Consider the following 54,184-nt stretch of genomic DNA (forward strand, 5'->3'; position numbering starts at 1 on the left):
GAGTGCAGAATTATTAGGCAAATGAGTATTTAGTCCACATCATCCTCTTCATGCATGTTGTCTTACTCCAAGCTGTATAGGCTCGAAAGCCTACTACCAATTAAGCATATTAGGTGATGTGCATCTCTGTAATGAGAAGGGGTGTGGTCTAATGACATCAACACCCTATATCAGGTGTGCATAATTATTAGGCAACGTCCTTTCCTTTGGCAAAATGGGTCAAAAGAAGGACTTGACAGGCTCAGAAAAGTCAAAAATAGTGAGATATCTTGCAGAGGGATGCAGCAGTCTCAAAATTGCAAAGCTTCTGAAGCGTGATCATCGAACAATCAAGCGTTTCATTCAAAATAGTCAACAGGGTCGCAAGAAGCGTGTGGAAAAACCAAGGTGCAAAATAACTGCCCATGAACTGCGAAAAGTCAAGCGTGCAGCTGCCAAGATGCCACTTGCCACCAGTTTGGCCATATTTCAGAGCTGCAACATCACTGGAGTGCCCAAAAGCACAAGGTGTGCAATACTCAGAGACATGGCCAAGGTAAGAAAGGCTGAAAGACGACCACCACTGAACAAGACACACAAGCTGAAACGTCAAGACTGGGCCAAGAAATATCTCAAGACTGGTTTTTCTAAGGTTTTATGGACTGATGAAATGAGAGTGAGTCTTGATGGGCCAGATGGATGGGCCCGTGGCTGGATTGGTAAAGGGCAGAGAGCTCCAGTCCCACTCAGACGCCAGCAAGGTGGAGGTGGAGTACTGGTTTGGGCTGGTATCATCAAAGATGAGCTTGTGGGGCCTTTTCGGGTTGAGGATGGAGTCAAGCTCAACTCCCAGTCCTACTGCCAGTTTCTGGAAGACACCTTCTTCAAGCAGTGGTACAGGAAGAAGTCTGCATCCTTCAAGAAAAACATGATTTTCATGCAGGACAATGCTCCATCACACGCGTCCAAGTACTCCACAGCGTGGCTGGCAAGAAAGGGTATAAAAGAAGAAAAACTAATGACATGGCCACCTTGTTCACCTGATCTGAACCCCATTGAGAACCTGTGGTCCATCATCAAATGTGAGATTTACAAGGAGGGAAAACAGTACACCTCTCTGAACAGTGTCTGGGAGGCTGTGGTTGCTGCTGCACGCAATGTTGATGGTGAACAGATCAAAACACTGACAGAATCCATGGATGGCAGGCTTTTGAGTGTCCTTGCAAAGAAAGGCGGCTATATTGGTCGCTGATTTGTTGTTGTTTTGTTTTTGAATGTCAGAAATGTATATTTGTGAATGTGGAGATGTTATATTGGTTTCACTGGTAAAAATAAACAATTGAAATGGGTATATATTTGTTTTTTGTTAAGTTGCCTAATAATTCTGCACAGTAATAGTCACCTGCACACACAGATATCCCCCTAAAATAGCTCAAACTAAAAACAAACTAAAAACTACTTCCAAAAACATTCAGCTTTGATATTAATGAGTTTTTTGGGTTCATTGAGAACATGGTTGTTGTTCAATAATAAAATTATTCCTCAAAAATACTTGTCTAATAATTCTGCACTCCCTGTATGTCTGTCCTCTCAGTGAGTGAGTAGACAAGTGTGAGGAGGGCTGTGCATCGCAAAAACACATAAATATGCCCGAGACCCGTAAACGAAGCAGCATCTGGCTGCAGTTTAAATACTGCAGCCAGATGCTGCTTTGGGATGAACCGTCTCGGTCTTATCTTGACACCTTGTGGAGAAGTGAATATAGCACGTGAGCCTCAAAGGGACCGGTTTTTAAATCTGTCGTCACTTTTGTTGGGAACAAAGTCAGAATCGTGGGTGCACCATCTCAGCATTTTGTTTGGGTTACCTAGTTTACAAGTGTTAAATACAGTTTTCAGGGCATTACACTGACAATCCAGTACAGAGCTTTTCTGAAACCTTCAACTCATCCTGTAGTTTACCATCAGCCAGGAGGGCCATAACAGGAATACCTTCACAGATGCCCCCTCTATTTCTTTCCAGCCGGATGTGTAGGACGATGAACATATACACATTAATGGTCTCATCTGGGCAGCGCAGTAATCGTCCCATAGACATGGAAGGCCCATTCCCCCTTGTACTCACATAGCAGGCAGCTCTGGCCCGGATCTGGTGTCAAGCCGGCACTGCTGGCTGACTTCTGGCATGGTAAATGGTATGTCATCCAGATATGGGCCAGGCCTGGCGTAGATGGCACTGTTTATGTGATGGCATGCCACATCTGGCCTGATTGTGGTTTGGTGTATGTGGCCCAGGCTCACAGAAAACAGGTCGTCCCTGGATCCGGCATCAAGCTGGCACTTCTGACTGACCAGTGTCATGGCAGGGTGTATGTCAGCCAGATGTGTGCCAGGTCTGGCTGTCACGGTCTGTGAGGGCAGAGGGCAAGAGGGCAGGAGGCAAAACTGGTCAGCTCGAAGTAGAGCTGGGCGATATGAGATTTTTTCATATCACGATATGTTTTTTTCATTTCAGGCGATAACGATATCTATCACGATATAAGCCAAATAACTATATTTGTAAGATTTAAATGTGCCGTTGCTCACAAGTAAAATGTGAAATAATCAGCAGCTTGTTTTTATTTAAATATTTATTTCCCATAATAAGTTCAACAGGGTAGATGTACTTAAGGAACATGAGACTTTTTCAGATAAATAAAGGCAAATATTGCAAACTACACAAAAGGCAGCCGCTAAAGCGTTTAAGTTTCAAAATAGAACAAACGAAACAGACTAAATTGTCAATTCCACTTAGAAATAAAGTATTAATTCTAAAAATAAATCTTAGTTTGTTTTACAGAAGAACAGACAAAACTGACTAACTTTTGTCAATATCAAATAAACTGAGAACTAAAAGGAAATTCTCAATCTCTCCTTGTTGTATAGCTTAGCTTTTCAAACAGTTTTAACAGTTACTTTAGTCTGACAAAAGCCGAATGACGAATTAGCGCTTCCAGTCAGAGACTGAGGCTACGTCCACACGTACACGGGTATTTTTGAAAACGGAGATTTTCCGTTTTCGTTTTAAAAAATAATCCCGTCCACACATAAAGGCAGAAATGAAGGAAAACGCTGCTATGAACATGCCAAAGCAGCAGGTGGCGCTAGATTCCTAACCGTGGAGAAATGTTGGCCAATCAGAAGTCTAGAAGCCTCGGTGGGAAAAAGTAAACAAAGCTGGGGCATAGAAGCAGAACCGAGTCGTATGTGTGGAGGGACAGTAACTGTGTGTATATGTAAGCATTTAAACACTGCAGAGAGTAGAATTAACAGTATTGTAGAAATTCATTTCACCGAAACAATAACGTGGCGCACAGTGTGACGCATGCACCAGTTTATTGTATTTCCAGACTTGCTTTCGGCACATTTACAGTGCACGCTACTCTGTTTTTTGTCAGACTTGAAATAGCCGAAATACCTTCACACTACGGAGCTTCTATGGCTCTTCCGTTCGACAATCTCTCCGGCATTGGAACCATCATCTGTTTTCTCTTCGGTCACGCTCGGTTGATTTTTCTAGTCGGCACACTCATTTCCTCCATTACCCGCTGGCTGCTTCCCAAACAAACACACGTGCGGCTTGGCACTTGTGCTGTACGTAGCAAGTCACGCGACGTGACGCTGCGGCTGTGATTGGTTCGGCTCTGCGCTACTTAATTTGGATTGGCTGACCTTTTTTTTATTTTTTATTATTTTTTTAAGAGGACAAGAGCGGCGAGGTCTATCGCGATAGCTTAATTTCTCTATCGAGTAAAAGTTATATCGCGATACATATCGTTATCGTTCTATCGCCCAGCTCTAGCTCGAAGTGAGCCTTTAATCAGGGCTGATACAAAATAACAAACCATAAACTATGGGAATGACAAAACTAAGAACCTAACTGAGAGAAACTAAGGGCTATGAACGAAGACCATGAACGAAGACCAGGACTGAACTATGACGAAGTACTGTGGACAGACTATGAACACGACATGAAAAACTGAACAAGATCTTGGTGCTGGCACATGAAGGTGCAGGGAAACATGACTGGAGAAAGTGACTATGAACATGTCCGATACAGACTCTTGCAGGCTAGAATCATGACGTGCAGCTAGAGTAACAGGGTGCATGAACAGACGGCGCGACACAGACTGAACGAAACACAGAGACTAAATACCCACAAGGATGATTAGGGGAAGAGGCCACACATGGGAGCACAGCTGACACACATAAACCTAATGACAGGACAGGGGAAGTGAAACTAAATACAATAAACAAAGAACGCTGGACTCTTTCAAAATAAAACAGGAAACATGGAGATTAAACATGACATGAACTTAACATAACCACACAGACATGAAACATGACAGGTAGACACACGAACCAGGGAGACTGAGTACAGGGGGAGATGACAGAAAACAACTAAGTAATAAAGGAATAAACAGCAACCTAGAAATTAACTAGATCAAAAATGAATACAAAAATACATAAAACTCAAACACTGGGTCACACGACCCAGTACCGTGACACTGGCAATGATGGCACCGTTTGTGTTCCTATTTTCCTATTTTAGTTAGAAGACTGAAATGCCATGTTGCAATACGGTACTGCTACGGTAGCCAACGTTTCAAATGCAGGTTTGACAGGCTTGTGAGTGTACACTTTATCCAAAACCTAGTGAGGGTTTACTTATGCTTGCCAGTGGGTGGCTGTAGCTCAGGAGGTAGAGCAGGTCACCTACTGATTCAGACGGTTAGTGGTTCGATCCCTGGCTCCTCCAGGCCGCATGTCAGCAGTATGTCTGCTGCTGGCCTTGTGCTGGCCCATGTGTGGGCCACCTCTGGCAAACCAGATCTGGGCCACCAAAGGGCCATCATTCTTTGCCGTATGTGGGCCATGTGTAAGCACATTGTGTGGGCCAGATCCGGGCCATTACTATTTTGCTATGTGGGTAGTGTTTTGTTTTTGTTTTTTTTTTAAACTTTTATTTAACTTTTTTTCCCCAACAAATATAAGACTGGTTCACATCCAAAATAATAACACTACACAGCACTAGAATATTACAACATTATGTCCATAACTGTTGTCCTCTAGGATCCAGTTTATAGGTTACTCCCAGTGCTTCCAGTGGTCTCTTCCATTTGTAAACAAAAATTCGGGAGCTCCCATCAATATAATGTCCCAGCCTGATCAGAGTCATAACTTCAATGATGAGCGACTTCCATAGAGAAATGGAGGGAGGCTCAGCCCCCACCCATCTCAACATAATGCTTTTCCTGGCCAACATTAACAGTGACTGAATTACATACTCATGTTGTACCAGTGAGACAGGAATATATCCCAATATACACATTAATGGGTTTTCTGTCACCTGATGACCAATGGCTGTACTAATATTGGCGCAGACCTCTTTCCAAAATGACTGAATAATAGCACATTCCCACAAGCAGTGGAATCTAGTGCCCACTCTGACCTTACACTTGAGACAGTTTGGAGATATTCCCATATTATACTTACTATAAATATATGGAGAAATATACACATTGTGCAAAATTTTGTACTGCAGTTCTTTAAATCGGTTACAAACAGAGATTTTGGATGGAAGGAGCAGGATTTTGTCCCATGCCTGTATATCTATTTCACATTTAAGCAGCGTCCCCCAAGATTTTCTCAACCATGCCAGTTTATCCTCGATTAGGGCATAAATCTCGGAATAAAACTTTGATACAAAATGTTTATGCTCCCTATTATCCAAAAAAAATGTCTCCAACCGAAAAGAGGCAGTTGAGATTCGTAATGTTTTAGCATTTTTTAACACATAATTTCTCAGTTGCAAATACTTATAAAACTCAGTCTTTGACATAGAATACTGGGACTTCAAGGATTCAAATGATTTAAACTCACCATGTTTAAAGAGGTCATAAAACCTCTTTACACCTACTTTATGCCATCCCACAAAGCTTGACCCTATGTTTTGTGGCAGAAGGTCTGGATTATTTATAAACGTTGACAAGATATTAAACGGAAGACTACTGTTAAAAATTTTTCTCAGTTTTCCCCACGTCCACATAGCATTATATATCAGTGGGTTATGCTTTATTACGTGAGGTAAGTCATTTAGACGTTTCCCTAAGAAGTTAACAGGTGAGGATGGTTTACATAATACTTCCTCAATATTTAGCCATGGCAGATCAGAATGTTCATGTATCCAGGAAGAAAGAATCCTCGCTTGTATTGAGAGGACATAATTTTCTATGTTTGGCACTCCCCACCCACCCAGATCTTTCGGTAACTGTAGTGTCTCCAATTTAATTTTGGGTTTTCTTCCTGCCCAAATGAAATCCACCATAGCCTTGTTAATTACTTTAATATCTTCTGATTTCAAGATTGCAAACAACATGCCTGTGGGATATAATATTTTCGGTAGGATTACCATTTTAATGAGATTTATTCTTCCCAAAAATGATATCGGAAGTGATCTCCATCTTGTCAGCATCTCCCGAAGATCTTGAACCATTCCATTAATATTTTCTCTATATAAGTGTCCAACATTTGGTGTAACTTTAACTCCCAAATATACAAAACCTGATGGTGCCCAATGAAAGGGTTTAACATATAAAGGTTCATTATCCCCTCCACTACACAAAGTCATTATAACAGATTTATCAAAATTTACTTTGTATCCAGATATAAGACCAAAGTCCTTGATGCACCTAATAAGAACGGGTAAAGAGTTAACCGGGTCAGTCAGTGTCAGAAGAATATCGTCTGCATAAAGCAGAATTTTATGTTGTCTATCCCCAATTTTAACTCCAAGAACACTTGGATTTTGTCTAATGGCCATGGCCAAGGGCTCGATGGCCAAAGCAAATAATAGTGGTGACAATGGGCTACCTTGTGCTGTACCTCTGCTCAGTGAAAATGGGGAAGATAACAAGCCGTTAGTTAACACAGATGCTATTGGCGATTTGTATATAATTTTGATCCACCCCAGAAAGTTTTTTCCAAACCCAAATCTTCTCATTATTTCAAACATATATTCCCATTCAATTCTATCGAATGCCTTTTCGGCATCCATAGAAACAACAACCCCAGGGATCTGATGAAAATTTAAAAAATGAATAATATTAAATAGGCGTCGAGTATTATTATAAGAATTCCTCCCCTTAATAAAACCTGTCTGATCAGCATGCACGATAGAGCACATTACTTTTTCTAGCCTAAGAGCCAGTATCTTTGAAAGTATCTTATTATCAGCACCAAGAAGGCTAATAGGCCTGTAAGATGAGCATGACTCTGGATTTTTATCTTTTTTAGCTATCAATGTTATATTAGCCTGGTACATAGATTCTGGGAGTTTCGATTCTTCAAATGCTTTATTAAAAACCCTTAATAATAAACTATTTAACTTCATTTTCATTACCTTAAAAAATTCTACTGGGAAACCATCTGCCCCAGGACATTTCCCTGACTGGAGTGCAGATATAGCTTTATCCACCTCTATCATTGTTATGGGTGACTCCAGCAGGCTTACCTGATCTTCAGAAAGCTGAGGGAATACTAAGTCGTTTAGGAAGAAGCCTGAGTTAAGCCTTGTTATGTCCATCTCAGATCGATATAGGTTTGTATAGAATTCTCTGAAGCACTCATTAATCTGACGGTTTCCTACTTGTCTTTCACCATTCACATCCACAATAGCTGTGATAAAGGAACTTGATGGAGTATTCCTTGCAAGACGAGCCAGAAAGCGGTTAGGCTTACTAGCTGATTCAAAAAGCCGTTGTCTGGCAAGAAGGACATCTCTTTCAGCCTTTCGCATTATCAAATTACGCAAAGATGTCCTTGCAATATTAAGCTCACTTAATGTTTCAGCTGATTTTGTTACATAGTATTGTTTCTCCAGCTTTTTGATATTATTCTCGGTCTCTAACTGCCTTGTTAATCGTTGCTTCCTTTTATGACTTGTGTATGAAATAATCATCCCTCTCATGTAAGCCTTATAGCTATCCCATAAAGTTCTCGTGTCTATCTCCTCTTTGTCATTTATTTCTAGGAATACTGTTGTTTGCTCTGTTATGAAATGTATAAATTTCTCATCCAAAAGAGACAGTGTGCTCATCTTCCAAGACCTAGAGCGCTCAATATGTCTCATGGGTTGAATGGTTAAGACAACAGGAGCATGGTCAGAGAGACCTATATGACCAATATTTACCTGCTGAACTAACTGACTGATACACTTGGACATAAAAATATAATCTATACGAGATGCTGATAAGTGAGGGTTAGAATGGAAAGTGTACTCCTTAGATAGTGGATTATAGTGTCGCCAAACATCTATAAGGTCAAGCTCATTTATAATTTGCCAAAGGGCTTTGGAGTTTTTGGTCAAGATAGATTGTGGGGGAAATTTATCCATTTTAGGGCATAAAGCACAGTTAAAGTCACCCGCTAATATTATATTAGCACAGTCCATGTCCACTAATTGACTAAATAATACCGTATAAAATTCGCCATCCTGTGCATTCGGCGCATATATATTACCTAGGAGAACAGTTTCCCCATGCAACATCCCTTTAACCAATATATATCTTCCTTCATTGTCCTTGTGAGTGGCTATAACGTTGAAGGGAAGATTTTTGTGTATAAGGGTAATAACCCCCCTTTTATTTGTGGAGTAGGATGAGAAAAAAATTTGACCAACCCATTCTCTACAGTATTTTCTGTGTTCATCATCTGTCAAATGGGTTTCTTGCAAAAAAGCAATGTGAGTCAAATCTTTCTTCAGAGAATTTAAAATGGACTTTTTTTTCACCACATTGTTGGACCCTTTAACATTCCAAGTACTTATCTTAACTGACATATAGGAAAAGTAATGTATATATTGTGCTGTTTACATATTTAACCAAATCTACATTTGACCAGTCTGAGCCTATTAACCAAAATAATTGAGCATAAAACAAGAACACTGGTTCCCAGCAAAACCTGAACACAAAGCCTGGAAACCTCAACCCTCCCCAACACAAATAACACAAAATAACAAAAAATAAATTACACATCTAGATGTACCCTACTCTAAAGTACAGCTGTGGGGGGCCACAAACGCGTAACATCCCTGCACTGGAGTCTATGTCAAAAATCAAAGTCTCTATACCTTAGCTCATTATCAATACTTTAATGCTGTAAGCCTCGAGTTTGTAACTTACGTTACAATGACACTGTCGTGCACCAACAGTTTATTTAGGTCTTGGCAATTTGCTCACATAGTCCTTGACGTCCTGGGTGGTCGCGAGGGAGATGCTGGTGCCATCGGGGTTAAATATTTTAATGATGGCTGGATAAAGGAAGGAATATTTGATCCCCGCCTCTCGGAGAGCTTTACGCGCATTCGCCGACTCCTTTCTCTTTCGAGCCACCTCGGCGGAGAAATCCTGATAGAAGGATACTTTTCCTGCCTCTGTGTTTACGGTACCTTTAGCCCTGGCAGCCTGGAGAATCCTCTGTGTATCGGTGTAGTAATGAGGCCGGACCAGTACTGCACGCGGTCCCTCCGTGCCGGTAAGCCTCATAGGTGGTCCAGTGCGATGGGCTCTGTCGACTGTAATGGCACCCTGTTGAAGGCCCAGGACTTCTGGTATCCATTTTTTAAAAAAGTCCACTGGTGCTCTACCCTCCGCGCCTTCCTTTAACCCGACAATCCTCACGTTCTGCCGCCGGCTCTGATTCTCAAAGCTTTCCAGACGCTCCATGGCCTTCTTAAGCTGGGTCTCGAGAGCGGCAATACGTGGCTCATTTGTAGCCGTGACATCTTCCAAGTCCGAGACCCGCTGCTCCACTGTTTCCATTCTTTCTATCAGATTGTCGAATTTCTCAGTGAGCTCGTTTATTGGCTTTATGACTTCGGATATCTTGATATCCATATACTTAGATATGTTAGAAGTCACCTTGTCCACAATCACGTCATCCCGCAGTGTACTTAGTGCATCCTCAGCGTCGCACATGGTCTCCTTTTCGGGGCAATTGCTAGCTACCAGGTCACTGCTAGCTTTTGCTTTGACTCCACGTTTGCTCATTTCTCTCTTTTTGCTTGATCCAGGGTGTGCGAAAAACTCGTCTAGAGACATTATATAGATATTCGAGGCAACTTGTTGGCAAAAATGAGCTAAAATACCAATATTTTACAGCTGTCCAGTGCAGAGCTCATAAACTCACGTCTGCTCAGCTCGACGCATCAGTGTTTTATACCTGACCCTGGCTCTCTTCCCACAGATGTCTCTAAAGTAGTCTGTCCAATTCTAGAAATTGTTTGAGTGATCTTGGGAGGCACTGAAAATAATAAAGCATGTGTGGGAGAATGTTCATTCTGACAGACTCTATCCGAGAACTCAAAGTCAAAAAGGGGATGCCACCATTGAACATCTGACTTTATGTTGAACCGCAAACATTTTAGAACCCCGCAGGGTAACCCCCAAACATTTAATAGACTCATTATCCCACTTCCAATTATAGTTCATTCTTAGTTCTTTTGATGGGTTAAAGTAAACTTTAGTTTATGTAAAATATTAATTTTATACCGAGAATATTAGTCATATTCTTCTAACATGGTCATCAACTTTGGGAGTATTTGGGTAGGTTGTGCTAAAGCTAACAGAAGATCATCTGCAAATGAGGCCATTTTCTGCTCTCCTTTAGTAGATGTTACTCCTTTATATCCATTGGTGAGGAGTGGTGGAGCGCAGCATCCTTGTAGTGTTCCTCTGTGTAGGTAGAATGAGTCTGTCAGATCCACACTGATCTTGGTTTGTCATATAGTGCTGCCAGTGTGCTGATACTGGATGAGTTCATGCAGAAAAGACTTACAGAATCGAATGCTTTCGCTGCAGCTACACTTATTAGCAGAGTCATTTCACAATGTGTGGTGTTCTCCTAATACTATCCTGAGTTTGTTTGATAAAACCTGTGTAGTTGTTGTGTAATAGGTCGGTTCAATGGTAACTTTATTGTCCCCAATAAGAAACTGATTTGCAGTCTGTCCATACACACAAAAAACAAAAACAAACAAACAAAAAAGAAGCCCAGAAACAACAGCCCAAATTTTATCGTCAACAAAGTGCAATGGCAACAACACCATTATGTCTGGTAATACTGATTCCAATCTCAATTTGTAGCCAGTATTTAACATACTTGCAGGTCAGTAATTTCCACAGTCCAATTGATCTTTTCCCTCTTTGGGGATAGTAGAAGTGATCGCCTCTCTTTACCGAGTCTCTGTGGGCTCAAAACACGCTGCGCCAAAAATTGATCCAAGGAGCCCAAGGATCATGTCCCCCGACACAAACAGAGTAACAGTGTATGCTGTTAAGTGCAGGAGGATTGCCAGGATTTATACATCGGAGAAACCAAACAACCTCTGGCTACAACACAGAAGAGCCACCTCGTCAGGCCAGGACTCTGCAGTATATTCACACCTACAGGCCAGTGGACACTCTTTCAGTGATGAGGATGTAACATCCTGGACAGGGAGGAACGCTGGTTTGAGGGCGGAGTCAAGGAGGCCATTTACGTGAAAAGGGAAAGACCATCTCTGAATCCATTCCCCAACTCTCTATGAATGGTACTCATGGTTATTGATCAGTGGTTGTTGATCAATGCTCATAATAATTTGCATATTAACAGTGTTGGGGAGTAACGTAATACATGCACCAGCGTTACGTATTTAAAATACAAAATATGAGTAACTGTATTCCGTTACAGTTACCGTTTAAAAAGGTGATATTCAGAATACAGTTACTTTGCTGAAATTAAGGGATTACACAGCGTTATTTTCCTGTTTCATATGTTCGGCTATATGCTCTCTATTTTTGGTTTCCACGCCCCAAACAAAACACACATTAAGAGGCTCTAATGTCTGTGTCTCAATCTCGCGGCCCATGTCACCTCTACTTGCGGCCGCATAATGACGTGAAGAAATATTTAAAAAAATTATTTAATATGAAGGCAATAGGCAGAGAGAGGCATAGCCCTAAAGCATGGAGCCTGATGGGCAGTGTAGTTCGTGCTGCAGGGAGAATGGACTGTCATACCCGTGATGTGTCTGTGAGTGAGGGAGGGAGAAAAAGGAAAAGTATGAGCTGTCACGGGGCAGAAACGGGAGCTGGAAGCATGTAAATATAATAATAACCACTGCAGCCAAACAGAGAGCCTGACGAGCCCAGCTGTGAGTAAGCTATTAAGACTCGACTGTACGCTGTGTTCCTGTTTTCCTCTGAAACAATAAGTCCCGTTGCAGCAGCCTTTCAACACCTCTCTCTGTCTCTCGCTAGCAAAGTTGACCCAGACAACAAAGTAAAGCTAGTTTTCAGCTACGTACCCGACGTATCAGTCAGAGGTCCCTTTACTACAGTTCGGAGCCGCGGACCTGTTTTATATACGCGCCGAATAGTTTTCTATATGAGCTCGCTGCAAAAAGTGCAGCTTTACCTAATGTCCACCTACTGTTACTCATTTATATTAAGATTTAAACATCTGGTTGGTGTTGGTGTGGAGAGTAACCTTCAGTAATAGTAATAAATCACACAGCAATCGTTCATTCATGTAGTTGTAAAAAGCATGATAATATAATAGGTAATCCAAAGTATTCAGAATACATATGTAATTTGTAATCTGTAGTGGAATACATTTTAAAGGTAACCTTCCCAACACTGCATATTAATGATCATAAACTGACTCCCAGCCCATTGTTCCTTCAAGTGGGCTGGTTTCAGTCATTATGCAAATGTACTGTATATAAGGTTGGTTAAACCTGCAGTCAGCTGAGACTGAAGAAGTCATTTGGATGATTGACGCAGCGTTTCTCCCACTGAAAACGTCCAGATGAACAGAATCAACCTTTGGGATTTACTTAGCTGGATGACTTAGCACGCATCCTTGTGCTATGTTACGTCTGGTTCAGTTTGGGTAAGAAGGAAAAACAGCCAAGTCCGTGTAGGTGACAAACATAGTGATTTTATTGCACACTTCTAAGACAGAAGCATGGGAAGACAAGCGTACAGCCACAGATCTCCAAAGAGTGGACCGCTCCCCATCCTTATATAACCCATGATCCCATGATGACGTAACACAGTCAGACCTTACTGGAAATGATAACAGTTTTGGGCCTGTTCAGAGAGTTTACCTAATATGGACATCAACTGTTAGTTGTTAGAGAAAACAAGTGTGTATTACATTCGTGCCTTTTGTGAAAGTATATCTGTCCTCAGACGACCCTCCTATTCTTACTAAAGGCCTGTGTACGTGCAGAACTGAACATAGAACCAAGGCAGGGTCCAGCAGGCCCCACAGGCTTCTGAGTGATTACAGAACTGTGAAACAGCTTTAAGCAAATAACATGAATAGTACAGAACAACAATAGACTGATTAAAGTACTGATAATCTGTGTAGATTAATGTTAACATAGATATGGTTCAAAGATTATTCTGTCAACTGGTTCAACAATGGTAAATGATTAATGATTGATACTTCTGATTATAACTGTGATCATAAGAATACAAAATAAAATATCTCCTGGTCACATTCCTCCTCTTTGGGCTGGCTTGCCAGCCCAACTCACACCAGGATTTATTTCCAAACCAAACAAACACGTTATGACACTTATCAATCCCAACGCCTCCGTTGTTTTCCAATTTTCCCACAACCCAGCTGTTCTTTTAGCTTCGGACTCGAGTTTCAGCCTGACACGCTTCAGGCCCCTTTACCACCTCCTCTTGGAGTGAAGAAACGCCCTCAGATTCTTCTTTCTTTGACTTCCGGGGTTATACCACCCTTCAGTCGTTACACAGATCTCGTTGGTCTCTGGTGTTCCTAGTTTTCGCCAACCCCTTCCTGGTTATCGCTGTGGTTATGGGATCCATCTTCTCAAGGAGCCCCAAGGCCATGACACTTGACCCCAGTTGCTGTGAAGGATCCCCATATCTCCGTGTCCCCGTCTGGTGTCTGTTCCCTTCTCTGCAAGAGACAGAAAGCCAACACCTCTCCTGCGCTGGCTCTCCTAACCTAATGTTGTTGACTTTGTTTATTCCAATCCTATGCCATGCTTATGTGTGTAAGCGTGCATGCATTTAACCCTCTGCACGTGAAGTCAATAGCTCCAATATATCAATCCGATCCGTTGTCGGATGAAGCTTTTGACCTTCACAGACTAAGTGCCAGCTCCTTATAAGCACATTTGCAATGTGTGTATAAAAATGAACAACAGACCTCAAACAAATTGGGCATTCTTAATTCTAACTTGAGTGTAGTACTCAGTTTCTGATCATCTAATTATGCTTCTCACTCGTTCCCTAAATTGTCTAGAAACCTTTAATTTTGCCATACCTAAATTATTAAAACACAGACCAAATGATAGACCCCCTATATAGCTTTTACCTTTATGAGCACACTTCAATAATGAGCAACAACCTGCAATCTGTACCAAAAAATCTTCATGGTCCCACCTGCAATTAAAGATCAGATGCATTTTATACCTGTTTTAATTCCTCCTTATATAGAACCTCCTCAGTTTCAGGTTAGTTGCGATTAGTCTCAATTAATCGTTCTAGTTGTATTTTGCAATTCAGCTAAAAAGCAAACCTGTTAAAGTAAACAGCTTATTTACAACCACCTGCAAATCATAAGAGTAATAAAAGATTCAGCACAACAGACAAGTATCATGTTCAGGATTTCTCCAATCATTAAATCACTAATATTGCCACAATTTGCTTTATTCACCCTTTGGGCAATGTTATTCCAAGAGAGAGAGAGAGAGAGAGAGAGAGAGAGAGCCCCTAATGGCCAGTTAGTGGGCTCTAGGTTAAACTGTCCCCAAATTAGTTATTTGTTATTATTACTTGTTTTCATGTCACTTGTCTGTTTTCTACTGCACCCTTCTCACCAAAGCAAAGCAAACATTAGCAGCACATTGACCGTAGTCAGGCATCCACATCCCATAGGTGCTATAAAAACATTTCCTGTAAAAGAATCACAGTTTTCAAGACAGGGTGTGTCTCCCCCAACACTCTCACCAGAATACAGTGTAATAGCATCACCAACTCCTAACCCATAAACACCGTTTCTTCACACATCCGCCCAGAAATCCTGTAATAGAAAAACATTAAAAACTGTAACCCTGTAGGGAAGAAAATGTAAATGGTAACGCTGCGCAGTTACCTCTGTAAACAACACAAGACACAAAAATGGCATTTACAGGTTCACTCATCCTCGAATATTTTGTCATCCTTCTACTCCTGTAAAAAGAAACACACATAAATTCATCCACCCTTTTATCCTATCTAGGTGGAGGTGGTTAACCTTGAGTCATGGTCAAGTCTTGTCATCTTTTACCAGTCAGTCCGTTTGTTTTTATTTCCAGTCTTTCATCCATTCATTCATTTCTTTCTTTCTTTGCTGATAGTGAAACCTGTCGTCGCATTTAGTTTCCACACTCAGCAAAATGACGTCATCTCAAAAAGAAAACAAGAACTTGAGTTTGGATTACCTCGCTGAATCCTTTTTTAGACAGGGACTCTCGTTTCTAATTGTCCCCACAAGTGTTTCCTCCAGAACCCATTTCAATGCGGAGAAACTCACTTACAACAATTTTCTCGCCGACGTGTAATGCTTGTAATTTCCGATGTGCAGATCTGCTTAAAGAAAAGATTCAGAAACAAAAATCAGTGCACTGTTCAAAATATAAAACAAAATAAAATGAAAAATAACAAAAACAAAATGCAGACGCCCGGGTCTTAGGACTTGTCACTGAATATTCCTCCCATCAATAAAAATACCCACCTAAACCTACACAGAGTCAAATCAACACCACCTCAACCTTTTCATATTCCTAAACCTATATGTTTTGCGTTCGTGAAACAAAATTGAACCATTAAGTAATTTGAGCTCTTGAAATGTTTTAATTCTCTTAATTCTGCCAGTTTATTTCAACACTTATTCAATGACTTCTATTCAACTGCTACTTGGTCACTCGAATTTTACCTGTTCAAATTGCCTAGGGTTCAACAAAGTCTAGATCCCCGTTATCATGAAACTTGAACGGTGTACGATGATTTACTTACAGTAATTTAGAATCATCACTCAACCTAGCTCTACTACTGGCACTGCGTGACTTCTCTCACACTGGAAACCAGAATTTAGTACAGAACTTTAATACCTCAGGCAATCGTGCTCAAGGGCTGTCCCCCCTTCTCTTCTTCTTTGTCCGTGTGTTCCTCCTTTTATTAAATCTCCATCACAATGATGTGGCGCTCTGAAATAAAACTCACACTGTTAATTCCTCGTTTTCACTCTGCACCACTGCTCAGAGAGTTTTCTTTTCTTTTTAGTGTACAGTAAACAATTGAGTCGAGGCCTTAAGCCCCAGATATCTCGCACAGGCATCGTTTTCATAACCAAACCGCTCTGGATTCTGCTCCCCAGACCACACAAATGCCCTCTGGGCTTATTATTATAGCATATTCTATATTTGACTTTGTTGTGTGCAGCATTGAGCCTTTGTCAGTAAAGCATTCTTCATTGCAGCAGCTGGAGCATTGTGTGTCACTTCTTAGTAAATTAAATCAACATTTTGATTTTAGTGCATGGGTATGTATCAGTTTTCACTCCCTCAACGAGTGCATAAGTGTTCATGTGTGTGTTTCTCTTCATTCTAAGTCGGCGCATGCAGAAGTGTGTGTTCGCGTGTTGGTGTATGTTTGTGTTCATCACCTTCCTGTTCTGTAGTTTAGGTAAACCAGCGGCCTGAAGCATGGCCTAGGGTCCTCCCCTCCTCTTTGGGTCTGTTTTCATCCGTTGTTGCAGCTGCCTGCATCTTCTCCTTATAACTTGACCCTTATGCTTCTGTAGCTCTTTCAGGGTTTACTCCTGCTGTTGGAGCTTTGCGTCAAGTCTGACGACCTCCTGCTCCAGCAAGCTTCTGCCTGATTACAAGTCCTGTACGTGAAACTCCAAGTCTGACTGATGAGTTCAATTAGCAGCCAGCTCCTCCGGAGCCATGCTCAATTTCTGTTCTGATGCCTTGAGCTCTTACTGAGGGCAAACACCTCAGAGTCTTTTCCTTCCACGTCAGATTGGAGTCTGTTTATGTTGTCCTTACTCTGCTCCACGGCCTTCTGCAGCTCTTCCGTTCGGCTCTTCTCAGAGGTCAGCATTCTTTTGCTCACCCTCCCTTTTCCTCCGGGCTTAATGCGCGTCTCGTCACAGCTCTGTCAGCTGACGCAGCCTGGGAATTTCCCCCGTGTAGTGAAACGGGCTTTAGGTTTAGTGCTCTCCGTCTCTACTGCATGAGATCGCTTTTTTGCAGCGCTGTTGACATCCTCAAGTTGTTGTTGTGAGTCCAGCTGCTGTGGCCTTCAGGGGTCAAAGGGTCAAAGATGGTCGCGGAGAGGGCAACGATGGTAGAGGGGAGGGTAGGAGTCCAGGTCAGCTTCGGCTTTCAGAAAAAACAAAAACAAAACAAAACAGGCGAACAGGAAAATGATGTTGTGTTGGCTGTGCTGTCCAGAGAGGGGAGAAACAACGAGATCTCGTCTCCCCCCTTTTTTGTTTTTTTTTTTTCACCATATAATCAACTCATAACCCCTCAAGTTGACAGGACAACACAGGTACGTGTTAAAATTCATAAGATCCTGTTTAGAAACCTAAAAAAGAATTTTCTACCATTCAGTAGTCATTTGTCTTAAACAATCAACAAAAACATGTCCCAAGTCGACCCTTTTAACCACTAAATTTGTCGTGTCCTCACTTAATCATCAGACCAGTGTCTTTGTCTTTTGACGTTACGTTGTTGTCCTGCAACCCAAAGAGTTTATTTGTCAGTAATGTATAAACTATATCATTTAAAAACAGGTGTATGTTAAGTGTCGCTACTTTAACCTTGCATGTACGTGCACATGTATGTAAGCTGTTTCTTCATTGCATGTATGGGTGCGTCTGTATATGGGTTAATTTAACTTTTTCTCAAACGAGGCATTTCTCTAACACGCACATGTGTCTGTTCCTCACACTTCTCATACCTTCCTCTGGTTGTGTGTGGTTTTATTTGTTTCAGTGATTTACCAGGAACATCTCTTCCTTTTCCCCATGTCTTCCGCCAGAGGTTAACACTGGTGAGATTCAGGGACACAGCACCCAGAGCAGTTCAGCGAGAAAAACCTGCCTCAAACTACATTCTCTCATTTTTGTTTTTCCGGGAGGGGTGAGGACAACTCTGGTGTCCAGCCGTGAATTTTAGCCAAAGCTTGGCCTGTCTTCTGCTGCCGTACTCAGGTTTCCAGGTTAAGAAAAAACACCTGTATGAAGACACTAAACATACATTTAGTATTTGTATAAACATAACTGCCTAAATTATTGAACTCTTGAGGAGGGTGGATTTCAGAATCAGAATCAGAATCAGAATCTTTATAGTCATTGTCATGAGACCAACGAAATTATGAATGGTCCCCGATCATTGCATCATCCCTAGCAATATCAAATATAAAAAAAAACACTAAAATTCAATAAATAAAATAGATAGACTACTTAACATACTAAGTATTCCCACAGTCATGCTTCAGACCGTGCATAGATTAACACAAGAGTGGCATGGTGGACATTTTTGTAGTATTCAGATGTGTTATTGCAGTTGGATAACAGCTGTGTATGAGTCTATTAGTCCTTGCTCTGCTTGCCCTGTACCGTCTGCCTTAGGGCAACAGTTCGAACAGGGAGTGGCCAGGATGTGAGGTGTCTTCTATGATGTTTTGGGCCTTTTTAAAACAGTGGGCGTTGTTTGACTCTTTACTAACTTTAAACCCCACCATAACAATTTCTCACTCACAAACTTCTGTGCATCCATTTAAACATGCGAAGCCAGCACAAAATCACACACATACCCCTACAGTAAAGCTTTAACATAACCACACTGCAACTCCTCCCTTAAACGGGAGAAATCACCCTGAATCAACCAACTCTATATAAAACGTCAAACAAAGATAAACCACAAACATTTCTACACTTCGGTGTCTTCCACGCAGCACTAGGCAGAAAAACACCAATCACTCACAGTCTACAACAAAAGAAAAACCTGCTCTTTTCACAACTCTCACAGCTAAAGTCAAAACTCTTACCCAGAGCCTCTGAAATAATAAAAAATCACCAAATACTCGGTTACTCTTTTCACTCGCTCCTTCCCACTCCCTTCTTCCTCATACAGCATACACGCTCGCTCCCGCGGACCCGCTCGGCCCCGCGGGCTCACTTGGCCCCCACCTTTTTTCTCTCACAGAGACAGAGAGAGACCCTTTTCCTTTTTTTTTTTTTACTTCGGTCTATCTGCACAGAGTTTACCTCATCTCTTTCCTTCTATGGGCATGCACACTTCCTGTCTCACACACACACAGCCCCTCTCTCAGAGAGAGCAGAAAAGAGTTTTTCCTTTTTTCAACACTCAGGAGAAATTCAACAGACAGTTTATACCACTATTTTACACTTTATTTACACACACCGGTAATTTATGTTCTATTTACACAGAAGAGAAAGGCGTTTTCATTTTTTCACACTCTGAATCCACACAGAAAAAATTCAACAACACAAGACAGTTTATACAATTTACACTTTTAAATGCACAGACACACGGGTAATTTATATACAGTATACACGGGCCCGCATAGACGTCATATCCCAGAAGAGGTTACTCCTAACTTTTTTGACTAATTTAAAAGCACCTATAGCCCAGGCCTAGCCTTACTGGTCAATACACACCTCGGGAACGCCCTCCCGATAGCGCTCGAATTCCTAAGAAAACACCATATGCCAGAACAACTTTATCTCACTTCTCTATTTCTCTGCTGGTGTTGCTAAATTTTTGACTAATTTAAAAGCATCTTTCAGCCCAGAGCCCGGCTCTTGCTGATCAATTACCGTTTCAAGTACGCCGCCTTGAAAAACGGTCAAATTACTAAATTCTACTTACTTTTAAAACTACTTCCCCGCCAGGAAAACACGGAGCTCCACCAGCCACGTGACACATCACAGTTCACGCTTTTGGCTTTACTTAAAGCTCAGTGTGCCCAACGTTTAGATAGGATGCAGCCAGGTCTAACCTTCTTAATCAATCAATGCAGTAGAAGGCAATCACTCATAGATTACCTGGCCAATTAACCGGGAGTCCCAAGTCCCCAGCGGGAGGCCAAAACCGGGCTAGAACCTAACCACGCGTCCGGGGTCAGGGGTCAGCGCCACCTGCTGAACAAACTGCATTCTTAGAGAGCCTAGCTTCTCAGTCCTAAACGAATTTACTTGTTTAAAAGCCTCACGGTGAGCTCTCAGCCCCCCCGTTTAATTATCTGAAGCCCGAGACGGTCTCTGCTACCCAATTAAAACCAAATTAACCCTACACTACCGATTGACTGGCTGGCATTCCCAGTCAACCCACATTTAACCTCTTAAACCGTATCTATTTGTTTCCACACACCTTAAACCGTATTAACTTAAACACATAACTTCTTAACTCAAAATTTACCCCCAAAATGAACAACAATGAATTTAGTCAGACTACTATGCCCTATTTTAAAACTAATTAGTCAAGATCACTATGGACCAACGCCAGAAGCCCAGACTGCGTGAATATTATTTAATTAAATTTAGTTTTAACTTCCAATATAGCGCCTTTGGATAAAAATCAACAGGTGGCACTCACCTTTTCTTATGACGCCTGGCGTCACTCAGACAGGCTGCTGGCCTCCGCCCCTGTTTGTCACCCACACGATAGCTGCAAGCTCCCCTCCTCTCCAACCGGAGTTTCGGCACCAAGTTGTTACGTCTGGTTCAGTTTGGGTAAGAAGGAAAAACAGCCAAGTCCGTGTAGGTGACAAACATAGTGATTTTATTGCACACTTCTAAGACAGAAGCATGGGAAGACAAGCGTACAGCCACAGATCTCCAAAGAGTGGACCGCTCCCCATCCTTATATAACCCATGATCCCATGATGACGTAACACAGTCAGACCTTACTGGAAATGATAACAGTTTTGGGCCTGTTCAGAGAGTTTACCTAATATGGACATCAACTGTTAGTTGTTAGAGAAAACAAGTGTGTATTACATTCGTGCCTTTTGTGAAAGTATATCTGTCCTCAGACGACCCTCCTATTCTTACTAAAGGCCTGTGTACGTGCAGAACTGAACATAGAACCAAGGCAGGGTCCAGCAGGCCCCACAGGCTTCTGAGTGATTACAGAACTGTGAAACAGCTTTAAGCAAATAACATGAATAGTACAGAACAACAATAGACTGATTAAAGTACTGATAATCTGTGTAGATTAATGTTAACATAGATATGGTTCAAAGATTATTCTGTCAACTGGTTCAACAATGGTAAATGATTAATGATTGATACTTCTGATTATAACTGTGATCATAAGAATACAAAATAAAATATCTCCTGGTCACAGCTACCACTGTGTTGTCACAAGTGACAGATACTATGACATGAGCAGCTGATGTCACATGTTCACATGTTTACCGCTGAGTTTTTCACCAATGTATTGAGAGACATTTAGCAGAAATGTGACTACTTTGTAATGATGCAGAATAAAAACATGCTTACACTTTTTCAGACCAGGTTTCAGCCTTTGCGCTCCACTATGCTCCAGGCTGAAGGAAGAAATAAAGCCAGAATGAGCCTTCAGAAGCTTCCTCATTATCGAGGATCTTGTTGCGAGAGAGCATGTGAGTTCAACAGTAGAGTCCATACCTGAGACTGTCCAGTCTCCACTGTGGATCCTTTAGTCCAGCAGTCAGTAGCTTTACCCCTAGGTCTTCTGGATGGTTGTAGCTCAGGTCCAGCTCTCTCAAGCGTGAGGGGTTGGATTTCAGAGCTGAGGCCAAACAGATACAGCCTTCCTCTGAGATCTGACAGCCTGACAGCCTTGACACAACCGCAAATAAAGAATGACATATTATTGAAGTTATATATATTGCTCTTCTCGCAATCGTTCGTCTACTGCGCGTCGTAGCCGATTCAAAAGAACAAGGCAAAACACTTTCCCGGGTACCGACAGCAACGTGATACCCTGCCAGTTGTTACAGTCACCCAAATCACCTTTCTTTGAAAGTTTGATGATGACGCCTTTTGTCCAATCATCGGGTACATATGATGTTGACCAGCAGGCGTTTAGGAGTCTTGTAAGGGCGGCTTCCAACTGGGGTCCGCCATGCTTTGGATGAGTGACAGACCATAAAAATTATTTTCAAATTACTCTGTATGTGGTCTGACCAAAACAGAAATCAGTTTAATAATCATCAAACTTCCAAAGAAAGGTGATTTGGGTGACTGTAACAACTGGCAGGGCATCGCGTTGCTGTCGGTACCCGGGAAAGTGTTTTGCCTCGTTCTTTTGAATCAGCTACGATGCGCAGTAAACGAACGATTGCGAGAAGAGCAGGCTGGCTGTCGGAGTGGCTGATCATGCGTCGAGCAAATCTTCACCCTCCGCATGATCATTGAACAAACATTGGAATACCAAAGGAAGATTTCTATTAATTTCATTGACTTCGAGAAGGCTTTTGACAGCGTCCACCGGCCGACTCTATGGTAAATGGCCTGTATTTATATAGCGCTTTTCTAGTCCCTAAGGAAAAAGTGCTTTACACAACCAGTCATCCACCCATTCACACACACATTCACACACTGGTGATGGCAGCTACATTGTAGCCACAGCCACCCTGGGGCGCACTGACAGAGGCGAGGCTGCTGGACACTGGCGCCACCGGGCCCTCTGACCACCACCAGTAGGCAACGGGTGAAGTGTCTTGCCCAAGGACACAACAGCCGAGACTGTCCAAGCCAGGGCTCAAACCGGCAACCTTCCGATTACAAGGCGAACTCCCAACTCTTGATCCACGATCGCTATGGGCTATCCTACACCAGTATGGAGTCCCTCAGCAGTTTGTAGATGCCTTTCATTGTCTTTACTCCAACTCCCGTTGGTGCATCCGGATTTTAAACTATCATTCATACGCATTCATACTCCGATAGATGCATCTGAGAGCAAGTTGGGGTTAGTATCTTGCCCAAGGATACTTGGCATACAAACTAGGGGAGCCAGGGATCAAACCACCAACCTTCCAATGAGCAGCTGACCTGCTCTACCTCCTGAGCTACACCCACCCCCTGTCTTGTGTGCTCTTGTGTGCAGCAACATCTGCTTTCTGTGCGAGATGGTTATCACAATGGAGGGGGGCGGGAATGTTTGAATTTGGTACCTCCTTTTCCAACTGTCCACAATCACTCGCTGCCGCGGGCAGACTGAGAGCTGCTGCCTGGGCTACGCCAGACAGCAATAGAAGCAGCCTCAGCGCTGATCTCTCCATCCAAACAATGCAGAGAGTCAACTGCTTTTATCATACATTCGGTATATAATAGTTTGGACAGAAATCGTGATGTGAAGAAACAGTCTTTGCCGAAACAAAATTAAACTTCGACAGACGTTAAAACTTTACCTGAGAATTTTCAGTGCACAGCGTGGACTTTCCAATCCAGACGATAGCAGCATCACTCCTAAATCCTTCAGGTCATTGTTACTCAGGTCCAGCTCTGTCAGACTGGAGACCTGTGAGCTTAGTACCGAAGACAGAGCTTCACAGGTTCTTTCTGACAAATTGCAGCTGCTCAGCCTTGAAATGAGTTAACAAAACATTTGTAACATTTTGGGGTATAAAAAAAAGACCTCCAAAGAGGTTTTACTTTTTCAGATACAAGAATGGTTGATTGCAGGATCAAACAGTTTAATAACACCACTTTAAATTTCCATAGGAATTTTAGATTCCATTATCTAAAGTTAATAATCTGACCAAAATATTTAAAACTGTCTACAAACAAAGTTGCAAACCAGTAGTTAATTTTGCTTGTGGTTTAATGTGTTGATTTGTTTTCACAATTATCAAATCACTGGTTTTGTTTAGTTTAGTGTTTAGTGAACAATCATGGTGTTTTAAGACATTTTCTAATTCTTGTTATCTATGTACTTACAGAGCTGTTTTTGAGGCTTTGACCACTAGCAAAAGCCTCAGAAGAGCCTCCTCTGAAGCAGAGTACTTCTTCAGGTCAAAAACATGCAGATGTTCTTCTGATGACAGTAAGATGAAGACCAAAGCTGACCACTGAGCTGGAGAAAGTTCATATGTGGAGAGGCTTCCTGAACTTAAATACTGTTGGATCTCCTCTATTAAAGAACGATCATTTAGTTCATTCAGACAGTGGAGAAGATTAATGTTTCTCTCTGGAGACAGATTCTCACTGAGCTTCTCCTTGATGTATTGGATTGTTTTCTGGTTGGTTTTTGACCGACAGTCTGTTTTTTTCAGTAGGCTCTGTAGTTTATCCTGATTGGTCTGCAGTGAAAGACCCAAGAGGAAGCGAAGGAACAAGTCCAGGTGTCCGTTTGAACTCTGTAAGGCCCTGTCAATCGAAATTTTGTTGATCTTCTTTGAAGATATTTTACTGAAAAGCAGTCGAAGAATTTTCAGAGACAGTGGTGGTGAAAGCATCACATTTTTGTTGCTATTTATAAGCGACATCCTCACATAAAGAGCAGCCAGAAACTCCTGAACGCTCAGATGGACGAAGCTGAACATCTTGTCTTTCCCTTTCCTTCCTCGATCTTCTTTGAAGATCTCTGTGAACACTCCTGAGCACACCGAGGCTTCGCTGAAATCAATGCCACTCTCTCTCAGATCCTTCTCATAGAAGATCAGGTTGCCCTTTTCCAGCTGCTCAAAGGCCAGTTTTGCTAATGACTTAATGTATTGAATGCTCTTCTCTGGGCCATACTTTTCTTTTGTCCGATCAATCTGAAACATCAGGAACTCTGCGTACATCTCAGTCAGAGTCTTGGGCAGCTCTCCTCCCTCTCTGGTTTTCAACACATCTTCCAGAACTGTTGCAGTGATCCAGCAGAAGACTGGGATGTGGCACATGATGTGGAGGCTTCGTGATGTCACGATATGGGAGATGAGTTTGTCAGCCTCCTCCTTACCTTTGAATCTCTTCCTGAAGTACTCCTCTTTCTGTTGGTCGGTGAACCCCCTGACCTCTGTTGTACTGCTGATAAACTCTCGAGGGATCTGATTGGCCGCTGCAGGCCGTGTGGTTACCCAGATGCGAGCAGAGCGTAGCAGTTTCCCATTGATGAGTTTCCTCAGCAGGACATCTGTTTTAGCTGCCTTTGTTACATCGACAGAGCGAATGTCTTCAGAATGAAGGTCGAGATGAAGGCGGCTCTCATCCAGCCCATCAAACACAAACAGAAGTTTGAATTTACTCTTGTCATAGTTGGTGATTCCTGATGACTGAACATCTGTAAAGATGTAATTAAGAGCCTCCTGTGGGATGCCTACAGTTTCTGGGATGCATTCATGAATGAGCTCTGCCAAACTGAACTTTTCTCCCTTCAGAGGATTCAGCTGACGGAAGGTGAAGGGGAAAATCAGATGCACATCTTGATTGGATCTTTGTTCAGCCCAGTCCAAAACAAACTTGTGAACAAGGAAAGTTTTTCCAATTCCTGCGATTCCATTGGTCATCACTGTTTTGATGGGTCTGTAGTCTCCTGAAGGATGTTTGAACATGTCTGTGGGTCTAATAGGTTTCTCTGGCTCTGCTGGCTTCCATACTTTCTCAATCTGCCGGACCTCATGCTGTGTGTTGATATGTACATCATATCCAGCTGTGATGTACAGCTCTGTGTAGATATCAGTTAGATGCAATTTATCTTCTGTCCACCCTTCTTGTGCGCACATGAACTTGTCCTGGAAGTTTGATTGAAGCATCTGCTTGTAAAACATGATGGGGCGAGGCTCTGGTACTGGAACCACCACATCTGTATCAAACAAGTAACAAATTATAAACCTGTGTCTACAAATACCCATGTTAATGTTAGAAACACATGGATTTCAGGGTGAAATATTGTCTCAAGATAATGCTTCATGCATTTCTTCAGGAAACATTATAACTTTCATAATTGGAAGTTAATGTTTGACTGAAGACACTCACAGAAATACATTTATAACTGCCTTAGAAGCTCTACTTTAGCCATAATGACTCAATAAAAATAAATTCCACTCTGAATATATAGATAAAAAGTTATTCAAGCAGGTTCATGGTTTATTTTTAAAAGTGTGAGCAGGCTAGACAGTCCCCTAGTCTTCAGAACCAGCTTGAAAGGATGACTGCGAAAAGCTGCTGACAGTGTTGTGTCCCTGATAATGCATTGCGTCAAATGGAGACCAACGACCATTGATCAGTGGTTTTTGATCAGTGGTTGTTGATCAGTGGTTGTTGATAAATGGTCATGAGAATTTGCATAATCATGTTGAAGGAACTGACCTCACCGCCCATTGTTCCTTCAGTGGGCTGGTTTCCGTCATTATGCAAATGTGGTGTATATAAGAAACCTGCAGTCAGCTGAGACTGAAGAAGTCACTTGGATGAGTGACGAAACGTTTCTCCCACTGAAAACGCTACGTCCAGATTAACAGAATCCACCTTTGGAGATGTGGTTTTGGTGGTTTCATTGAGCAATAACCTTCAGCTTGTACTGGGGTGGTTTCTGAGTGTGAAACATCTCAAATGAGAATCCTCACCCTCAGGTCAGAGGCCATGGTTCTCAACCAGGAAGGTGGTATCTGTAAGGCCAGATATCACTGAGTGATCCGCCATGTGTTAGCATCTAGCACCATTGCTGTTATGTGCTGGATTGTCTCAGGGGCACCTTTACACAGCCTGCACCTGGGGTCTTGCCTGGTGTGATAGACCCCAGCCTCTATGGCTCTTGTGCTCAGAGCTTGTTCAGTCCAGCTTTGTCCAGCTGCTGGTAGGATTTCTGGATGTCAGCCACCTCTTTTATCTGCCGGTGGTACATACCATTCAGGGGCCTGTCCTTCCATGATGGTTCCTCCTCTTTTTTGGGTTTCTGCTGCCTGAGGTATTAACTGATCGCACGGTCGGTTGGGGCCATCTTCCTGATGTAATCATGGATGTTTGTTGTCTCATCCTGGACTGTGTTACTGACACTTACAAGTCCCCGGCCTCCTTCCTTCCACTTAGCGTACAGCCTCAGGGTGCTGGACTTGGGGTGAAACCCCCCATGCATGGTCCGGAGCTTCATCGTCTGTATGTAAGTGGCTTCTATCTCCTCCTGTGGTCAACTTTTTATCCCAGCAGGGGGGAGGGCGTAGGTGTTGATAGCCCGGATCTTGTTGTTACCGTTCAGCTGAGTCCTCAGGAGTTGCCTGACCCTCTGCAGGTACTTGGTGGTTGCAGCTTTCCGAGCAGCATACGCCACACCCATACGCCATGGAGTTCCTGTTGACAGCTATTAGGGTCATAGGCCTTCTTGTAACCAGTCCAGGCAGTGCTACTAGTAGCTGGTGTTTGGCACCTCTGGTATTCTTGCCAATCCCCTTCTGTGCCCCACTCATGTATTGAGTTATATGTCTGTTCACCTTAGCCGCTATGATGCCTGACAGGATCTTCCATGTGGTACTGACAGTGTTGGGGAGTAATGGAATACATGTACCGGCGTTACGTATTTAAAACACAAAATATAAGTAACTGTATTCTGTTACAGTTACCATTTAAAAAGGTGGTGTCACGGTAGCCGCTGACCGTGTGGAGAGTGTTTGGAGGACCGAGGTGCGGACACAGACACAGGAGGCAAAACTTTTGCTAAACTCAAAGTGAGCCTTTATTAGGGGCTGATACAGAAGGCAAAATAACAAACAATAAACTACGGCAATGACAAAACTAAGAACCTAAACTGGGAGAAACGAAAGGCTATGAACGAGGGCCATGAACGAAGACTAGGACTGAGGACTGAACTATAACGAAGTACTATGAACTGACTATGAACACAACATGAAAAACTATGAACAAGATCTCAGTGCTGGCACATGAAGGTGCAGGAAAACATGACTGGAGTAAGTGACTATGAACATGTCCGATACCGAATCTTGCAGGCTAGAATCATGACGTGCAGCTAGAATAACAGGGTGGGTGAATCAGACGGCACGACGACGAACACAGGAAGACTGAGGACTTAAATACACACATGAGGTGATCAGGGGAAGTGGAGACACATGAGGCCACAGCTGACTAGAATGAAACATGATGACAACACAGGGGAGAGTAAAACTAAATGCAATGAACAAAGAACACCAGACTCTTTCAAAATAAAACGGGAAACACGGAGACATAGATAAGACACAAACTTGACAAGAGCCACACAGAGATGACAGGTAGGCGCATGAACCAGTGAGACTGAGTACAGGGGGAGATGGCAAAAGAAATTTAAGAAACAAAGGACTAAACCGCAAGCTTCCTGTCTGACAGACACCAGGTGGTCAGACTGGGCAGCATCACCTCATCCCCCATCACACTGAACACTGGTGCTCCACAGGGGTGTGTACTGAGCCCTCTCCTGTACTCACTCTACACCTACGACTGCACGGCCACTAACAGCTCCAACATCATTGTGAAGTTTGCGGACGACACTACAGTGGCGGGTCTTATCACCAACGGTGATGAGACGGCTTACAGGGAGGAGGTCAGCGCCCTGACCCACTGGTGTCAAGACAACCATCTCACCCTCAACGTCGCAAAGACAAAGGAGTTGATAGTGGACTTCCGGAGGTGCAGAGAAGTACACACCCCCATCACCATCAACGGCGCTGCTGTGGAGAGAGTGAGCAGCTTCCGGTTCCTTGGAGTACATCTGGCTGAGGATCTTACGTGGTCAGTACACACAAACAAAACAGTGAAGAAGGCGCAGCAGCGCCTCTTCTTTCTCAGGAGACTGAAAAGATTCGGCATGAGCCCCCGCATCCTCAGGACCTTCTATCACTGTGCCATTGAGAGCATCCTCACTGGATGCATCACCACCTGGTATGGCAACAGCACCGCCTACAACTGCAAAGCTCTCCAGCGAGTAGTGCGGTGCTCTGAACGGATAATTGGAGGTGAGCTTCCCTCCCTCCAAGACATCTACAGGAAGCGGTGCCTGAGGAAAGCGGGGAGGATCATCAAGGACTCCAGTCACCCCAGCATAAACTGTTCAGACTGCTTCCATCAGGAAGGAGGTTCTGCAGCATCCGGTCCCGAACCAGCAGACTGAGAGACAGCTTCTTCCACCAGGCCATCAGACTGCTGAACACGTCATAGACACCTCAGCTTCACTACTGGAACTTCAACATTATGCACTCCACACTGTATATAAATGCCACTTGTTTTGCACATATTCAACTCTGTATATTTTATATATTTTATTATTATTATTATTATTATTTTTTTTTTTTTTTTTTTTTTTACTATTTAATTTGTAAAAATGTGTATACACACACACACACACACACACACACACACACACACGTAGGAAAATATTTAGTATACACATCCAGAAATGCATACGCTATTATATATTGTACATATATTTATTAGTTTCAGGTTGGCCATTCTTGTATTTTGCTCGTTTGTGTTGTTGTGTTTGCACATCTCTGTTGCTTGTGGGGCTCACACACAAGAATTTCACTCCTCCATACCCGCTTCACACCCTGGAGGACGGGGCTGTGGCCCCCCCACACTCCCTAGCAGATCATTACATGGAGAAACCTTTGGAATGCAAACATGCTGATCCACACAGGTATGCACACATGGGTATTCACAGACGCGGACTAAAGCTTTCTTGGCTGCTGCCTCAAAGCACACTGTGCGCTGTCTATCTTGCGTGCTGCACAATATCGTTTATTATTTAGTAAATATTGATATCTATGACTAGCTAGTTTATTGTGATGGTGCTTTGTTTTCTCTATTATTATGTTACTCTTTGTTGTTTGCTGTCTCCTCTGTTTGTTTTTTTTGCTTGTTTTTTTTTTTCTCCATACAGGTGACCCAGGAGTTCTTTTTTTTTTTCTCTCTCTTCCCCCCCCTTCTCACCGTCTCTTCTCCCCTTTGGTTTTCTTTCTTTCTCTCCCCCTCTTTCTCTCATTCATTCCCCCTGTCCTATTTATTAAAAAAAAAAAAAAAAAAAAAAAAAAATGACAAAGGATGAACTGAAGCTCTGCCATCACGTAATGTCGCATACTGCTGTTTCTGATGTCATTTAAAAAAAAAAAAAAAAAAAAAAAAAAAAAAGAATTTCACTCGCATGTGCTGTGCCAGTGTGCCTGCACATGTGATGTGACAATAAAAGTGATTTGATTTGATTTGATTTGATTTGATTTGACCTGGAAATTAACTAGATGAGCCAAACTGAAACCTCTGTCCAGTGAATACAAAATGATACATTAAAAACCCACAAACTGGGTCACACAACCCAGTAACGTGACAGGTGGTATTCAGAATACAGTTACTTTGTTGAAATAGAGGAATTACACGACGGTCATTTCCTGTTTCATATGTTCGGCTATGCCCTCTGTATTTCTGGTAATTCCACGCTGGTGGAAACCCACCCCAAAAAAAACGCATTAAGAGGCACTAATGCCGGGGTCTCAATCCCGCGGCCCTTGTCACCTCTACTTGCAGCCCGCATAATGACGTGAAGAAATATTTTCTAAAATTATTATTCAAAAAATTATAGTGTTACAGGCATCGCCCTAAAGGGGCTATATGCTCGGAATAGTTTTCTATACAAGATCACTGCAAAAAGTGCAGCCTTACCTAATGTCCACCTACTGTTACTCATTTATATTAAGATTCAAACATCTGGTTGGTGTTGGTGTGGAGAGTAACCTTCAGTAATAGTAATAAATCACAGCAATGGGACATTCATGTAGTTGTAGAAAGCATGATAATATATTAAGTAATCCAAAGTATTCAGAATACTCATTGAGTAACGTAACAAAATACGTTACAAAACGCTACATTTTGGGGCATGTAATCTGTAATCTGTAGTGGAATACATTTTAAAAGTAACCTTCCCAACACTGCTAAGAAGTATGTGGCAGGGAGGTGGTCTCTGGCCTGCTGCAGTGGATGGGTGGTGCAGTGAGCTCTCGGGCACATAGGGGACAGGTGTGTGTGCTGAGACTAATGACTCTCTCATTATATATATATATAGTGACGGCAGAGACTGATGGAAAAGTGTGTGCAGCGGAGGAAGCTGCGAGATATATATCTCATAATAATCTGACAATACTATAATATTGGCCATATTATATTTACATTACCACAGTGAGATGACTTTAGTCTCATGAACAACATGAGCTGATTGTTGTTTACTAGCTAATCTTAAATGACTGTTCAGCACAGAAATGAAGCCCAACAATCATGTTTTACAGTCCCGTGGTCTCAGCCTCAGATACTCAACTAATCAAAGTGATGTCATGATAAAAATGAATGACTAACAAAACATTTTTCTCCTTCATTTCTGTCAAACAAAGCTGTATGTAACGTGTCTCGCAGTTAGTATCATGGTTGCTAGGCAACCTGAAAAGCGCGATGAAGGCTAGGCCGTCCCGTTTCACAAGCCTCTTACTTCCGCACTTCTCGTACTTATAGTACGCACCGTACGTAGTACGCGTAGTGCGCGTACTTCAAGCATGCGGTCTCTTAATCGGGACACAGCCCCAGTCTCCCCAGTCTGTCATGTAGTTCTTGTCTGCGTGTTTCATGTTGTCAAGCTTTTGTTATCATATCTACATCACTCCATGTTTCCTGTTTTATTTTGAAAGTCTTGCGTTTCCATGTTCAGTGTGTTTAGGTGCATTTTTGTCAGCGGTGTCTCCCCAGGTGTCTCTCTGTGCCTCATTACCCTTCTGTGTCTTTACGTCTTCTGTCTTCCACTGTTCAGTGTCGGGTTGTCTGTTTGTCTCTTATCACAGCTCTCCAGCTTTCAGGTTTTTTTCGTGCTTCTGCTCAGGTGCATGTTCATGCTCACCGGGGGTTCACATCATTGTTCCACATGCACCTTTTCAGATTCATGTTAATGTTCATGCTTTCTCGTCATAGTTGATCTTAGTTTATTCCCAGTTTAGGTTTTAGTTGAGCTTTTTTCCCCAGCTCGCTTTGCCTCGTTTTATATTCAGGTATTTTCAGCCAAATAAAGAGCTCGGCTTCGGTTATACTGAGTTTACGCTGCCGTGTCTGTTTTTGGGATCGCTCCGCAAACACACCAGCTACAAAGCAGTGACACACAGCTTCGCTAATGTACACTGACTGACAGACAAACAGAATATGAACATTACACCAATATTACCTGTTGCCTCCAAAACTTTGTCAGACTGCAATGACTTCCTGTTTATGTCTTCCTGTGACTCACCTTCTGGTCTGGACCTGCTGGCAGACAAACTGAGCAGCAGGTCATTCCTGCTGATCCGCTCTAAAACCTTCCTGGTCACCTTCACAGCTCCAGGAAGTCTGTAGGTCTGCACCATCAGGTCCACAGTGTCCCACCTGTTTGTCATCTCTAGTCTGCTTTTCTTGATGGTTGGGAGGCCTTGAACGATGTTGGCCTGCTGTAGGAACCACTTGAATTTTTTGAACTCCCCATCTCCCAAATCATCTAAGGTGTTTAAGAGATCCTCTGGTGTCATCACAGCTCCCTGAAGTATAGAATAGAATATTTTCTGCTGAAAAGTAGAGATCAAAGAGGTACAACACAAATGTTACAGCAAAGGGAAGCCAGGACATCAGATGGAGGACAGTTATCATCATCCCCACCCTCCTAGATTGGGTACCAAGCCCCAAGAGCAACTGGTGCATTGAAGGCATTGAACGTGAGAGCAGCTGACCTGAGAGACTGCCAAGACTATGTGAAGTACCCTCTGGTATACTAAAAGATTACATCATCACAGACAATCCCTACTGTGACCATCACCAAAACCAACCAGCTGATCTACATCATAGTAGCAGTGGTCACTAAGATGCTTGGCTAAAAAATGTGCAATTATTTTGGTCCCAGTCTGTTTCAATGTTTCCTGCACATACACCATGTATATAGTTCCACTCACATATGTATACATATACACTGTTTTTTATTTTATTCTATTTATTTAATTATTTATTTATTTATTTATTTTCCACCTTCGTTGTATATTGGTTTCTCTTCTTGCTTTAGCACCTTTGTGGTCTAGCTACCCAATTCCGCTGTGCAAGAAACTGCACAATGACAATAAAAAGCTCTAAGTCTCTAAGTCTAAGTCTAAAAGATGAACAGCCACAAGGAGCAGTACCCTCCATAGAGAAGGAGACTAGAAGTCAAGATGAAGGCAGCATGGAGGGAAGTTAGCCAACTATCTGAGCTTCAGAAAGGTGTGATGAAGAAAGACGTGCCTAAGAAGCAGTGTTGGGGAGTAACAGAGTACATGTACTGACGTTACGTATTTAAAATACAGAATATGAGTAACTGTATTCCGTTACAGTTACCGTTTAAAAATGTGGTATTCAGAATACAGTTACTTTGTTGAAATAAAGGGATTACACGGCGGTATTTTCCTGTTTCATATGTTCGGCTACGCCCTCTCTATTTTTGGTAATTCCACGCCGGTGGAAACCCAAACAAAACACACATTAAGAGGCTCTAAAGCAGAGGTGGGCAACTCCAGGCCTCGAGGGCCGGTGTTCTGCAGGTTTTAGATCTCACCCTGGGTCAACACACCTGAATCAAATGATTTTGATTTTGATTTTGATTGAATCTTTATTTTGAACATGTTGAAAAAGTATAAAAAAAATAGAATTAAAAGAGACAAATGAACAAAGCAAACAAAAGGAAAACGAGCAACCACAACTCCAAATAACGTCCATGTTCAAAAAGGAGCAGGAAGAAGCATAAGCTAAGGAATGATTAGTTCATTACCAGGCCTCAGGAGAACTATAAGACAAGTTGAGGAGGTCATTTAGCCATTTGGATCAGCTGTGTTGGATCAAGGACACATCTAAACCTGCAGGACACCGGCCCTCGAGGCCTGGAGTTGCCCACCCCTGCTCTAATGCCTGTGTCTCAATCTCACGGCCCATGTCACCTCTACTTGCAGCCCGCATAATGGCATGAAGAAATTTGTTTTTAATTATTATTCAAAAAATTATTTAATATGAAGGCAATAGGCAGAGTGTTACAGGCATCGCCCTAAAGAATGTAGTCTGATGGGCAGTGTAGTCCAGTTGTAAGTAAGCTGTTAAGACTCGACTGTACACCGTGTTCCTGTTTTCCTCTGAAACAATAAGTCCCGTTGCAGCAGCCTTTCAACGCCTCTCTCTGTCTCTGCTAGCAAAGTCGACCCAGACAACAAAGTAAAGCTAGTTTTCAGCTACGAGCCGACACGAACCCGACGTATCAGCCAGAGGTCCCTTTACTACAGTTCGGAGCCGCGGACCTGTTTTATATACGCGCCGAATAGTTTTCTACACTGCAAAAAGTGCAGCCTTACCTAATGTCCACCTACTGTTACTCATTTATATTAAGATTTAAACATCTGGTTGGTGTTGGTGTGGAGAGTAACCTGCAGTAATAGTAATAAATCACAGCAATAGGACATTCATGTAGTTGTAAAAAGCATGATAATATATTAAGTAATCCAATTTTTCAGAATATGTTACTCTCATTGAGTAACGTAACAGAATACATTACAAAATACATTTTGGGGCATGTAATCTGTAATCTGTAGTGGAATACATTTTAAAAGTAACCTTCCCAACACTTCCCCTAATTTCCCTCGGGATGAATAAAGTATTCTGATTCTGATTCTGATTCTGACTGCTAAGAAGTATGTGGCAGGGAGGTGGTCTCTGGCCTGCTGCAGTGGATGGGTGGTGCAGTGAGCTCTCGGGCACATAGGGGACAGGTGTGTGTGCTGAGACTAATGACTCTCTCATTATATATAGTGACGGCAGAGACTGATGGAAAAGTGTGTGCAGCGGAGGAAGCTGCAAGAGGAGCTGACTCCTGGCTCGAGTTGTGCCTTAACCTGAACGAACTGGTGAACAAAAATAAAGAAACTCAAAACACGTCAGTACACTGTGTGGGTCCGATCATTGCTACAAAGTACAACAAGCTGCCCATGCCTCAAGCCTTAGAAACTGCCAAGCAAAGACTCACGGTCTTGCCCAACAGCTTGAAGAGGTATGCAAGAGAGACAGAAGCTAGGAGGAAAAAACAACTGAACCATCCAAGGTGTACGCTCAGTGGTAAGGCAGCAATATGAGAAGAGTACCACCAAGGCTGTAGCCATACTGGAAGAGCATACAGAAGAAGCATGCAACACATGACAACAATGTTCAGTGGCTAGGGAATCTAAGACCACAGCAGCCTCCCAGGATCCAGTCACCAGCTCTTCTTTCTAGGATGTCTCGCACTGTGATGGACAGCACCTTTTAAAATCCTTGGTCTGTCACTGAGTTTCAGTTCCTGCTTTAATTTTTCTTGTGTTTAGTTCCCTCAGCATTCACCTGTCTCACCTTTCACAGTTCTGTCTCTGAATTCAGGTTTAAGTTCATTTGAATGGAAAACTGCATGTGCTGCTGTATCCTGAGAGCTGGTTTCCACCTGTGTTTTACTTCATTCCTCACCTGTATCCACTCCTCTGAGCAGTTATCTGTGTATAAATGCTCTGCTCCATAAATCAACTCACATTCTGCATACATACGTTCAGCATAATCTAACAGTTTAGTGAAAACCTGATATGATGACAGCGCTAACTCACAGAAAGAGCTGAGACAGCAGAGCACAAAAAGGTCTACAGCAGATGTTCGACTCTCTTCTGTCTGCTGGTTAGGAAGAACAGCAAAGGTGAAAACTTTGAGGTGAAATGTGAACCAGCTGAGATGATAGCAGACAAACACACCTTTGTAAGCAGCAGCAGCTCCCTCCCCAAAGCCTTCGCTGATCCTGCTGCAGACAGAGAGATTTCAATCTGTCCACTCTTCAGGAAAGAGCTGAAAAAAGAGGAAAGATCATCACATCTTTTTCACAACCAAACAGGAAGTGCATCATTTCCTTGTGTGAACACAGCTGATTTACGACACGTAGCACATGCTGTCTGAGCAGCTTTCACACAAAAAATAGGTGAACTGACCCTTTAAACCTCCAAGAGTTAACCAGCTGTAGTTAAAAGATGGACGCAGCCTGTCCCTGCTGTCACTTGATGCGAGGTACCTTGGACAGGCTGCAGACCACACAGAGTGGACAGTGAGGCTCCGGGATAACACAGACCCTGTGTTATTCTCTGACATGCAGCCTTCTGCGTTAGCATAAGTGACTGAGCCGCATCGTGAACAGGTGAAGGTGGGGGCGAACATAGAAGATACTGAGATGAAGTGAAAAACCTGTGGTTTGGCTCAAAAAGTTTCCAGCAGCTTCACAAGAAACAGGAAATTATAAAAACATTAACATCCTTTCACAGTGCCGCACAAAATGCTGTTTTACTGCTCGGTCCTTAACTCCGACGACGGGGTTCCTGCTACATCGTATCGACTCTGATCTGATCTAATCAAACTACATAGACATCAGCTAAAACGCTGAGTTGCAGTACAGACATTTTCACCAGTCATCCAGCATTTATTACCATACCAGGGCTCTAGAGTGCGACCAAATTTTTCAGTGGTGCGACTAAAAAAAATATTTGGTTGCACCTGTGCGACCAAATGTTCGGGTAGCAAAAAAAATAAAAAATCGGCAACCTTCCTTGTGGTCAACAACAGACACACATTATGCCCCTATCGTGGACTAAACCAATCAGAGATAGTAAGGGGCGGGACCTCTCTGATTGGCCGTGGTCCAGTTGAAAGTGCAGGTGGAAGTGGGAGGTGAGTAGCTTGAATAAAGCGATATCGATTCATTAAATCCTGACTTTTAAATATTACTGTGTTTTGTCAGAAACGCCAGATTCTCAGATTAAAGCTCACAAAACCATTTCAACAACAACCAAACAGCAAATGAGAGCAGGTACACGGACTCCACACAAAGACGTAAACACAGACCGACGCATCAGAATCAGCTTTGTCTTTCTCGGCTTTCTCACCCGACGGCCCGCAGACGGACACGCTGTCGGAGCTCAGCGATCCTGATGCGTCCGGTCCGCGCTGTGATTACGTCTTTTTGCGCTGATTCTGAGCTGCAGGTTTTGTCTCTCCAACCAAAATTCACCGAGCCAGCAGCAAAAGAAGCAGCAAACTGCGCTTCACATTTGATCAATGTCGTCATGAATTTTGCTGTTTTGCTTCCACGACTATTAAAATCACACTTCATGCACAGCTAGCTCTCTCTATCTCTCTCTCTCTGTAGTTCAAGAACAGTTTCCGTCTCCAATCTCTGTTTTCTGTATTATTCATTCGCTTATTACCCACCAGTCTACCGTTGTTCACAGCGCTGTGGCTGCTGTCTTTTTCTTTTTCACTTAAATGACCTCGGACAAGAAAGCCTGTTTTTTCTGTTGTTCAATACTGAAGAAATTTAAACTTTATATGCAGAACATTGCAGAATATTTTTAAGGTTTTCTGCTATAAAAAGCCAGACCAGGAAAATCTCCTTCATGTTTTTCTGTTTTATTCTCAGTTACTTTCACACAAAGGCATCTGCTGTGATGTTCACAATTCTGATGAAGTCATTACTGATAAATGATCAGAATTATAATATTTCTGACTGTCTGAGGCTAAGTTGAATCGAATCGGGACTTTGAAAACCGGAATCGAATGGATTATAGAAATCGGGGTTCAAGGTTCAAGGGTTCAAGGTTCAAGGTTCTTTATTTGTCACATGCATAGTTATACAAGTATAACACACAGTGAAATGTAGCCTGACACGCTCCTCGACATGTGCAAAAATTGAGGGGGGGGGGGGGGGGGGTGTAGAGGAAGAACATTTTATATATATATATATATATATATATATACATATATATATATATATATATATATATATATATATATATATATATATATATATATATATATATATATATATATGTATTAGGGGTGCAACGATACACAAAATTCACGGTTCGGTTCGATACTTTGGTGTCACGGTTCGATATTTTTTCGATACAAAAAAAATGTTCATGCCTTTTTAATTTGTCATTTATTAAAATTATAAATATATATTTTAACTCAAAAGTACAGTTTTTAAATTTAACCCTAACCCTTGTGCGTGTTTTTTATTTTGACAGCGAATGCGCACCTGCGGACCACTTATGTGCACCCCTGGTTATTTAGCTCGTCATATTGCAGCCACAGAAATTCTTTTGTCCATGAAACCATAAAGCTGCACTTTCTTTTTGCCTTATAGTCTGATTTGTCATAACTTCTCCGTTTTGTGGTAAGCTTTTCTTTGGCTGTCACTTCTTCACCCTGACCTGTCTTATTTGGCTCAGCAGAACTAAAATATATATCCTGCTACTTTTACACACGGACTCACATAAGCTCAGCGATTCTCTGCACGATCAACCTCTCACATGTTTAAGCTTGCTGCGGGAGATTTCACTTGTCATGTTTGCATAGTAAGCTAACGATTAATAAGACGATGTCAGAGGAATTGGTGCACAAATTATCATCACTCACAGATCAGTGCTGTCGCTCTCTATACACAGTTCACGCGATTGCAAAGTGAAAGCAAAAAAACAAGCGCAAATTCAAACGCGACTTCAATATGTCACATATTGACAGTGGCTCACCGATGCCAATGACATAATTACCCAGCTACATTTCTGAAAGAATGCAAAAGCATTGACATATATTTTTCCTACAATAGCCCGACGGGCAGGGAAGAGATAGATTTTGGTAGCCCAACTGAAAAAATCGCTAGCTCCGGGACGTCGGGCTAGCGATATTGCGAGCCCTGTATCTGATTGAGGAATCACTCATCTTTGGAAAAGAGAGTTTATTACAGAGAAATGTCTCTTTCCAAAATAAAAGCTATACTATCCGCTTCTTCTGGGCTATATTCTCAGCAGCATATTAAACACATAAGGAGAATCATGTGCTAACAGCTGTCTAAATGACTCGGCTAAAGTTAGTAGCATGCTTGCTTGTTTTTTTTCTGCTTCCACTTGTCTTTGCACTAGGATGATGTCGGTGTAAATGTGCAGTCATATTCGTTGTGTTCCCACTAGTGCTTTCAGGTTAATCTCGTTGAAATGACCTTAACGCCACAACACGGCAAATCTCCGTTAACGAGCTACCGCCGATCGCCCCGTGCATGGGACTAGACGGCCAACACGTTAACGAGCTAACTGCGCTAACACACTAGTTCACACCCATGTAATTGAGCATTGCATGGCAAACATACTGTTTTACTTTAGTCCATGACTCGCTTACCTTCAGGGTCATACGTCACATGAAAACCAAAATAATTCCAAACGCCAGATCTGAATGAGGGTGGGGGAGGTGCCCTGCGCTCTTCCTTCTGACGATGCTGTCTGTGTTGAGCGTTCAGTGAATCTGCGTTCGACTACTCCGCCTAGGCTGCACTGTCGAGCCTAGGCGGAGTAGTCGAACCAGATTCACTGAACGCTCAACACAGACAGCATCGTCAGAAGGAAAGTTGATAAAATAAATTAAAAATTTAGTATTGTTCGATACATATGCGTACCGAACCGAAAGCACTGTATCGAACGGTTCAATATCGATACGAATATCGTTGCACCCCTAATATATATATATATATATATATATATATATATATATACATACACATACATATAGTATATACACTGGGTGAATGTGCAGTAGTAGCAGCAAGCAGGTGAATTCTGTACATTAATATGAATAGACATCTGACTATTTTACAGGATAGACAATATAAACATATTTAAAATTAAAGGAATTGAAATGTACATTGTGCCTTGGTTTAGTGTCTGGAAGAGTCCTGTCTCAGTCAATTATAGATGATGTGAGAGGGCGGGTGTGTGTGTTTAGGGCACGGATGGCTTGGGGATAGAAGCTCCTCTTGAGTCTCTCTGTCCTTGCCCAGAAGATGCGGAACCTTCTACCAGATTGCAGAAGTTGGAACAGTTTGTTGCCAGGATGGGACGGGTCCTTCAGTATCTGCTCTAGTCCGGCATCTCCTGGTGTAGGTGTCCTGAAGCGGGGGGAGAGCAATCCTGCAGCAGCGTTCTGCTGTACGGATCACTCTCTGGAGAGCTTTTTGGTCCTTCACACAGCTGTTCCCAAACCACGATGTCATGTTCTGTGTGAGGATGCTCTCCACAGCGCCTGTATAGAAAATCCTGAGGATCTTTGGAGAGACCCTGAACTTCCTCAGTTGTCGTAGGTGATACAGGCGCTGCCTAGCCTTTTTGGTCTGGACCTGAATGTGGGCAGCCCATGTCAGGTCTGAGGAGATGTGGACACCAAGATACTTGAAGGACTGCACCCTCTCCACTGGAGCTCCATTGATGATGATGGGCTTGTAGTCTCTGTGCTGACCCCTTCTGAAGTCCACCACCAGCTCCTTGGTCTTGCTGACGTTCAGCTGGAGGTGGTTGTCCTGGCACCACGATGCCAGATTCTTCACTTCATCCATGTAGGCCGCCTCATCGTTGTTGGAGATGGCACCCAACACCACTGTGTCGTCAGCAAACTTCACAATGGTGTTGGAGCCGTGGGTGGCCACACAGTCTGAAGTGTAGAGGGAGTAGAGCAGTGGCGAGAGGACACATCCCTGAGGTGCTCCTGTGTTGGTGGTGATGCTGTTGGAGAAGCACCTGCCCACCCTCACCACCTGAGTTCTGCCAGTGAGGAAGTCCAACACCCATGCACACAGACGGCTGTTAAGTCCCAGATCCCTCAGCTTTGTGAACAGTCTGCAGGGCACTATTGTGTTAAACGCTGAACTGTAATCAACAAACAGCATTCGCACATAGTTACCCTGTTTCTTGTCCACGTGGCTGAGAGTGGTGTGTAGGACGTGGGCGATGGCATCCTCTGTGGATCTGTTGGATCTGTAGGCGAACTGCAGCGGATCTGTGGTGTCTGGGATGGAGGAGGAGATGATGTTCTTCAGCAGCCTCTCAAACACCTTCATTACTACCGAGGTCAGTGCAACTGGCCGGTAATCGTTCAGGGATGAGGGTTTGCTGTTCTTGGGCACAGGGATGATGGTGGATCTTTTGAAGCATGTGGGGACCACAGACTTCGCCAGGGACTCGTTGAAGATGTAAGTGAACACACCTGCTAGCTGGTCAGCACAGCAGCGCAGCAGACGGCCGGTGATGCCGTCTGGCCCCGCCGCTTTCCTTGTGTTCACTCTCCTCAGTGCCGCTCGGACGTCATGCTCCGCGATGCTGGTCACCGGTCTCTCGCTGATGACGTCACTGTCCTCGGTAGTCAGGCGGTAGATAGCATTAGCCGCCTGGCTAACCTCGAAACGGGCGTAGAACCGATTCAGCTCGTTGGTGAATGCAGAGTCGGCGTTGATCGGCGCAGTGTCCCTGGCTTTGTAGTCCGTAATGGTGCGTAGTCCGTGCCACATACTCCGTGTGTCGCCCTGGTGGAAGCGGGACTCCACACGTTCCCGGTACCGGCGTTTGGCATCTCTCACCGCGCGCCGCACGCCGTATGAGGCCGCTTTGTAGGCGCTCATATCGCCAGTGGCGAGACCCGCGTTGTAGGAGGCGGTCCTGGCGTTTACTGCAGTGCGGATCGATCTGTCCATCCACGGTTTCTGGTTTGGGAATGTGGTGACTCTCGCAGTGGGGATAATCTCCTCCGCTAGCATATTGACGAAGCATACTGCTACTTCCGTAAACTCGTTGATGTCGACTGCGCATGCTCTGAACATGTCCCAGTCTACGTCGTTGAGTGCGTCCTGTAGCGTAGCTTCTGATTGGGCAGTCCACCGTTTTACCTCCCTCTTGGTCACGTCTTCCCTCCGTATGCTTTGTTTATACTGGGGGATGAGGAATCAGTGATGATACCCAGCCCTAGTGAGCAGCCTAGGCACGACAGAAGTGGATGTAGCTGTAATAGGAAAAGAACTATTGCTAACTTTTCTGTTAAGGCCTGATCCTTCTGAAATTCATAGCCAGTGCTCTGACACGGTGTCATCAATCTTTGAATGCTGAAAAAGCACAGTGTATCCAGAAAAACACATTATATTATATCAATTATTATAAAATTTGTGTGCGCCTAACTTTTGTGCCGGTACGCCTAACTTTTTAAAGTTAGGCGTACCGGTACACCCATGGCAAAAAGTTAGTCTAGAGCCCTGCATACAAGAGATATTTATTTTTAGAGTCATAAATATCTGTAGAGTCCGACTTCAGTGAGCGCTCGCCTGGATTTTCCTGTTGGATTATTCCAGCACCCTGTTAACACTAATGAGACCTGCTGTGGGCAGACTGGTTTCCACAGCACTGTCAGCATCAGTGATCTCAGACCACAACCAGCAGCTTAACGTGCTGCAGACACAGTTTTGATCCAAGTATGAAAGACAGTCGTGTTTAAATGATGTGAGTTTGTCCTGTTATTTCAGAGCCTCTGAAAATTGAGACCGTGCACTAAAAACGTCTGTGATTACTAAACAGTTAAAGTCTGCACTTCGGTCACACCTGCATTTCAGGTCCATCCATGTTCATCATGTTCACTGCTAAAAACAAATGATGGAGCTCAGTGTTGAGGAAGCGAAGGGAGTCACATCACAACGTAGAAACTCGTCCTGGCTGAACACGGTACAGCAGGAGGTCGGGCGTAGTCTCATTTTAATGATCTGAGTCCAAAACTCAGCCTTTCCTCGTGTATCCTCCACCAGTATCTCCCTCAGTGTGTCTGTGTTATGAACACCTTGAGCGCTCAAGAGTTGGGAGTTCGCCTTGTAATCATAAGGTTGCGGGTTCGAGCCCCGGCTTGAACAGTCTCGGTCGTTGTGTCCTTGGGCAAGACACTTCACCCGTTGCCTACTGGTGGTGGTCAGAGGGCCCGGTGGCGCCAGTGTCCGGCAGCCTCGCCTCTGTCAGTGCGCCCCAGGGTGGCTGTGGCTACAATGTAGCTGCCATCACCAGTGTGTGAATGGGTGGATGACTGGATATGTAAAGCGCTATACAAATGCAGGCCATTTACCATTTTCTCTTTAGCTTTTTTATCCTGCTTGAAACGCTTTGTGTCTTTTTTGGCTTCATTTGGAGTTTCTTGGATTTTGTTAATTTGCCAGTCCTTCCTCTCTGCACCACACACCTATAACAAAGCTCAACATTTGCTCACAAATATGTTACATTTGGAACATCTTGTAACATTCTTTACAAATCAAATCGCTCTTTTATGAAAACTGGTTTAATGATGGTATTCTTCTTGTAAGTCAACTATTCAATAACACAGGCTCATTGTATAATTACTCAGCGTTCCTTACAGGTGTAACATCCCAGTATCCCCACACCTGTCCATGCCCCGCCCTGTCCTGACAGAGTCTCCTTAAAGCTTCCTTCAAAAACAGAAGAGCGATACAGAAACATTTGCCTTTACTCGGGTTTTATGGAAACATATCGTTAGTTTCATCTCTGACAGCATCTGATCAGAATCTGTACTTTTGTACCAAAACGTGTTATTTGGTTTTACTGACTTTAGTGAGAAAGACTCTCGTGCTTTTCCCTCATCGATCAAACTCCACATCTGTAAATGTAAGCTGTCCACTCTCAGGACAGAAACAGAAAGTTTGTTCCTGTCTCAACAAGAAAGCTGTGAAAACATGAATATTTGTGATATTTTAATGTCTTTGAGTTTGATTCCATAAAAAGTGACAAAAACATTAGTGTTCGTTGTGCGTGGGAAGAAAACTTCTTTTTACAGCGAAAAAACCCTAAACAAGCACCGAGTAGCTACGTAATGTGACATTCACAGAGAAACTCGCGGATTCTTCCACTGACCGCGGCACACCTGCACCAGGGTAACCCTCCGCCTACCCCACTCCTGCTTTACAGGTGAAAATAGAGCAACAGGACCGCTGAGTCTTTGACTTTATTTATTTTCTGCTGTGTTTTACTTGCATCTATTTGAAAGACTGAGTGTAAACACAAATATTTTATTTTATGTGCTGGAATGTGCAGAAAATAGGTTTAAATGTTAAACTAATTTCTTCCAGTCAGAGAATGTTGCATATAATTAAATGTTTGCTTGATGCATAAAGTTAAAAGATTAAAACTAATAAAACAAGTTTTAAAAAGAGACTTTTCCATTTGATTACATTTTGTATGATGATTATGTAGAAAAAGTAGAATTGGGCTGAAAGATCTATCACTTTATCACCTCTTCAGGTTGTAAATCGTGTTTTTAAAAAGTAAGTAATTAATTACTTTTGAAAAGAAGTAATCAGTAATTAGTTACTGATTACTTTTTTCAAGTAACTTGAACAACACATCCTGGAGTTAAGGGAAACGAAGCAGCAGATAGGGGAGCAAAGGAAGCAAAAAGAGACTTTCAGTGGATTGTCAGTGTTAGCAGGACGGAGAGTAGAAGACGGCACAAAGTGAAAGAAAGGCGGCAAAGGCAGTGCGCCGTGGTTTTACAACATCCAGAGGAAAGGAGGAGAAATGAGAAGCACAGGAAGAGCAGAGAGCAGACCGTTATATCGGAAAACACCGAACAGGAAAGCGTGACTGCAACAGAGAAAAGAAACGACCAGAAATCTGATGCTGGAAGCTGGTCAGATATGAAAGTGAACTGGAGCAAGTGATCAGAGCATGTTTTTAACACAGACGCGTTTGTTTGGTTTGAATTTATTTGATTTTGTTGTTGACACACTCCGGTAACGCACCACTTTGCTCTTTGACAACCGCCAATAAACTATACTGTGACGTAGCGGCAGGTCACGTGCTGTGCGGGTCAGCTGACTGCCTTCTTCCGGGTCTTCTGATCGGTGTTTGCTGTGGTGTCTCCGCTGTGATCCAGGTAAACTCGCTTTTTCTGGCTGTTATCGATCACCGATCGCTCCGATGGCTTCCGTGTGCGGACAGAGCCGCCCGTTAAAGCGCAGTCACAGCGGAAAAGGCGCACTTTGTGCCGCAGTCAGTCGCACCGAAGCCGGTCTGGTTTGAAGCGGACAGATCCGGTAATGCCGTGAATTCATCAGCGGAGGAGAAAAAACGAACTCACGTTTAATGTGAGGGGCTCTCGGAAGTACAGGTGACAGGTGGGGTGGACATGTGCGAGGACAGAGACAGGTGGTGGTTAGAATCCCGGGCTCCACCATCCACGGGTGGAGACGAGCGGTACCGAAGGTTTGAAGAAGGTTGGAGACGGTGTAGTCGAGCTGAGGACGCTCCGATGGACACGAGTCCATAGAGGGACAGACGGCTACAGCCACCTGTCATCAAACAGGCCACGCCCCCAGTAATGCAAACTTTAAGCTTGCGATTTAAACAGCTTCGTCAGGTGCAGGTGCCCCACAGGAAATCACCTACAGAGACCAAAGTCTGTGGGGATGACAGTGCTGCCCCTGCTGGACGCCAGAGGAACTGCAGGTCTCAGCTGCTGGTTATAAAAGTTTTTTTAAAAAGCGTAGGCGGGTTTGTCAGAAAGGGACCAGATGCAGGCGTGGACCGTCATCGTGGACCGTCATCGTGGACCGTCATCGCGTTCCTGCGTCGGTTTTTCGCCCTGTCAGATGATTTGTGCTGTTTCCTGTTGTTGCAGAGTCAGAACGCCATGAACGCCTCCGACAGCGATGAAGACATCTACAACGAAAGGTCGGCCTTGGTCCGGTCCGAGTCTCCCGCGCTCCCCTCCTACATACCGGACTCAGACCTCACGCCCCCCAATGGCACTCCAACCAAAAGGTTAAAGGTCAGTTTCCGTTCACTGAGTCTCTCCAGTGTTTCATTCCCACGTGTCCCGCTGCGCTGACGCCATGTGTTGCCCTCTGTTGGTGCAGGCGGGGATAAGCAGGAGGCCGGGGGCGGCCGCTGCAGACGGCGGCGGGTCAGATCCGGAGGTGGAAGCTGAGGAAGAAGAGCCGCTTAAGTATGGCGCCAAGCACGTCATCATGCTCTTCATCCCCGTCACCCTATGCATGGTCGTCGTGGTTGCCACCATCAAGTCTGTGAGCTTCTACATGGAGAAGACGGACCAGCAGCTGTAGGTCCTCGCTCCTGCCGCCACACGCCGCCACCTCCTCCCCTGTCAGCTAACTGTGATGTTTTTCTCCGCAGGATCTACACGCCGTTCACGGAGAACACCTCCTCCGTTGGCCGCCGCCTCCTCAACTCCGTCCTGAACACCATCATCATGATCAGCGTCATCGTGGTCATGACCATCTTCCTGGTCGTCCTGTACAAGTATCGCTGCTACAAGGTGAGCTCCTCCTCCTCCTCATATTCACCCGCCTCTCCTGTTGCTCACGTAGATGAAGGAGACGTCCGAGGTTTCTGCTGAGTGCAGACGTGCTGTGATGTCACATGTGATGTCATGCAGCCTGTTTTTAGTGGGAACGGAAAGCCGACCCCCCCCAGAAAACTCCTCCTCCCCCCACTGCTGGTGAAACGTTTGTAACGCACTTTGAAAGAACGTTCATCCCGCTGACATCCATATCAGGAAATGATGCGCGCCGTAAAACACTTGATGATGTAGTGAGCTCGCCGAGCGTTGCTGCTTGTCGTGTTACTGATTGACCCACCATCGCTTACTCCGTCTGCATGCTAGACTAGCGTTGCATTCGAGTACAGGAAGTGACACTTTGATGTGTTTGTTCAGTTCATCCACGGCTGGCTCATCCTGTCCTCCCTCATGCTGCTCTTCTGGTTCAGCTTCATGTACCTGGGGTGAGTCCTGTGATTGGATACTGCCGCCACAGCGTGATGCAGAACGTTTGTCACGGAGCGTCTCAACGCTCGTGTTGCTTTTTCCGATTTCCAGGGAGGTGTTTAGGACGTACAACCTGGCGATGGACTACCCGACGGTGGGCGTGATCATCTGGAACTTCGGGGCGGTGGGGATGATCTGCATCCACTGGAAGGGCCCGCTCCAGCTGCAGCAGGCCTACCTGATCCTTATCAGCGCCCTCATGGCCCTCGTCTTCATCAAATACCTGCCCGAGTGGTCGGCCTGGGTCATCCTGGGTGCCATTTCCGTCTACGGTGAGTGGAGGCTTCAGACCTGGGGGCGGGGGTCGTGGAGAGCTCCCTGGCGGCTCCAAGCGGCGGTGCTGCTCTGTTTTCCCATCATGCTTTGCTCAGGTTGTTTGTGCTGTTGCAGACCTGGTGGCCGTCCTCAGTCCTAAAGGTCCTCTCAGGATGTTGGTGGAAACGGCTCAGGAGCGTAACGAGCCCATCTTCCCCGCCCTCATCTACTCCTGTGAGTGCTTCCAGCAGCTGTTCTCGATCAATAACAGCTCTGCAGTTTATCTAATGTTTGTGATTGTTTCCTCCTCCGATCGTTATAAGAGGAATCTGAAGGTTTCAGGAACATGCGACTAAAGGTCAAACTTTCGAGGTCTTCTTCTGCTGACCTCCCGTCTGCAGCTCTGAGGTCTCGGAGCGCCCAGAGGAAGCGCCTCAGAGACGAGCTCGAAGGGAAACTCAGAAACAGAAAGTTGGTTTTTGGGAAGCACTTCCTGGAACCTTTCGATCTTTGCTAATAAGAAACTCGTAAATCAGCTGTTTAGACGTTCCCGTCGTGAAGCGCAAGTTCATGAGGGCTTCCTGGCCGTGACGCTGCCGTCACACGATAACTTCCGCTATAATGAAACCAGATTCAGACTCTGACGTTGAGCCGCTGCAGCGCTCTTACGTCCTGAGGCGATCACGATCCTCGGGTCGAATCTAAAACCGCAGCCCGATGACATCACCTTTCATTTTGTTCTGTGTTCAGCCGCCATGGTGTGGACGGTGGGGATGGCGAGCCCCAATGAGACTCAGCGCTCTGAACCAGGTCAGGTATCGCGCCCATAACATCTCCACATTTGTGTGTTCGTCCACAAAGCTAATACTGCTGCTCGGACGCCATTTTGTTTTTCAGATGAGGAGGTGGAGCAAAGCGACGGAAGGGCGGAGCCTCCCAGCAGACACTCCAGGTTGCTTCCAGAGGACGAGATGGAGGAGGACAGTGAGTCCGCCGTCGCTCAGGTGTCCGAGGTTAATGGCGTCTGCAATTCTCTGACGCGTCTCTGTTGTGTGTGCAGGAGGCGTGAAGCTAGGCCTCGGCGATTTCATCTTCTACAGCGTTCTGGTTGGAAAAGCCGCAGCGACCGGGGGCGACTGGAACACGACGCTCGCCTGCTTCGTTGCCATTCTTATCGTAAGTTTTACGTTTGACTCCCTGATATCTACGCCACAACAAACTCAGCGTCTACAGTCACACCAACCCGGATCAGGTGTACCAAGAATCTGACGTCGCCCGTCCACGATGCCAGGCGTGGGCTCGGGCTGGCGCAGGAATTACAGCTTCGTGGCCACAAAGAGGACACGTTAAAATATCCTTTGTGCGCAGACGTTAGATTCAACTTCAGAGTCTTAACTTTGATTTAGTAAGAGAAACGTCACAAGTGACGCAACAAAACTTTGGCATGTTCTGTGTTTTGGACAGACTTGCATTTAAACGCATTTACAGTAGGAAGCCGAGGTCGGGGGAGGCGGGGCTGTGAGGAGGGTCAGGTGACAGGATACACCTGAGCTGGGTCAGAGTAACAGCACACACCGACCGTAACCATATTTACTGAGACAGTTTTTTAGATGAAACCACGCCGACCACAGCCGCAGACAGGACAGAAAACAGGTAACCAGGGCGATGGGCGGGCGAGGGGCGCACACAACCCAGGACCTGAATGCACTGGTTCTCACTTACAACCAGTTCAATCAGTCGAGACTGATCCTTCGAGATCACAGCATTGAAGGATCTCGATGTCTCTAAAAAAGATCAATCCCGCGCTGACACAACTGCGCTCATCCACCACGGCGGCGTGTCCCGGCCCCGCCTCACAGCTCTGAGTTACAGCCTGTCTGCCCTCTGTCATCACACCATACTCGATCACACTTAGGTGAGTTTAATGAAACATGAAAAGTAAAACGTTTCCACCTGAGATCAACAGGAGCCGACGTCAAACATGTAAAACTAATCGTATGAGCTGCGCAGGCCCTCGTCAGGCAGGCAGGACTCCCTCACTTAAACCTGCACCTGTGCTCACCTGTGCACCTGTGCTCACCTGTGCCTCTGTCTCACCTGTGCCTCTGTCTCACCTGTGCCTCTGTCTCACCTGTGTCTCAGGGTCTGTGCCTCACTCTGCTGCTGCTGGCCATCTTTAAGAAGGCTCTGCCGGCGCTGCCCATCTCCATCACCTTCGGCCTCATCTTCTACTTCTCCACGGACTTCCTGGTTCAGCCCTTCATGGACAACCTGGCCGCTCACCAGTTTTACATCTGAGACAAAGCTCCGCCCACCTCACCCCCCTCTTCGTTATCTCGCTGGACTGCTGCCTTTTGTTGATGCAACGCACAAAGATTGTTTCCTGCGCTCGTCCTCAGACCACAGGAACTGATGTAAGAGTGTGTGGAAGGTGGGCGTGGCTGTTACCTGGTTGTTTCTGCTCAGGTTGTTTCTACGTCACCTGCTGACTGATATTTAAACCCTGTCTGTAGTCTCTGTCGTGTTGCTGAAGCCGTGATGGTGATGTCACCACCACTTTCTGTGATTGGCTGACGTTCCCGTCATTCTTCACTTAATTTAAGCTCATCGCTCTAACTTCAGGAAACAGGTGGGATGTCTGATTGGTTCATGTGACCTAATGAAACTTACTTGAGGGATGAGCTCACTTTGAGTGAAGCGCTTCAGGGCCATGACCTGAAACCCTGAGAGGCCGAATCTAAAAAGTGAAGTGGGAGGAGTCTGAAGCAGCTGCTGAGCGCTGTGATTGGGTATTTCCTGCTGACACGCTTTTATCCAGAAGCATGTTTGTTATTCTTATTATTTTGTTATTTCATCTTTAATTAAGCAGGTAAACCTAAAGGAGACACGAGGTCTCGTTTTCAAGAGCGACAAAACTGGGAATGAAACAAAAGACGGGATTTAAATTTTGATCGAGAAGGGAAAAAAGGTTAAAAAATAAAAGTGCAAACTGGGTTTCCTGTCTTTGTATTTGAGTCGTTGGGGCTGCGTACGTCAGCGATGCTGCCTCACTGAAACATTTATAAACATTATAAACCTGAACATAGAACGAATTCATCATTAACAGCTGCAGCCGCGCTCGCAGCGTCACAGATGCCTGCAGCTTCAGTGTCAGAGGTCACACGTGGGTCTATTCTGACCTTTCATACAGGCAGGGATAGCTCAGTAGGTAGAGTGGTGGCCCCATGATCGGAAGGTCGGGGGTTCGACTCCACTGAACGGCTACCCTGAGGTACCCCTGAGCAAGGTACCGTCCCTACACGCTGCTCCACGGGCGCTGCACTGGCGGCTGCCCACTGCTTCACTGGGTGAATGGGTTAAATGCAGAGGAACTATTTCCCTATGGGGACTAACACGCACACTTTACTTTACTTTTCATTGGACAATCGAGTGAAGAGCCGTGAGCACAGCTGGAAACAGTAACGCTGACATAATTAGGCTGCTGTTAATGAAGCTGGAACTCTTCTGCTCGTTTCTAGCTCCGTGTTTTGATTCTCCCACAGCAGCTTTGCATGATTCCCAGTTCGTAATCATCCTTCTTTACCTGACACCGCACCTCAGTGCAGCCAGCCTGTCTGAAACGAGCCGTTTCAGGTGTTTACGCTGGCTCTTTTCTGATTGGCTGCTCTCGTAAACAAGTGCGTTGGGTTTCTCCCCTCTCAGTGACATCATCCAGATCCAGAGTGTAAAAAAACAGAGACACTGGGTGTTCAGAGCAGCCTGAGCTGAACAAGCTCATGGTTACTGTGAACGTCTTGTTAGGAGCCGATGGCGTGCACAAAGTGTTCTCACAGTTTCCCACTTGCTGTGCAGACAGGAAGCATACAGCTGGATGATTGTGCGTTTGTGGCAGCACTGCTCAGATTTTCAAACTGAAAACAAAATTTTCTCTTTTTTAACTGACTAATTATAACTTTAATATATTTATTTTAGCCGTTTTCTTTTTAATGTGTTTTCTGAACGCAAACAGAAACACTGAATTTTGGGCCTGGCGGGACGCCGTACAGAGACAGAGCAGGTGCTTTCTGGATGATTCCATGTTTAATAATCTGCTGTAGCTTCAACACTACCTGGGCGGGTCTTAAATGTTCCAGTTCTTTGTTTTTGTGCAATAAAGTTTATTATAATCTGGTTTGTTAGCCTTGTTTGGCTCCTGATTTTGGTTTCCTGTCGTGTATTCAGTGTTATCATTCTTACAATAAAAATTATTTTTCTTGTCAAACTGATTTCGTCTTTTAAAGCTTCCATTTAGTTCCAGATTATTTGTCTGGAAACTGCATTAAACAAATGTTCGCACCCATTTCCCCCTCAAACATCCAGAACATTCATATTTAAATCTCAGAACAGTTAAATCTCATATTTGAAAATAATTCTGTTTTTAAACGTACAAATTAAAGTTACAAATTCTTGAAAGCATTTTCCTCAAACTGCTGTGATCTTACGTCCCCTCCTCGCTCTTCATGAGGTTTTTATTCATCTTTTTTACCCCATTTAACAAATTTTTCTCTAAGTTTGAAAGAACTTTTCACTAGTAGCACAGAGCAAAATCAGCCTTTCAGAATAAAAGCCCAGAGGACAGTATGTTTTTCACATCCTTTATTTTTAATTAAAAAAAGAAAACAAACAGAAACGGGCTTCGACCAATGAGGCTCTTCAATTTCTCTCCTCAAACTGGGATTTGTTCTTCAGCAGGAACGCAGCCAGGTACTCGATGGGGTTCGGCGGTCTGAAAGAGGAAACAAACCTTCAGCGGAGGCATTTTAGGCAGAGTGAGACCAGAAAGTTCAACACATGAATTTTAACGAGTAAATATTTCCTGAATGAGACGACAGGACGAGCTCGCGCAGACTGCAGGTCACAGCGGCGCACGGAAGCACTTCTGGGAGTCTGAGTGGAAAACACATGGACGAGGTTCAACACGGCAAACACGTCGACCACGCTGCCGCCGCCGATCAGAGCGCCATTAAACAAGAAGCACCGAAGCTGTCGCCCAGCACAGAATTACAAACTATCCCTACTGCTGAGGATCTGCTTCCGTAGTTATGCTGCAATAGGTGTAGGCTGCTGGGGATTCCCATGATGCACTGGGTGTTTCTTCTTCACTCACAATGTGTTAATAGACCTCTCCTGCTCTTGTTTGGGAGGACATGGTTTGAAATTTCAGAATCCAGCGAGGCGTTTGTTTCTTCTACACCGGAGCGCTGATCCAGGAAGCAACTCCAAACTTTGCTCCGCACTTCCTGAGCTCTTGAAACACTTATAGCCCCGCCCATCTGTACTCGTGCAGCAGGCTAATAGTACGTCAGTCTGTATGAATAAATGTTATTAACACAGCAGCTCACTCCGGTTCTGCTGCAGGTAGACATGTCCATGTTTCTGATTGGTCGCAAGCTGCCAACTCTGTGTGTGTGTGTACCTGTCCTTGGCGAGCACCGACAGCCCCTGCAGCAGGATCGGGACCACCGTCTGGTCCAGGTACGCCCGGGTCGGCAGCGCCTGCAGGTCCACTTTCTGCTTCGACATCTTCTCTGCGCTCGCCTTCTCGTTCTCCACCGTCCTCTGAGGAGCAGCAGAAAAGCATGCTGGGAGTTTGCGGCAGGCTTCACATCAAGCACAGGGCTGTGTGTGTCTGTGCGTGTTTTACCTGGATGTTGTCTGTCAGGCCATACTCTGCGTGTGGGTTTTCAGAAACCTGTAGGAGGATTTTAAACACTTTGATCAGAGAAACAGGTCACACGTGTGTGTTTGTGTGTGTGTGTGTTACTCACAGGTGTGTGTCCCTCCATGGACTGCTCCACCTCTGTGTGATCTGAAACACAAAGAAGAGCTGCTGAAAACTGTGCGTGCAGCTGCTGCACAGAGACACCATGAGCACCCCAAGGATTCATTTATCAGTCCTGCTTGTATTTGATTCATAGGTGGTCAAATTCAATTAACACGTGACTGGTTTAACCATTTCAGCTCCACACAAATGGTTTCCCCTCTGTGCTGCCAGATAGACGAGCCTAAAGTGGCTGATTTTTCCATTAAGTTTGGCACAAACTAACTCACATCTATAACTGTATCGATGCTGACCCCGGCGGATTGATAAAAAAGCTCAGGAATAACAAACAGGTGCAAAAATACACCCGTTTAAATACAGAGAAGTGAAGAGTCGCAGAAATGGACATTTTCTGAATGGAGTTTGGCGTAGATGAACTTTAAACGGAACATCTTCAAGTCTGTTTGCGGAATTAACGCCGTCGAAGGAAAATCTCTGAACGTCTTTGTTTCCAGGAGGAAGCCAGTGGAGCAAAGAGCGGCTCAGCTCGTTTCTCCCGGGCTGTCTCCGTTATCGGCACCGAGCCTGCGCCGCGCTGCAGGCGGGCTAGCTTAGCCCCGCATTAACGCTTCTTTTCTGCCAAATTAACTTCTCCTGAAGCGGAAACCGACCTGCTGAGATTCAAAGCGACCATTAAACAACGAAATCAACCGGAATCACGGAGCAAAGAACCCGAATTACAACGAAAAACGCCATCAATGGCTAACAATCAACCTACCGTCCGCCATGTTTGTTGTGGATCCGGCGTACCAATGCTTCCGGTCTCCTCAGCGGCACTTCAAAATAAAATACCCTTTATTTATTCATAATTTGACACAATAAATTATACTGTTGGTTTTCTGTATCATTTATATAATTTCGTATATACAAAGAGCATAGAAGTAACTCAGGAAGAACGGTTGTCATAAAAAGAGAGCACAGACACAATAAAACAAGGTTAATTTAATCATCTGAAGTAATTTGTAAAGCAGACACCGCTTCTGCTGTAACGAATATTATTTTCATCATGTCAAGAATATTTTCCCATAAAATATCCAAACTCAGCAAACTCAGCAAACTGCGGCTACGTTCACTCTGCAGGTCTTGATGCTCAATTCCGATTTTTTGATCAAATCCGATTTTTTTGTCTGCTCGTTCACACTACAAATAAAATGCGACAGCAAACGCGCTCTAGTGTGAACGCTCAAAGCGGCCGCGTGCGCAAAAGAAGACGTCACACACAACGCGCTCTGTTTAGACCCAGAGCCAGTAGAGGTTTTAGATACGGGCGACACGGGCG

The 54,184-nt window shown here is 44.1% G+C and overlaps 3 protein-coding genes across 3 annotated transcripts; 1 reads left to right on the forward strand and 2 right to left on the reverse strand.

Moving 5' to 3' along the window:
• Window positions 1-12,978: 12,978 nt before the first annotated feature.
• LOC146573424 (NLR family CARD domain-containing protein 3-like) lies at window positions 12,979-32,605 on the reverse strand. Its single transcript, XM_085278269.1, has 5 exons — window positions 32,332-32,605; window positions 24,051-25,899; window positions 23,522-23,695; window positions 21,774-21,947; window positions 12,979-21,673 (listed from the first exon to the last, which is right to left on the reverse strand). Exons 1-5 carry the CDS (start codon window positions 32,603-32,605, stop codon window positions 21,523-21,525), a joined length of 2,622 nt encoding a protein of 873 aa, XP_085134395.1. The 3' UTR covers window positions 12,979-21,522.
• Window positions 32,606-44,619: 12,014 nt separating this feature from the next.
• Window positions 44,620-51,306, forward strand: psen2 (presenilin 2). The gene is made up of 11 exons (XM_085278273.1): window positions 44,620-44,879; window positions 45,624-45,773; window positions 45,862-46,064; window positions 46,139-46,280; window positions 46,680-46,747; window positions 46,842-47,062; window positions 47,181-47,279; window positions 47,796-47,855; window positions 47,943-48,029; window positions 48,106-48,221; window positions 49,188-51,306. The coding sequence occupies exons 2-11, from the start codon at window positions 45,636-45,638 to the stop codon at window positions 49,341-49,343; spliced, it is 1,290 nt and encodes a 429-aa protein (XP_085134399.1). The 5' UTR covers window positions 44,620-44,879; window positions 45,624-45,635; the 3' UTR covers window positions 49,344-51,306.
• Window positions 51,307-51,665: 359 nt separating this feature from the next.
• dpy30 (dpy-30 histone methyltransferase complex regulatory subunit) lies at window positions 51,666-53,697 on the reverse strand. Its single transcript, XM_085278274.1, has 5 exons — window positions 53,624-53,697; window positions 52,853-52,893; window positions 52,729-52,776; window positions 52,501-52,643; window positions 51,666-51,810 (listed from the first exon to the last, which is right to left on the reverse strand). The coding sequence occupies exons 1-5, from the start codon at window positions 53,631-53,633 to the stop codon at window positions 51,738-51,740; spliced, it is 315 nt and encodes a 104-aa protein (XP_085134400.1). The 5' UTR covers window positions 53,634-53,697; the 3' UTR covers window positions 51,666-51,737.
• Between the last annotated feature and the right edge of the window lie 487 nt (window positions 53,698-54,184).

Source organism: Mchenga conophoros, linkage group LG6, assembly GCF_057382185.1.
Source record: "Mchenga conophoros isolate Kocher_MC1m ecotype Shallow Benthic linkage group LG6, M_conophoros_male_GT1.1, whole genome shotgun sequence".
In the NCBI taxonomy this organism is placed as follows: Eukaryota; Metazoa; Chordata; class Actinopteri; order Cichliformes; family Cichlidae; genus Mchenga; species Mchenga conophoros.

Bases quoted from the DNA above. Each gene is read 5' to 3' on its own strand.
- LOC146573424 (XM_085278269.1), bottom strand. From the start codon at position 32,605: ATGACACCAGAGGATCTCTTAAACACCTTAGATGATTTGGGAGATGGG. The intron at 21,948-23,521 runs GTAAAGTTTTAA...GGTTGTGTCAAG, and splicing joins TGTGCACTGAAAATTCTCAG to GCTGTCAGGCTGTCAGATCT. The intron at 21,674-21,773 runs GTATGGACTCTA...TTCTTCCTTCAG, and splicing joins TGGAGACTGGACAGTCTCAG to CCTGGAGCATAGTGGAGCGC.
- psen2 (XM_085278273.1), top strand. From the start codon at position 45,636: ATGAACGCCTCCGACAGCGATGAAGACATCTACAACGAAAGGTCGGCC. The intron at 45,774-45,861 runs GTCAGTTTCCGT...CTGTTGGTGCAG, and splicing joins CTCCAACCAAAAGGTTAAAG to GCGGGGATAAGCAGGAGGCC. The intron at 48,030-48,105 runs GTGAGTCCGCCG...TTGTGTGTGCAG, and splicing joins GGACGAGATGGAGGAGGACA to GAGGCGTGAAGCTAGGCCTC.
- dpy30 (XM_085278274.1), bottom strand. The intron at 52,777-52,852 runs GTGAGTAACACA...ATCCTCCTACAG, and splicing joins CCATGGAGGGACACACACCT to GTTTCTGAAAACCCACACGC. The intron at 51,811-52,500 runs GTACACACACAC...TTCCTCTTTCAG, and splicing joins TCGGTGCTCGCCAAGGACAG to ACCGCCGAACCCCATCGAGT.